At 43.0% G+C, this 70,981-nt stretch overlaps 1 protein-coding gene and 2 long non-coding RNA genes across 5 annotated transcripts; 2 read left to right on the top strand and 1 right to left on the bottom strand.

Annotated features, from left to right (window-relative positions):
* Positions 1-30,367: 30,367 nt before the first annotated feature.
* Positions 30,368-35,941, bottom strand: LOC106022448. 2 transcript variants are annotated; one of them, XR_002386107.2, is made up of 3 exons: positions 35,763-35,941; positions 34,539-34,625; positions 30,368-32,082 (listed from the first exon to the last, which is right to left on the bottom strand). It is a non-coding gene; the product is annotated as an uncharacterized LOC106022448 (long non-coding RNA). The 2 variants fall into 2 exon arrangements; XR_001197425.3 differs by lacking the exon at positions 35,763-35,941 and adding an exon at positions 35,216-35,704.
* Positions 35,942-36,075: 134 nt separating this feature from the next.
* Positions 36,076-44,728, top strand: Fzd4 (frizzled class receptor 4). 2 transcript variants are annotated; one of them, XM_005085368.4, is made up of 2 exons: positions 36,076-36,660; positions 38,672-44,728. In XM_005085368.4, the coding sequence occupies exons 1-2, from the start codon at positions 36,382-36,384 to the stop codon at positions 39,998-40,000; spliced, it is 1,608 nt and encodes a 535-aa protein (XP_005085425.1). In that variant the 5' UTR covers positions 36,076-36,381; the 3' UTR covers positions 40,001-44,728. The 2 variants fall into 2 exon arrangements, with proteins under 2 accessions (XP_005085425.1, XP_040584745.1); XM_040728811.1 differs by lacking the exon at positions 36,076-36,660 and adding an exon at positions 36,700-38,025.
* Positions 44,729-49,128: 4,400 nt separating this feature from the next.
* Positions 49,129-66,969, top strand: LOC121135345. Its single transcript, XR_005872488.1, has 3 exons — positions 49,129-49,217; positions 64,633-65,024; positions 66,625-66,969. It is a non-coding gene; the product is annotated as an uncharacterized LOC121135345 (long non-coding RNA).
* Positions 66,970-70,981: the final 4,012 nt, after the last annotated feature.

Genomic DNA, 70,981 nt, shown 5'->3' with positions numbered 1-70,981 from the left:
CTAGCCACACATATAAACTTGTAATCTCAGAGTTCTGGAGATGCAGAGAAGACAGCTAGGACCCCAACCTAGCTTCAGATCCAATGAGACACCCACTGCCAAAGGCATGCAACAGAAAGCAATAAGGCAGGACACTCGATGTAGTATTCTGGCCTGTGAACATGCATTGACACATGCACCTGTACACCCATGTGCATATACCACACTGGTGCACTCGTCCACACAAAATCACTTTCTTCCTCACCTACTCTCATTAACATCTATTAACTTTAGGAATTCTCTTATTAGAACGTCTCAAACTTGCTGAGCGATGGTGGTGCACGCCTTCAATCCCAGCATTCGGGAGGCAGAGGCAGGCGAATCTCTGTGAGCTCAAGACCAGCCTGGTCTACAAGAGCTACTTCCAGGGCAGCCTCCAAAGCCACAGGAAAACCCTGACTCGAAAAACCAAGGCAAACAAACAAACAATAACAAAAGAATCTCAAACTTTTCCATTTTCTCCATCCTCACAAGCATAGTATTGATTTAGACATCAATGTGTTTTCCTCAAATATTGTAGCAGCGACCTTTACATCCATCATATCCTATTTTTTTAAATAAAATATAATCCTATCACTTACCTTGTAAAATCCTTGACAGATTCTATGCTTGAATCTAGACAGAAACAGAGTGAGGCTGCTAGAAAGGATCATGGGTAATTCACTTTAAAAAGTAGGCCAGGCATGACGGCACACACATGCAGTCCCAGCACTTGGAAGGCAGAAGCAGGAGGAATGCTGCATCTGTGAGGCCAGTCTGTTCTACATAGCTCTACATAGCTCTAGGCTAGTCACAGCTATAGGATAGGACCCTGTCTCAAAACTAACAAGTAGACCATGTTTTAGGTCATCTCTACAGCAACCCTGCACTTACTATATTCTGCTATGCTTTCTGAAGTGGAAAAGAAAACAGTGGAGTTTGAGCTAGTACACTGAGACTCATGCCAGCCTGTGACTGGCCCTAGAAATTGCATGGGGATACCATGCACCATGCACCATGCAGAATATCAGCTGAGAATTACTGACTCATGTCTCCACCATTTCCAGATTACACAGTCTTGTTGTGACCAGTGTCCAGGGATACTAGGGTGGTCTGAGTTATGATACATCCAAGGCAAATAGCACCAAACTGAAACTATGATGTTTATTTAATAGCTTTCACAAAAATGAAACTGTTAAACAAACTAGAATATTAACATTGTTATATTTTGAAGGCTGCCCTTGTTCCTTGTTATGAAAGTGGATAGGAATCCCACTTACAACATTGCTTTATGACACAGAAGAGCATGTTCTGTTACAGCACTTGGATGGTTTTGGTAATGGCCCTGAAATGAAAATTCCTTTTATCCACATCCATAAAAAAAGGGCAGTTTTGACTTTGGACCTGGAAATCTCTAGCAAGGAAAATTCACCCCTTGAAGCGATGCAAGAACGAGAACTGTTCATTTGCTTCTCAGACTGGTGTGCATACACATATGCATGTATGTGTGTATGAATGTACATATGCATTTACGTGTGTACGTGTTTCAACAGAACAATCTCTCTTGGTTTTTTTTTCTTCAATCCAGTTATAGTCAAATACTATCAGCTCAGGAACTTTCCTATCTTTAAGGTGATTTTTCTTGTCTGTTTTCAACCATTATTCATTGCTGCATGGGTTTCACTAGCACCCAGGTGGCTTATTTCACAGAGTTTTGATATGTACTAAACCCAGGCTAGCCTTGAAGAGATTTCCAACTTCCTGAACTTACTATAGACTGGTAATGAAAACAGGAATGGGCAAAGTGACTTTTTAATTTAAATTAGAAACAAGCTTGCTTCACATGTCAATCCAAGCTCCCTCTCCTTACCTTCCTCCTCCACCACCCACCAACTCCCCCCAACTCTCCACCCCTTCCCCCCTCTGCTCCCCAGGGAGGATGAGGTCTTCCTTGGGGGATATTCAAAGTCTTTCATATCATCCCGGGCAAGGCTTAGGCCCTCCCCCATGTGTCCAGGCTGAGACAGCATCCCTTCATGTGGAATGGGCTCCCAAAGTCCATTTGTACGCCAAGGATAAATACTGATCTACTATCCAAGGCCCCATAGATTGCCAAGGCCTCCTCACTGATACCCAAGGTCAGGAGGTCTGGATCAGTCCCATGCTGGCCTCTCAGTCACCACTCTAGGATCCATGAGCTCCCCCATGTTCAGCTAAGCTGCCACCAGCCGAGTCTTGACTCCTTTGCTCATCACTCCTCCCTTTTTGCAACTGGGTTCCAGGAGTTCAGTTCAGTGTTTAGCTGTGGGTGTCAGCCTCTGCTTCCATCAGTCACTGGATGAAGGCTCTAGAATAGCATATACAGTAGTTATCAATTTCATTATCGGGGGAGGGTTATTTAAGGTAGCCTTGATGCCAGTTGGTGTCATCCTTGTAGATCTCTGAAAATCTTACTAGTGCCAGATCTCTCCTCAAACCTATAATGGCTCCCTCTATCAAAGTGACTTTTGAGTTGATTCTTGATGGGTATTTCCAGTCCTAGTGACTGACAAGTTGAAAAGCAAACAACTTACAAAATCACAAAATCATACTGTGTTGTGGGAACAATGAGAAATGTGGTATGCCTGTGCTGATGGATGGAGGGAGGGGAACACCATCCTGAGCAAATAGATCAGGGTTAGACTGTGGAAAGCCTCACATGTCATGGAAGTTAACAGGTATTTGATAGGCTAAGCAGTAAAACAAACACACAAACCAACAAATGAAAAACCATGAGTAGTAGCCCCCTAATATCTGCTCTAATACCAACCAAAATATAGCATTCCTTTATGTATGTATGTATGTATGTATGTATGTATGTATGTATGTATGTATTTATCCATGTAGTGGGCATTGTATGTGAACATGTTCATGCACAGAGAATGTTTCTTTCTTTTTTCTTTTTTTCTTTTTTTTTGTTTTTTTTTTTTTAGAGACAAGGTTTCTCTGTATTGTCTTGGAGGCTGTCCTGGAACTCACTCTATAGACCAGTCTAGCCTCGAACTCACAGAGATCTTCCTGCCTCTGCCTCCCGAGTGCTGGGATTAAAGGCATGGGCCACCAATGCCCGACACAGAGAAGGTTTCTGAGAGGAAGGAATGTGTGTGTTCTGTGGTAGGAGCAACCTCGCACAGAGCATGCACCTGGTGGGTGAGGATGTGCTACCATCACTGTGGAATAGCGGAGTAGAGTGATTATCAGGGGAGGGTATTTAAGGTAGCCTTGATGCCAGTTGGTGTCATCCTTGTAGATCCTTGTAGATGGATAGACTGACATGTAATGGTCATTCATAGCTTCAAATTTTCTCTAGTTACTAGTGGGCACTTCAGTAAATATATACAGACAAGATAGTTGTGATCTGAGGCTAAGTAAGTTACAGATTAGGGATGTGAGAATTAGCCTCATACTAATTTGATCTGAAGTTCATCCCCCACTTCTCAGAGACCATGTTTCCACTGCAGTAAACTAGCCACACTTCATTTCACCTGAATTCCACCTCTAGATTTGAGACTTGTCCCTATTCTGAAAGGATTTGTAATCCTTTTCAACTGACAATTCTCCTTAATTATAAAAACTCATATTAAAAACTGGCCAAAGTCCAAGAACACATTTTAACACAATCATTAGTAAATTAATGTTTTGTATAACAATCGCCCTTTCTGCTTTCCAGCTTTTGCTAAACACAAGGTCAATTATTACAGATATGCAGTAGTACTGTGGAAGTGTATTTGACATTTTTATTGGACGTGGTTCTATGTGGTTTTAGTCACTGTTATCTCTTTTTGTTTTTGCATGTGTATGTGTGGAGTATGTGTGTGAGATGTGTGCATGCATATGTGTTTTGGTACATACACGCCATGGCACTTGTGGAGGTTGGGTGCCAAACTCGGGTGTTGGCCCTTACTTCCTTGAGACAAAGAACCCATTTTATTGCATATTGCTGCACATTCCAGGCTAAGTGGCCTTTGAACTTCCAGGGATTCTGCTGTTGCTGACCCCACCTGCCATCTCACCAGGAGCACTGGCATTGTGACATGTGTTACTGTCCCTGTCTTTTATGTGGGTTCTGGAGATTCAAACTCAGAACCTTGTGCTTATATAGTAAGTGTTTGGCTCAATGAGTCATCTCCCCATTCCACTTTCTTAGCCATGTTTGGACCCACTTCCTTCCCTTTCTTCTCCAGACACTAAATATATTTGCTCATTGTTTGATATAAGTGAATCACACACCATGCTATTCTCTGCTGTTTGCTCTTCCTATTTAACGATACCATGACATGAACAAACTTCCAAGTCAATAAATCTAGATCTAATTCATTCAAGAGATTCCTGACAAGTATGATAACATCACTATTAAGTAAGGCTTTACTTATTGATGAACACTCAGCACATTCCTGCCCTTGCCAACAATGCTTCAATCAACATTCCTAAATGTAAAGTCCATGTCTGTAAGGTAAATCAAAGGTGAGTGTAGTTAATATCGGAATAGATTTGAAAGATGAATTTCCCTAGGAGATTATATTCCTTTATTAACACAAGCTTGTCAACTTATCTGGGGACATATTCTGGGAATCAATAACACAATTCATACAGCCACTTTAGAAATCAGTATGGAGATTCCTCAGGAAAACGGGAATAAGTCTACCACAAGATCCAGCAATTCCACTCTTAAGCATATACCCAAAAGATGTGCACTCATACAACAAGGACATCTGTTCAACTATGTTCATAGCAGCAATATTTGTAATAGCCAGAACTTGGAAGCAATCTACATGCCCCTCAACTGAAGAATGGATAGAGAAAATGTGATACATTTATGCAATGGAGTATTACTCAGCAGAAAAAAAATGGGATCTTGAAATTCACAGAAAAATAGATGGAACTAGAAGAAACCATCCAGTGAGGTAACCCAGTCACAAAAAGGACAAACATGCTGTGTACTCCCTCATATATGATTTTAGACATAAAGCAAAGGATTACCAGCCTACAATCCACACTACCAGAGAAGCTAGGAAACAAGGAGGACCATAAGAGAGACATACATGGTCCTCCAGAGGAGGGGAAAGGGACAAGGTCTCCTGAGCAGATTGGGAGCATGGGGGCAGGGGAGAGGGAGTTAGGAGAAAGAGAAAGGGAGAAGAGGAGGGGAGAGGAGGACATGAGGGAACAGGAAAGTTGAGTCAGGAGAGGAATAGAGGAGAGCAAGATAAGAGATATCATAATAGGGGGAACCATTATAGATTTAAAGAGAATTCTGGCACTAGGAAAATGTTCAGAGATCTACAAGAATGACATCAGCTAACAATCTATGCAATAGTAGAGAGGCTACCTTAAATGTCCTTCCCCAATAATGAGACTGATGACTACCATATATGTCATCCTTGAGCCTTCATCCAGTACCTGATGGAAGCAGAAGCAGACACCCACAGCTAAACACTGAACTGAACTCCATCCAGTTCAAAGAGACAGAACTGATGAGCAAAGGGGTCAAGACCAGGCTGGTGAAACCCACAAAAACAGCTGACCTAAACAAGGGGTAGCTCATGGACTCCCAGACTGACAGCTGGAAAACCAACATAGGACTGATCCAGACTCCCTGACCCTGGGTGTCAGTGAGAAGACCTCTCAATCTATGGGGCATACAAATGGACTTTGGGAGCCCATTCCACACAGAGAGATACTCTTTCAGCCTAGGCCCTGCTCCAAATGATATAACAGACTTTGAAGATCCCCCATGGAAGGCCTCACCCTCCCAGGGGAGCAGAAAGGGGATGGGATAGAGGGATAGTGGGGGGCAGGGAAAGAGGGGAGGGAGAGAGAACTGGGATTGACATGTAAAACAAGCTTATTTCTAATTTAAAAAAATAAGAAAAAAAACCATAATGCTTGAGTTCTCAAGCAAGAGTACCTGCTGTACATCCTAGCTCTTCTACTACAGCCTGTATAACCACACACTTGTTAAGTAACTGCACTTTATCCAAGTTCCACCTGGAAAACAATGGTTGTAAGGGTGCTAATGACAATACATGTAATGTGTGGCAATGCCTGGCACATCGTAACTACTCTGTAAGGCTCAGCTACAGTCACAGTTATGGATAGATAGATAGATGACATAGTCATACAATAAATCCTCTGTATTCTTCTAGTGTTAGTTTTGCACAAAGATATGGCAGAAGACCCTCCCCTACCCAGTTCACTTTGAAAGCCAACTCAGTGGTTAATAAAGGACAAATGATCAAAGATTGGCAGCTGTTCCCACAATGATACATCTTTCCTCAATGTGATTTGCATGTGTTTCCCTCTGACCATGACATTTTGCTTCTATGGGTGCAAAGGAAATGATCAGGCCTCCTAGATAGTGAACACTAGCTAGTACATGGTCATTTGGGTACAGAATTGCTGCCAAGTTTTCACAGTAATCACTAGGAAAACGTCTCATTTCTCAGTCCCTTTTTATTTGAGAGGATGGCAGTAGCTCTGTGTGAAAGGAATCAAGCTCCAAAGAAAAACCGGTTTTTTTTTTTACAAAGGATGAAAGTAAACATTACTTTTTATTGAGCCACTGATTCAAGAGTGAGGCACTCTGCATCTTCCCATCTGTTTTGTTGAAGCATGCAGCGAACATTCCAAGCACATATTTACACACAGCTCCAGTTTAATGTGGATCGAAACACACAGAGAGATCAAATATTTGAAACCTCTTCTATAGATTACTTTTCTGATTAAGAGACAGAAGTAGTGGTTAGCAAGCTTACAAACAGGAGGCTTTTCAAAAGTGAATTTTAGGAAACTTAGGATCAATCCACTCGCATTTGATTCAACAGAGCCCATCAGGCATTTACCAAGGATTGCTGCTTAGACACTGGTGAGAAGGAAGCTGTTGAACCAACGAGTATTATTGGGGTTACTTACAGAAACAAAAATAATTCAAAGACAGCTGTGTCTCCAAAAGCCCACCCAGCATGGGTGAGGAATTGCAAAACTGGAACCCTGGAGCTTTTCGTACAACTTGTGGGCAGCTCTATGGGTGTGAGAGTGTCTCTTTCAGGTAACTCAGTTGGTCTGAGCTGGTCTCTCTTCCAGGTAGTTCATCTGGTGTGAGACTCTTCTGGGAAGCTTGGCTAAAAGTATATCTAAGTAGTCATTATTGTTTTTATAAACTGGTGTGGAGGGGGTGTTTGGTGGTGGCAGTGCATCTGACCAGTTTCAGGGACTTCCTGAAGCTTCTGAGTTGTTTTCTCTCTAAGTTTCAATCAACCCATTTTGGAACCTCCTGAGTCTTAATGAGCTTCCCTACAGGAGGGAATGTTTAATCTCTGAGGAAATTGCTACACTGTTGAAGCAGAACTAGAAATATGACAGGATTAGGACACTGTAATCAACATTTCATTAGGAAAGAAAATATGCAGGCAGTGATATACCATGCATTAGGTCTCTGTTGGTATCTACTGAAACTTCATTTTACCTGGCTTACATGAGTAAAGTATTAACTCGTTGAATGAAAAGCATGGGCTGGTTCAAATACTATCATTGGGAATCTAAACCCCTCTGTCTGGGTCTGGTCTCCTAAGTGAAAGCTTCACTCCCACAGTCTGTGTGATGGGGAGGGAGATGGCTTACTAAAGTTCTAGTCTTTGTCCTCCCACATCCATTCATGTCTTGCAGAAAATTTGGCTTCTCTTCCATAATAGTATGATGTAATTTTCCTTTGCCTTTCTTGTATGTATCTCACGGTGGTTTGAATTTAATTGCAAACTGATTCCTAAAACTTATCACTGTGACTAGAGGGCTGTGGTTCTCCAGCTGGTCAAGACTGAGCAACAGAGATAAAATCAGATGATAAACTGGGGTTGAGAAAATGGGTAATAACTCAGAGAATGGAAAATGGACCCAAAGCACACAGCAACAAAACAAAAGATTATTAAATATCTGTGAAAGGGAAGAACTTAAGTTTAAAAATAATGGAAAAACAACACAATGTTATACAACTGAAATACTTGAAAAAATTGTGACCCAGACAAACCAAAAATCAAGTGCTAAACAACAAATTTGAACTTGCAAAATCAATAAAAGTGAGCAATCCACAAGAAAATATTAGAAATGGAAACATAGGAAAGGGGCATAAATAGATTAAGTCAAAAATAATTTTAATGAGAAAAATATTGGTCATTATTAACAATGAAAGCTAAATACATGTTGATCTTTTCTTAGTAAATAAGACAGCCATACAACACAGTGGCAAAGCCATATACAGGGTAAAAGCATAAAAGAGAAGAAATCTTCTGTCAAATTGTCTTGTAATAGTCACCATGTAGAATACAAATCATGTTATCACTGCAGGAAATTCAAGTTAAGGAAGTTAAGAAAAAGGCTTTCCAATCAGGACATTATAACAATACAAATGGAAACTATTGGAAACCAACAAAATTTCTACCATATCTAAATAAATAAAATAAGCTTCTCTGTAGATACACGATGAATCAGTCATTAAAATCACGTTTACTCCATGGTATAAAAATTTGAGGAACATTTTCATTTTATTTTTGTAGTTGAAAAACCTGAAAACCTATTTATATATATTTCAAAGTGTAGGTAATCTAAACTATTAAGTAATACAGCAAACTCTTCAAGAGACATATGTCGAGTGGACTAAATTCTTAAGAAACCCTTTCTTTCTACTTTTTATTCTTTGCCAAAAGCACTGACTATACAATAAGGGAAAACTGAACTCTGCTTCAAAACAAAAGAAAAAGAAGTTAATGGGTTGTGCTACACACATTAAACTGACAGATCCAAATGCCTCCCATCTCACACTGACACAGAGCATCTGACCTTTAGGAACAGTGTGTGTCTATCTCTTTGAAGCTCCAGCCCCAGAGATAAGCTTCCAGTTGACTTGTGAGTCTGAGGATTTGCTAACCATACCAGATAAGGAATTTTAAACACAGAAGGAAACTGCAGAGCCATTGGCTGGTCAGCATCAGGAGAGCCTCTCCTGTCTAGCTTTTGTTTCCTCTGGTCAGTGGCCCTGAAAGAAAGTCAGATTACACTGTAGCTTTTGCACTCCATCCAGGATGACAGACTCAGGCACTTAAGAGGAATGCCAGGCTGGAGAAGATAGAGGAAGAAAGGACACCCAGTGGTAAGTCCTGAAGATAAGATCTCCAAACACAGTCTCTCATTCTGCTTGCAGTTTCCGAGGCCCTAGGAGCAAATAAAACCTAGAAAGTGGTAGGGAGTCAAATGTGAGTTAGAAATCCCTTACCTGGCCTATTGGATGCTCTCAGGCGGGGGAGGGGGCCTCTGTGCTTTTTACACCCCTTATTCTTACATTTGCTAATTATTTATTGAGTACACAGGATAAGCACCAGGTGGCTCCCCACAGGTTTTGCTAGTAGACTCAAACAAGGGACAATAAGCTGACAATTAGGCCCAGCTCTCAGGACACAACTGGTATGATATCTGGGTCATTTTTAACCACCAAGGAAGGCTTTTTGGAGGAAGCCAGCTATAAAGCATAACTTTAGAAGTTATCCCAGTGATGAAGGGTGTTTTGGAAAAGGAGAAGCATCCCTTAGGCAGAGGAGTAGACTAAGACATGCATGAGAAGTGGAGAGCTTTTTAGGAAGCTTCTCAAGTATGGAATGGAAGACAGAAAGTGGACAAGTGGCATTTCCAGCTCTCCTCAGATAGACGTATGGAGGAAGGTGAAAGGAGGAAAGAAAGAAAGAAAGAAAGAAAGAAAGAAAGAAAGAAAGACAAGTTTTCTAAAGCCACATAATTTGTTTCCTTTTCCTTTTTTCCAAAATGCATATCTCCTAGCTCTCTGACCACCTGTGATGTCCTTTCAAGGTTGCAGACCAAACGAAGCCATGAAAGCAGGACAATGCTGTGATCTGCAACCTACAGAGATGCTGTGGCCAGCATACAAAATGATATAATCAGCCAGGCCATAGGCGGCTACACATCCATGTTACCTTCAAATTGCAACCACAATCATTTTCAGTTGCAAGGGACCAGTTAATGGGTGGTCAGATGCCATCTAGCTGTCATACATATGCACTGATGATTACACAGCCTTGTGTGGAAGACAGCAGCCAAATCTAAGTGATATGTATTTCCTTAATATGAGATAGTAATGGGGTGGGATATAACAATTTTATTGAGTCTTTACTGTGTGTTCAGGTGTTTGAGAAGTAAAAATGAGGGGGAAAATCCTAAAGTAGCAGCTCAGGTTAGCTATCTAGTACACACATGCATGGGAGAGAGAACAGAATGGGAAATGAATATTGACATACAGTTTAAAAGTAAATGGTCAATGGTTTTGTTTAGATAGACTGCCTTTATATCTTCTGTACAATTCACTTAATGGCTTAACTGAACTACAAGGCAGATCTTACAGCTCTTTTGCAAACAACAACAACAAAAATCCCCCAAACATGATACAGTCCAAAGAACATTGTTCAGCATTTCATCAAGCCATAACATACATGAGAACATGATACAATCCAAAGAACACTGTTTTATTTAGCTCCTCATCATAGTGATAGCATACATGAGATGGCAGCATAAGGGAGGAAAGCTAATTTTGGCTCATGATTTCAGAACGCTGTGCCATGGTTACTTGGTTCCATTGCTTCTGTACCCTGTGCATGGTGAAGCAGAACGCCAAGGATGGGAGAAGGAAGAGAATCAATGTGGGACCTCATGGTGGACAGGGGGCAGAGAAAGAGATGAGAATGATCATGGGCAACATATGTTCTTCAAAATGTGCCTCTAGTGACCTATTTCCTTCAACCAGTCCCCATGTCCTAATAGCCCGGTAAAAATGACTTCATCAATGATTAGTCCACTGTTGAGGTTAGCACCTCCATAATCCAATGTCAACAGTGCCACACCAAGCCTTCAGCACACAAGTCTTTTGTATCCAAACTGTAGCATGTGTGACATCAGACAGTACAGAGTTTGAGCTCAAGACTACACTTATTAAACTTAATGCTCTTCTGCTGTTTACTTAGCCTTTCCGAACAGAAGTAAAAGTCACTGCAAATGAATCGCCTGATAGTGGTCTTTTATTTTTTTTATCAGAATTTCTCAAAGTTTGGTTTGGAAGAGGAAAATGCCTACCCTAGATACTGGCTCATGAGTGGAATAATCAGGAGTTAGCAAATGTTTCAGTAAAAGGCCAGATTATACATACATTGAACTTTGAAGTTCAGTCTGTCACAATTCTGCCACCATAATGTGAAAAAAGCCATAAACAATGCGCAAGTGAATGGATGCCAGCTGCAAGAAGAATATATAAAAAACAGGCAGAGGTTCATTCAGATTTGACTGCTCTCTGTACACACCTAGTCTCTGGCGACCTTGGCAGCTCTAGCTCTCCCTTGTTTTCTTGGCAGGTAACCACTGGTACTTACATACACGTCTGATGAAGAGGTTTGGGGGAAAGTTTTGGTTTGCTAATGAAATAAAAACTAGTATGCTATCTTTTTCCGTCCTCTAAGAGATGTGTGAATCCAGGAGCTGATGCAGTCTCTCTCTATGATATTACACACAAAACAAAAAGACCAACGGAGGTGCCACCTGCCTGTAATCCCAGCATCTTGGCAGGTATAAACAGAAATATCCTAAATTGAGGCCACCCTGAACTACTACTTTGCTTAAATGTAGTGATACCCATAAAGTCTACTTCCTTTATATTTCCCTGAGAAGCCAAACAAATGTGAACAGCCTCTGTGGGCCTATTAAACTATACTTTTTACTCTCTATAGACAGGTTTTCTGCTTGTAAGCCAGATCTATTACCAAGAAATTAAAATATGTCACTAGATACTGTGAATGTTAATATACACAGCACAGAAAAAAATGGTCAGTGATTGCTGGTTTTCTCTCCATTGCATTTCAAAGAAAATCGATGTCATTCTCTTTGTGACCACCATGAATATTTTGCATAATCCCCTTTTATGAATGTGTCCCCTCATGTGAATTATTTTTCAGGATCATCTCTAGCTTCAATCTCATTTTACATTTCAGACGAGGAAATGGAAGCACTATAAAGAACATCTCATTTAGCAGGAGCCTAATTACAAAAGGCCGTCATATGACTGCCAAGCACACTGGACCTGCACTCTCCTTGGTAACTATGAATCAAAGTCTCCCTCTGCTGACCCAGCCTGCATTGCATACCAAGAGCGAGCTCTCATCCGGGCCAGCTTCAGATGTGAAGACAGGAAGTGAGTAGGATGCCCTGTGCAACGTCTGTCTCATAGGAGACTCTCAGTATATAGTCCATGCCTTTCTTCTTCTCTCTCCACATTGTACTCTCAGTCTGGGAATGTTACAGTATCAGAGTAAATATGTAAGGGAGCCCCATGAAGAAGAAGAAGACTTTAGCATGAAAATAGAAGAGAAATTAGAGAACGGTTAGTTCAAAGATTGGGAACAACATGGAACAAGATGTTTTTTAGAAATACCCAGAGTTTTGGAGAAACATATATCTAGTCCAAATCTCCCTCTCTCTCATTCTCTCTCTCTCTCTCTCTCTCTCTCTCTCTCTCTCTCTCTCTCTCTCTCTCTCTCTCTCTCTCTCTCTCTCTCTCCTCTCCCTCCCTCCGTCTCTCTCTCTCCTCCCTCCCTCCGTCTCTCTGTCTCTCTTCTCCCTCCCCTCTTCCTCTCCTTCCTCTCTCCCTCTATCCATGCTCCTCCCTCCCTCTTCCACCTTCCCTCCATTTCTGGGAAAGTAAAAGTTCATTCACACAAAGTCCAGAAATAATCTCATATGTCACAGCGAGCACAGTGTGAGGGTAAAGAAGGATCAGAAGCTCCTCGTTTGCCCAGGTACGCACAGAGACAGGGGGTGTCTAATAAGCATTTGTGGAAGCATGAGTCACTACTGGGATAGATGAACGGCCCCTTGGAAACAGTAACAGATAGCAAGAACAATGAGCAGCAGTGAGTGAGCTGGCTCTCTCTTGCCTTGACCTAACTCTGAGAATTTTCAAATTCTCTTGTAGCTACTCATAACTTATGATCCAAATGCATCCAGATAGTCTATTAAAGAAATATCCTTAGATATGTTTCCATAAAGCCTACTTATATAATCAGGCAATGGTCCAGGTGAAGCCCTTGGGTCAGTTGGCTTATCCTTGTCTGGACTGTATTCACATCTGAGCAGCGTAGCATCACTTTGCTACCAGCTTGGTGGTAGAAAGAGGTTAATCAGATTAGCAAATCCTGATTCTCGGGCAGGAGCCTCTAAGCCTGTTGCATCCACTCAACCTCACTCAGAACTTCTTACAGTGACATGTGTAGATACCTTTTCAGTTGGTACATGGGAGCCCTAACTGTGGCCCAGAATCCTACCTACCTGTTCCCTAAGAAGCAGCATAAAGAAGCAGGGTCAGAGGTGATGCTGGAGGGCAGCAGTAGGGTAGGGGGTGCCTCCTCACTGCAGTCAGAACGAGGATTCATTTCAATTTGACAAGCTTTACAACCTTGGTTGGGATTACTATACTGTCAAGCATTCTGACCTACCAAAAGTCTACCACTGTAGTAACTAAAGAGTTTGAACTACAAACCCAGCACTGGGGAAGCAGAGACACACAGATATTCAGGGTTGGCAGAGGAGCTCTAGGCTAATGAGAGACTCAAATAAAAGCAAAGTTGAAGGCTCGGAGGAACAACATCCAAGGATGACCTCTGACTTCTACCACATGCACACAGTATGTGCCTGCGGGCACACATATACATGGACACACATACAAAGATACACACACCTGAACTTAAAGATGGTTACCCTCCTCATGTAGTGAACTATCTCTGTGGGAGCACTCATCTACAAAGTCTGTCATTTGTTTCTTATTGATTCATGTGTACAGATTTTATCTCTAAAAGTCTAGATATAGATCTTTTTATGGTAGGAGATTTTTAGAGACCTCACAGAACTGGGTATTTATGTATACAAAATATACAGGATTAGCTTAATTTTCAAGGGGGTACATTTATTAATCTATTATAAAATAAGAATGAATTTAAACAGTTTGAGTTAAGCTATCTACAGAAAAAAATAACTGTATTTGGTCTGTCTGGGAAATGTTTATTTAAATGCAGCTAATGTTTGAACTCATTCTTCCTCTAGGGAGAATATTTTCCCTACACTGAGGCCTGTACAATATGAACTTCTGTCACAGGCACAAGCTGTAGAAAAATAGCATAACATGCATCAGTTTATAGTTCTTTTTCTGACATGAAATGTTTATTGTACACAAGTATCAGAGGCTGGCCTGCACCTTTGTGCTCAGACATAGTGAAACAAAATGCACAGGAGTATAAGGATATAGATGAGACTAGATTATTATGAGGAGTGGGGAGAGGAATAGGAGGTTAGTCTAGACTTGCCTTAATAACAGTCTCTATACAACGAAATGTGGTAATTCGACACTAGTTGATTGAGTGGTATAATCCCCTTTTTTGCACTAGTAAATAGTCCCAAATTGCTATTTATATGAATTATGCTACAAGAAATGTGTAATTGTATTACAGAGATTGCTTAAACAAAGGGGATAGAATTTTAACAGTGCCCTTAAAAATGGTATTTTCCCCTTTAAATCAAGGTTCTAAAAGTCTCCAAGAACCTTTTAAAGACAGATTTATTTGCTTGTTGTATAAATAAGATGTACTCACTATAGAAATAAAAAGAAGGAACTTAAAATTATCCATAAGCCCCAAATCCAGAGACTCAATGCAACAATTCTGAGTGAGTTGCACCCAGTTTTGTTCTCTCTCCTCCCAATCCCTCAAAAACATCTCTATCTTAAGGCCTATAGTTGACAGGATGGACAAACATTTCTCAGACCCCCTGGGTCTATTTCATTGTCACTCTCTTTCATTGTACACTATTGATGTCTCCATTTTAATGTAGATGATGAACTTGTAGCATTAAAAAGTGTTTTCCAGACTGAAGTTATATACAACTTGATTATTCTAGTGTAATTATTTTCATATCACCCATCATATTTGTTTTCTACTTCACAGAAAATACATTGCAATTTGACTTGCAATGTCTCCAGAGAGACTCTTGTGCTTGCAGTTCTTGATAAGTGGATCTTACATCCTCACCAGCAAAATTACTTAAGATGCTATTAGAAATTCAAATTCTTGGGCTCCTACTGGATCAGAAATAAAAGATTAGAGTAGCTGTGTGTGTGCACACATGTGTGTATGTGCACGTGTGCATGTGTGTCTCTGTGTATGTGTGTGCATGTGTGCCTCTATGTATGTGTGTGCCTCTGTATGTGTGCATGTGTGCCTCTGTATGTGTGCATGTGTGCCTCTGTATGTGTGCATGTGTGTCTCTGTGTATGAGACTGTTTGCATGCACGTGTGTGTGTGTGTGTGTGTATGTTTAAAAACTTATATACTCCCAGGAAATTATAATGTACACTAAGATTTGTCCTAAAGGATTGACAATCTGTGAATCATCTTTAGGGGAAAAGTTTGCAAATTTGCCTTTTTGATAAACCTCTACTCTCTGTACGTTTACAGACACAAATTTCTGTTCCCTCTCTTTGCTCAGGAGTAAACTACAGATGTAGTAGCCTTCCAAGATAAGGATTAAGTAGGAGAATTAGTAAGAGTGTTCTGTAAACTACTAAGTGGTAAAGTCGTATACAGACATTAGTCATTGTTATGGTGACCCTGAGTTTAGGATGGAAGATTTATATTATCAAGCCCTGGGGAAAGCCAAGTGGAATGTGAACACAGATGGTTCTTAAGTTTCACATATTTAACTTTTACACAACCCAATGTTCACACATTATACATGCCACCCTAAATGCCTTTCCCACACCAAATCTGGAATTCCATACACTTGCAGCTTAATGAGCAATTTGAGGCATCCTGTGGCTGCACCGCCAGCCAGCCACAGCTTGGCTCCAGCAAGGTCACTTCTTTTCCTGTCTAAAGTCCCCGTGTGTTTTATTGCATCTTACCACTATTGTTTGCAAAGCAAACAAGAGGAGAAAACTGTCTTTAGTCATCTTTAGCTCCTATTAGGTTTCTTTGGCAGTCTTGGGTTGTGTTGTGATTGGTCCTATTTTTGTTTTATGAGTGCGATGGCCTTATGTACCTCCTCGTTCACAAATCAGTATTTTTTCAGGATCTTCTCTGTTTCCTCTGCTCAGTCTGTTCTTTCTCCTTCTCACTCTTATGTCTGGTGAATCTAGCTGTCTGTTTTATAAGCTTAGGTATCCGGCATGGACTCCTTCTGTAGCTGTCCAGACTTGCTTTTCCCTAAAGGTTTCTGCCTAAAAGAAAGAGTGGCTGTGGTGTGCACATAAGTGCATGGGGTACTTTACCAAGGGAGGCACAGGACAACAGGCAACTGGAGTTGCCTTGCCCTTCCTCCTTCCTCTTCCCTCACTGACGAATAAGGATGGTTTACTTTGGTATGGTAGGGATTCTTTGTTCTAAACAGAGATTCACACACATGGAGAACTATTCTGCTGTGGTTTCAACCCACAGCCTGGAGTTGCTGTTGCTGCTAGCTACTGGGTCATAATGGTGATGAGGCTAGGCACAAAGATTGGTGGCTTTGCTGTTCTAGAACGTTGGAGATGTATAGTCAAATTGTATGGTTCAGGTTCCCCCTTTGCCCTGTACTTGTATTCTCAGGACTTGTACATGTGTTTACACAGCATCTAGGTCAGCTGAACTCACAATAGAGCTTCACGTTTGCCAAAAATATGCAGAAGTTAAGGTAAGAAATTACTACAGATAAATGATTTTAGTGTGTGGGGGTATGTGGAGGGCAGTTGTGCATGTATGCACACATGCAAACACACAGATAACTAGCCTGTGCGAGAACATGCAGAAGCAAGATGGCTTCAAGGAGCTACACTGCTGTTCTCTTCTTTCAAAATTGTATCTTCTCAGACAGGGTTTCTCACTGAACCCAGAGCTTGCCATTTTAGCTATACTAGTTGCCCAGCATATATTCATACCTATACCCTTCACACACCAAACCCCTACCCTTCCCTAACTCTGGGTTGCAGACATGTGTGACTGAGCCAGATTTTTAAGTGGGTGCTGGGAATTCAAATTCAGGGCCATGTATTTGCACAGCCCACACTTTATTCACCAAGCCATCTCCACGGACCCTAACTTGAGTGGTCATTGATGCTTTTACATTCTAAATAATCAAATATAGCACTTTGGTTTCTATTTATATTTAGAATGTGTACTAGGGAGTTTACAATTTGTTTAGTTCTTTGGGAATAAAATTCCACATGTAATAAATAGGTAAGGTTATTGTTTCATTTTTTATATATTATACTTTTCATATAAATTTTCAGGAACTCATTAAACACAAAAATAGAACTGCCTCCAAAAAGATATAATGAGTAGAAAAGTATTAAGAGGGAACACTTATACCCTCAGGCTAGAAAAACAAATATCTGGGTATTTTATTAGCTTTCTAGCAACCTTATATCAATTTTGTTACCCTACCATAGTATTTACTGATGAACACCCCAGTGTAGCTAGTTTTCTCCCCGCAGTGACCAACATTGAGAGATGCTTCTGCATTCTGCCTATGATTGCTTGAATTTCCGGTTCTCTGTCCTGTAATTTGTTCACTGTGGGCTCCTGCCCACAGTTTTGGTACAATCTCCTGCGGTAGACTGGTAGAGCGACACCACCCTAACTTTGAGGCTTCTGGCAGAACATCATTCTGGTGAAGCTATGGTTGCTCCAGAGTTAACTGCCGAGGAATTCTAGTCAAGTCTTGTTTTGCCTATGCATTCAATATGGTTATAAAGCACCCATTCCCTGTCTCTGCTGTATGAAACAATATTGACTTCCCTGGGTGTCAGGAAATATTAAGTCCAATAAAGTGCAGGCTCATTTTCATGGACTGGATTCACTTCTGTTTTGTTCTGCTATTCTCCAGAGGCAAAAGGAGGTATTCTGTCTGTAGTTAGTTTTTCAGATCATGTCAAGACATCAGTTTCAACAATCAGCAGCAGAGTTTACCCTAGCATACAGCAGGCTAAGTTCTAGACTAGTGCTTAACATGTATTTCTTACTTAATAAGAGTCATAGTCTCAGTCTCAGCACTCAGAATCTCAGTACTCAGTAGACAGGAGGCTGAGGCATGAGGATAGCATAGGTACCCTGAGATATACAGTAAGTCCAGGCCAGTGTGAGATACAGAGAGAAATGTCTCAAAAATAATAACCTGGATAGTCTACAAAATTATGAATCAGTTAAATGTTTGAGATGCACCACTCAATTTCAGACACTCTTTTGAGAGCAGAAAAATGAGGCATTGACAAGAAACATGTCTCAGAACACCCAGGTGACTAATGATAGAATTAGGGTTTAAATAAGTTCCTCAAGCCCATTTCATTTAACAAAAATAAATCTATTTTCTATTCTTTTTCATGGCCTCTTTCACTCCAAATACTTAACATTTATCCATGTTTGTCTGTTTTTCATTTTATTTTTATTTATGTGCATGTGTCTGTGTATATATGTCAGGTGTATGCAGGTGTCTGAGGAGGCCAAATAGGGTATTGGATCCTTTGAAGCTGGAATTTCAGGAAAATGTGAGCTGGCCAACATGGTGCTAGGAACTCAACTTAGGACCTCTGTCACTGTAGCAAGTGCTTTTAATGGCTGAATCATTTCTCCAGGCCTGGTTTCAACCCTGTTGCACACATCCACAGTTCATTTCTTTTTATCATGGAACAGTATGCCATAACTGACCATAGTTTTTCCATCCACCTGACATCTGAGTTCTTTCTATTTTATTGCTGTTATCCATTTGAGGCAAGACCTTGTTATGCATGTCAGGCGACCCTCAAGCTGTGTAGTTCAGTATGGTCTCAAACTCTCAATCTTCCTTCTTCGGTCTCTTGCCTACTGAAAGAGTATATTACAATGCCTGGCTTCACATTTTCCACTGAAGCATAACAGCTATAGGAAGGTTCCATTTCCCAGCATGTGTAACTCACTATATATGTCCTTACAAACCTCTGGCTCAAGAACACCCCAGGAAGACATCACGTGTTCCCTTCCTCTCATTCTCTCCACCCCTGTTTCCCAATACCACTAAGATTTTAACAATTCAAATGTGTCGTGTCTACTTTCTAACTCTGAACAATCAAACTGTATGTGCATGCTTCATACGTGCAGTGTCTGGTAAATTGCACATTATTCATGATTATGTATCCATCTTATCGTTGAAGGTTCTTTGGATGTTTGCAGCTGGACTCCAATTTGAAGTGCTGCTAGAAACATTCTAGGAACAAAACTCAGATCCTTTGGAAGTAACATATGCTCTCAAGCACTAGTCACCTGGGCAGCTCCCTAAGAACATTTGGGAAGGATTCCTTCAGTGAAAATATGTGCCTGCCCCTCTGATGCATGGAGTCGAGTACCAGTGCCTGCTACAGGAGGGACACATGTGTCCAATTTAAATGCTGCCAGCTCTCCTATGGTGGGTGGGCTTCACACTGCCTTCCGCAACCGCACAGGAGAGTCACAGCTGCTCTGCTTGCTTTCCGACTTTAGAACTTCACTCATTCAGGCGCAGATGCAGTGGCGTCACATTATACTTCAATTGCACAGAGGTTTCCGCATGCGGTTATACATTTACAGCTCACCATGTCTTCCCTATTTCTTTAAGGCCAAGTGTTCACCCACTGCAGTGACAGGAAGAACCACTCCCCAGTGCTAATCACTACATACCTGCTGATGCACGAGAAGATAACTACCAAGTCTGTCCTGAACACTGTGAGGTAAACAGTGAGGCAGACCCCAACACGGTTCCCTAGTCCAACTCTGCCAGCTCAATGACCAGCCAATGAAACACTGGGGCACCCCACAACTCTTCTCTAGAGGTCTTCCAGGGAAGCCCTGACTGAATGTGTCCCCTCAGTCACCATGCTTAGAAAACACTACCTTGCCCCAAGGTCACAGGAAACATGCCCACGTCTGTCTCAGCACTGACCTTAGAAAACAATTAAGTCATTTTAAAATTTCACTTGGTTAAGAATTTCCTGTGAGAAATCTATAGAAGATAATATTTTCTCCATTTCAAAGGTAAGAAAAATGCAATTAATGGAAGTTTTGACCTGCCCCCCCTGCCCGCACCCATAGGGAGCATTAATGATATATACATGCATGGGCTCTATTACCCATGTACTCTATGTGTTGGTGAAGCTAAGAAAGCAATTTTGTGGGTTTTTTAAATTACTACCGTTTTATGTGTATGGGTGAGTGCCTACATATGTGTATAGGTACCACATACATCCCTGGTGCCCCTGTGGAGGCCAGAAGAGGACACTGGTTACCCTGGAACTCAAGTTACAGTTAAGCTGTCTTTTGGATTCTGAGAACCAAACCCAGGACTTCTAAGAGTAGCAAGTGCTCTGAACTTTGAGCCATCTCCTCAGCTCCCTAGATAGCATCATTTTAAAATCTTTCCACTCAAAGCAAACCTCAGGAGGGTCTTTGTCCTTAAATTCTTCTTCCCTTTATAAATAAGTCTCTGCTTATACTTAGCCAAATTATGAGGAAGAAAAGAGGTCATTCTGTTAACTTTCCAAGAACCCACAGACCTTCTGGGGGATCCAGCAAGCATTCAGCTAGCACACATCTTCTAAACAGTCTTCAACAGTTTTCCTTTCTAAATCTCATTTCCTGATGGAAAATGATCCTTCACTGTGAGTTCCAAAGTAGTCACCACAGGTCTGAAGACAAGACATCACCCACAATACCCAGGACATAAGTCCAATTGCTTACACTCCCTGTCTCTACCCACTTGTCTTTGATGGCAAATCCAGATGGGGTTCTCTGGATACTTGACAGTCTGATCATCTTTATAGGACCCTCTGCTACTTTTAACCTTCCCGTAGTTTAATTCCCTAAACAAATGATTCTCTGAGCCAGAAGAACAGGTTGTCTCAAATGATCCGATAAATATACTAATAACTTTTCTTGACAAATCAATCCCGTGTCACCTCAGGTCTTGACAGACTTATTTCCAGTTACTTGACAGCCCCTATCACTTACAAGCAGTTCTTAAAATCCAGATGCAGGCTGAGCCTAGATTCTAATTTCGAATCTCTGCTGGCTCACACTTGGGAGCTGTTCTGTCTTCCATCTCCAGCTGGCCCACTATCATGCCCTTTCCTCTGGAATAAAGACTTCCTCACATTCATCTCCACATTCCTCATACTTATACTGGTGGAATTTATAGCTTGCTAATGCAGCCTTGCCCCACAGAGCAAGCAAAAGGGAACTGGGCTGGGGTTCTGCCTGTGGAGCAAGGGCTAGGCAAAGTTCCAGCTCTACCCCACCCCCACCCACAATTTCCCCTTTTGCCTTCTACCCCCCCTTTTTCAAAGGCCTGCATTCTAGGGGTCTTTGTCTAAATTTCTCAGTAGACAAAACTTGGTAACTGTCAAGTGAAGGTTCATTACAAAAAAAAATCCTACAGGAAATCCATGGAGCCACACTATTTCTCTGTTTTCAGCGGTTTTCTAGCAGCCGAGGCCTGACATGGTGAGCCATGCATATACCCTCAGCTTCTTGGGATGCTAAGGCAGGAAAAACAATCAGGGATTGGGTCTAACCTGAGCAACACAGGCAACCTATTGAGACCTTGCCTAAAAACAAACAAACAATCTAAATTTAAAATTTTTTAATTTAGTGTGATAGCTGAGTCAGTAAAAAGCTTGTCATGCAAGCACGAGGGCCCGAGTTCAGTCCTTAGCATCCATGTAAAAAGGCAGGGCATGGTAGCACATACTTGGAATTCATTGCTGAGAAGGAAGATAAGCAGAACCCTGAGCCTTGCTGGAAGATAAGCAGAACCCTGAGCCTCGAGGGCTAGCCAGCCCAGCCTATGTGACTTAGTTCCAAGCTGAGTGAGAGACTTTGTCTCAAAAGTCCAAGTAGAAGGCTCCTGAGAAAAAGTACTGCAGGTTGATCTCTGGTCCCTACATTTATGAGCACAAACATGCACCTGTTCTCTCTCACACATACAGAAGTTGAGTGCAAGAGGAACTTCTGGAGGACATTAACTTTTGCAGACACTAGTGTTGCATTAAATCAGCACCCTCCTAGTACCCTGTAAATTGGGCAAACTTCTACTGCTTACAGTAAAAAGTAGTTTGGAACTAAAGAAATGGCTCAGTGGTTAAGTCATGCACTGCTCTTGGAACATTGGGTTCCCGGAAGCAACTTAGGGTGACTCACAACTACTAGTAACACCATCTCCAGGAGAGCCAACGCCCTCTTCTGGCCTCTTCTGGTGACTGCTTCACTCAAGTGACATCATCACACATAGACACACACACACACACACACACACACACACACACACACACACCATATAGATAAAAATTAACCCTAAAAATAGTGAGAACTACAGAAAGAGCTTAACTAAGAACTTAACCTCATCATGTCAGCGATGCAGTCTTATTGAAAGCAGACGTGTGGACTCAGTAATTCATAACATTCAACACAAATTTGTTGATCCCTGCTTTGGGCCAGGTATTAGTGAAGTGCTGATGGCACCTCAAGCAAACACAAAGTAATGGAATTCTCTCCCTTCAAAAAGTCTGAGAACATAAGAAGAGGTGAATCCTTAATTTCCAGTTCTATTTCTGGTGTCTTGGCCTGCTCTGAGCAACTGAAAGCTATGAAAGCCTCCTGCACTGTGGTATAAACAGGCAGATTTCCTTCCCAGTCTTCATTGGTTTTTAACCTCTGTTCATCTCTTTCATTAGTGGCATTTTATATCTACTCAGAAGAGCTGCTGAGATAATTAAAAATAATGTAGGTTAAGTGCCTAACATAAACTATGACAGCTACTTTAGTAAGAAATGGAACAAAACACAGAAGTTGTCCAATACGAAGTATTAATTTGACAGCTCTTTGACTGCTATCCAAAACTCAAAGAACTGATGTTCAAGATGAGGACTGCTAATGGACACAGGGATTAATTATTTCCCCCGACTTCTTTCCCATCCTCTGTCACAAAAGCCCTGTATATGCAAGTCTTTCTGCTCTATTTTCAGAGTTCAAGATGTGTCTACTCAGGCTAGCCACATTCTACCTGCTGAAGTATCCTGTATATCCAGGACTCAGGTAGTTGGTAAACACAAGCCAGCCAGCTGCTGTGAGTCGATACTGCTGAAGGAAAATCCTTGATAGGTCTTGCAAGAGAACTGCAAGCTGCAGCCTGGATTAACTAGGGATACTTGATGGCCTCAGCTGCTCATCTACTCTCTTCTGGGCAGCTGGGCAAAAACTCCAAGACTGCCACTCCCCACTGCCCAAAGGGCCAAAGGGAACAGTGAGATTCCTGATCAGGACATGCCCTTTTTCCCAGAAGAGGGATTAAGTGTGCCTTGACTAAGTTTGCTCTTCTAGCATTCTTCCTTAGAGACTGAGGTAGACATGAAATAGGACCTGAAAAGCCCATTCTACATCCTTAAAAAGGTAAACATGGTATCTAAGAAAGACATCAGCTAGCATCAAATATGTTTGTGTTTCTGGTCAAATTATGACAATAATGCCAACTTGAGGTTACCATATATAGCGACAGATCACATAGGAAAGCACGTACTAAATTGCCTGGCACATGATAAGTACCAAGTACATGCCAGCCTTCAATTTTCTTAATAATTGTGGACAAGTTATATCAAGGTACCAGAGTTGAGTCATAGATACTAAAAACCTAACCTAGCCAGCAGTGGGTGAAGGAGGGGCACCAGCACATGGAAATAACAGACAGAGCTAATCTAGAGGCAAAGTCTGCAGAACCAGGTTCCCCTTGCTCAATCATCTTCTATTAGATGATTCTTCTTACTACTGTTGGTCTCATTGTCTCCTGCCACAGAGTAGATACCTCCATCTGTCTACAAAGATAACTGCAACAATCATAGCTGGAAAGGAAGAGACACAAACTCTCTCCCAACAGGACTTTGCCGTTTGTGGGTCACATGAACATCCCCCAGACCAGGCATCAGAAAACACTGACTCATAGTTCCAGTACAGCCTGGTTCCTGTTTTTCAATAGCAGATGAACTTATGTTTGGTTATTTGTAAATGACTGCAAAAAAAAAAGCCTCAAGATGGGTAATGTTTAATAACATCTGAAAATCAAATGAAATTTAAATTTCAGGGTTTGAGTTTCACCTCTGTTAGAATACAATATACCCATTTCTTGATGGGCTGCCTGTGGCTGATCCTCTACCAGAACAGCAGTGTTGAGTAGCGCCCCAAGAGATAATATAGCCGCAAAGCCTAAAATACTAGCATCTGCTCTTTATAAGAAAAATTTGATGACCTGGCCTTAAGCTACACATAGTGAACAAGAATTGAGGACACTCCCAACTGGACAAATCAGAGCTATCCCCCCAGACCTGTAGCTAGGTAATGGGTAGAGCAAGAATATTTGTCACATATTGAACATTTATATTCTATCAGTCCATTCTGTAAGAATTTTATTTGTTAATCTTTTTTCAGAATCCAAGTTCATACATTTTTATCAATCATTCAATAGATGAAGAAACTAAGGCACAAAATGAAATAATTTTTAAAAAAAACAGCTAGCAAGTAGCATAGAGAGATTTGGGCCAGATCATCTGACTCCAGAGTTCTCCTTTGACCTTTATATGATGTGTTCCAGAAAAAAACGGGCTAAAGGGTGAGGGGAAAAAGAATACTTTCTCAGGATAAAAATGAGTTCTTGGGAAAAAGAAATAACAGGTACCCATAACATTACATCAGTACCAGCTTGAATCTAACTTTGCCTAACCTTGAATTTTTCAAGTAGTGTAAAGTAGATAATATCTGCTGTTTGGAGTGATTACAGTGATGTTGGTTAACCTTCACTGAGCATTTATTCTAGGGTAATACTGAAAACATTACACATGCCGTTTTGGTGAGGAAACAAAGCTTAGGAAGGTCACATAGATTTGTCCAGAGTCACACATGAGGCATTACTAAGGCTTTGGTGAGAAGCCAGGTCTGTCTGGCTCATCATATAACTGTTATGCAGCATCGTTCCCATCTCAGACATGAAGGGAAATATATCTAGCTGAGCGCCTTTCACATTCTAAGGACTCAGCTGAAATTATTGTTCTTTTTCTTTCCTGACTTTTCTTGTTCATGTTATGAGGTCTCACACACACACACACACACACACACACACACACACACACACGTCTTTGAACACTTTTACTTTTACTGCCTTTGTCTTTTGGTACTAGGGATGGAACCAGGGCCTCATGCATGCTATACTCTACCGTGTTAAGTTGCTGAGGGAGGCCTCAAACTCACTATGTAATCCAGGAAGCACTTGAATTCAGTATCCTCCAGCTTTAGCAGGCTTGGCTCCTAGCTTCTAAGCAAAAAATAAAACAAACTCCCTTCAATCAGCTCTGTGGCAAAGGGGCAAAGCAAGTATATTACTGAAACAACAGCACTCAGGAAAAAGAGGCAAGAGAACTTTGTGCAGGATGCTAACCTAGGCTACAAAACAAGACTCCACTTTAATAATAGCAATAATAGTAATAGTAGTAGTGATGGTAAATACAGCAGAGCAGAACTAGCAGAGTCTCAGAAGAAGAGAGTGAGAAGAATTCTCAGCATGCATGGAAGGGATTATGCCATGTAGAGACATTCCAAAGCTTGGAATCATTTCATTTGGAATGGAAAGCTCCCAGAGGCACAATGTTCACAGTGTAATAAGCTGGTGATAGGTATAGGAAAGGCTAATCAGGTCTTGGTATTTGCTTTTCCCTCCAAACACAAGAACCAGACTGTTTAACACATTGTATAATAGCCGTGTCACCTTCCACCTTGGACTGCTATCAAAGTGAGATTTACCCTCCCTTCCTATTGCCTGTGGTGCCAAGCCACACCTCTATTCCCAATCAGTACACAAGACACCACACTCCACACGTACTGTTCAGAATCTGCAAATTTCTAGCAGGAAGGTGCCTGGAAGCTATGGATAAAACTGAAGCCTGGTGAGGTGAAAAGTTCGGTCCACACTTGTAGAACAAGCCAATTGTACATCTAGATTGAGACTTGGCCTTGTAGTCAGAGAAACTAGATTGAGTTCCGGGCCAGATTAATGACTTTTATGGGACTCAATATCCCAACATTTAATATGGTTGGAAGGTCAAATAATAAATCCAGAGATGTTAGTAAATGCATCCTAGTTCAGTCTAGCATTTTCCCCACTAACTCATCCTGCTCCTTGGAATAGTCTGCTCTCAGAAAAGAGCTAGAAGCTGGATTTCTGAAAAAAGAAAGAGTAAGCTTTAAGAGGTAGTGCCCTTCTGCTTTACTTCCCTTCATCAACAATCAAGTACAGCCTTCACAAGAAACAAATCCGAAAACAAGGGACACCAGACTCGAAGACCTTTCCCAGAGTGAAACTCTGTGGTCAGATATTGGCGAGGGCGATCCTTGGATGATTTGGTCGCCATCCAAGTCTGTTTTTAGTGGAGTATAAAGTTCATGTTTTGGAAGCAGGATCCTTAACTTTTTTTTATCCTGTTATTCAAATATTTCCTAATAATCTTCAGCATTTACACACTCAAGAGACCTTGAAGGTAAAGGATGCAGATCACCAGTTGTTTTTCCTTCCTGCTACTAATGAATACATGTTTTCTTTCTGAATTCACTGGCTCTATAATTATTTTTTTCCCACTCAAAGTACCCTATGAAATCAACTCAATTAGCAAAATAGTTGAACTGTAAGTTACCAAGCCTGGGATTGGAGTCAATGTTATGAATGCATTTTCAATATGGCAGACCTATGTAGAAAGAGATTGAAGTTTTTATCACATAAATACGTAGAGAATAAATTAGCTACAGTCAGTATGGTGTTTCTGGTGCCACCTATTGGTCAGTCTATAAGACCAAACTATATGGTAGTACCATTGGTCATTAAAATGAATGTAAATGTGACTTAAGGCATAACATTGAAGGTTATGTATTTCACCAAGCTGGTGGGATACAGAAATCGAGTGCTGTGTTTGGACATCATCTTTAGTCCTAGCCACTTTAAACCACAAGACTGTTTTGTTATGCAGTTTTTGCCTTTGCGTACTTACTAATTATGTCTGTCGAAAGGAATATATAGTGAGGCATAATCTCTGGGAACTCTAAGATTGGCGAATCAATACTCATACTTAAATGATTTTATGTCTTGTATCAGAATTGCTGTTGATACCTTGTTCAGATCATTCTACCAACCAGTTACCCTCAGATGCTGGGGAAATTTATAATAGGCAGGTATCCTTTTCTTTGGAGAATTGTCCTTGGCCAAGAAGAAGAGACTTTGAGTAGATGGGAGTCACTTTGACCAGGGGGCTTTATACACCACCACCAGCACCACCAGTACCACCAGCACCACCTAATCTCTATAGCTAGGAGCCAATGACTGAATGTTAAGGATGAAAAAGACCAGTTCACCTCATCCTAGGCTGGGAGTCACTCTGTAGTGTAATTTGTCCTTAACATACTCCATGTCTGAAGTGAGACATCAGCTGAGGCCACATTTTTGTTTAGTCCCTCTCTCTCTCTCTCTCTCTCTCTCTCTCTCTCTCTCTCTCTCTCTCTCTCTCTCTCTCTCTGTCTCTCTCGTTTCTCCTTAACAACATTCAAGGAATCCCTTGAACATAAATCCCCATCTCAGGTCTTCACATATAGCAGAAGTATCCTATGGAAAAGGTATTTCTGCACTGATGAAAGCCATGGCAGACAAGTAACTTTTGGGATTTTGTAGATACATTTTTCCCAACATGTTTGGGAGGCAAATGCTGAACAAAGCAATTCTTCTTCATATGCAGCAAAGCCTAGACTTAAGGACAGCAGTGGTGATCCCCTACCGTGGGACAATGCTGTGAAACTGTTCCTTGAAATGGCACTCTGCCTAAGTTTCTGAGAAATGTGTTTAGTATCAAAATAGTATATCCGTGCTGGCATTAGATCTAGTGCTCCCATGGGTAATGAAAAATAACCTGGAATTGGAGAACTTAAGGCTTTCACATTTCTGCATCTGTTGTAGAAGCTGGGCCTTTCGATTTGTGCCAAAGGAGAACTTTAGGAGAAAAAAAATTTAAAAAAATAATAGGTTAAATAGAAATAGAACTTCATGAAAACACAATCAATTTTTTCAAAAGTCAAAGATGAACAATTCTAAGTTACAAATCTCATCAATAAATTAGACTGGGAAAAACATACATATAGTAGCAGTGAAATAGGATCCTTAGTTCACACCACATTTTATAAAAACTAAATAAAAATTTGAATGTGTGAACTGGAACTATTAAATACAAGGGGAATATTTTGACACTGGTCTGGATATTTGGATATGATCCTTATAACACAGCCAATAACAATGCTCTTGTTTGCCCACCAGGGAATCCTGATGATACCATATACATGTGCTGCAAGATATTGAGAAATTAAATCAAGCTGGATCTGAGGTGAAAGCTTTCTCCCTACAGTCTAGCATTCATGGTGCTGAAAGAAGCTATGTAGACTTCTGGAAAGGAAAAATCATTAATACTTTTATCCAGCTATTTACCATGCTAACCACACTAGTGACTTTCTGGCAAGATATGCCCAGCAATACAATAGTGGCATGGCTACTATAGGAGTAATCAACTACCCTCTGATTTGATGCCCACTCTATGGGAGGGAGTTCATTCCTGTTACTCTATATCACCACTATCTCCAAAAGTTCAGGGAACATCATGCAAGAGGGAATAAAAAAAACATTAAGAGTCGGAGGTTATGGATGTCTTAATTAGCTTCATTTTGATTATCATTTCACAACATATATCATTTCATAAATCAAAAGATTGTGTTGTACGCCATAAATGTATACAGTTTCACTTGTCACATGAAGTGGGACAGGAAGAGCTAACAGCATTTTCTAAACCCAATGTCAAAAATTCATATTTTTATCTCTTAGCTATCACAAAATTATTAGAAAAATAAAGACATTTTATATTTGATTTTGTTATTGTTGGAGAAAGGAACTATGTAGGGCTTTGATTCTAAAGAGGAAGTAGAATTTCTTCATTTCCATGGTGGAAGATGCTGTGCCTGGGTCAGCATTATGGTACCACTGTGTTCTAAGTGCTAAGGTTTCAGCATAACGAAGCCCTGAACTGTGAATCAGATGCCCTGGGCTCTGGCCTTACCCTGTGTGCAGTTAGCAGTACCAGTGTGGACAGTTAACTGATACTCCCCTTTCTCTTCCAACCGTCTATCTGCAAAACTGGGTGATAAGAGAGTCTGTGGTAACTACAAGTCGAAAATCCTCTGAGCCCCCAACTTCTCTAACTCTGATGTGGTACGGAAGCTGTAATTCATTAGCCTGTCCCAACATGACACCTTCAATAGAGTCAAGAAGCAAGAAATTCAACATGGCACTTTTAAGAAAAACAATCTTTGATAAGGAGGAGAGCTGATGGCAGACAGAGTGATTAGCCACTGCAGGCAGGCAGGTGGGGCACTGGTTCTTAGTGAGTGAATGAAAAATAATGTGTAGCAGTATTAGTATACAAGGAAGGGCAATCTATGAACTAGCTCCCTGTTGTACTGTCTGCAGCCTCAAGTCAGCCTGCTGGGTCTTTGCTGCTTCTACAGAAGAAAGGAGGCAAAGGAAAGACAGACTGATGTGCCACATGAACCACAGACATGGTTCTAATGCTGTTCTTCCGTGAGTCATTTCTACATGATCTTGGCTTCTTTATCTGCTAATCTGGGCTCTGCAGCAGCAGATCTGGAAATGTCCTTGCAGGTCTCTGGCTATCAGATGCTATCAGCGCCTGTCTTTTCTTGACATCTGCCTGAAAAACATTTTCTTAAAAGGCATTCCTTCCCCCCTGCTTTTAGAATGTAAAGAATTGAAATCAGGAATTTTGATTCTCAAAATCAATTAGATAAACAGAAAAATCCTGGCAGGGCATTTATAATTCAGACATTATTTTGAAACACATTTTTATATATATTAAAATTAGAAACAAGCTTGCTTCCCATGTCAGTCCCAATTCCCTCTCCCTCCCCTCCCCTTCGCTCCCCCCAGCCCCCCACCCAATCACCACTCCATTCCCCAGGGAGGGTGAGGCACTCCATGGGGGGATCTCTAGAGTCTGTCATTTCGTTGTGGGGAGGGCCTAGGCTGACCTCTCAGCCATCAGTCTGGGGTCCAAGATCTCCCCCTTGTTCAGGTCAGCTGTTTCTCTGGGTTTCACCAACCCAGTCTTGACCCCTTTGCTCATCACTCCTCCCTCTCTGTCGCTGGGTTCCAGGTGTTCCATGTTTAGCTGTGGGTGTAATTCAGACTTTTTGTTGTTGTTCTGAAGCAGGATCTCCCCTAGTCCAGCTCTTCCTACCTCAGCCCCCTCAGTACTACAATTAGAGGCATGTACCACTGGAACCAACTTCATTCAAATTCTTGAAACTGAAAACCTAAGAGCTACTGAAGCAAAACCAGGTTTAAAAAAAAGGTATCTGGAAATCCCTAGGATGTTATAAGTGAGTGATCTTTAATTACCTTAACAATATACACTATGAAGCCTCAATAAGCAGTTGTTAAGTATTTACTTTTACTGTAATGACTTTATAAGGAAATAGCCAATCATTAAAAGTTCCATTCAGTTCTAGTATCCTATGATATATTCACTGAGTTCAGAGATGACCTGTAGGAGAAAACAAAGCAAAGACAGGCATGATAGGCATAATGGATAAAGTAATGCCAGTAGAGACAAATGGACCCAAGTAAGAATACTGTTCCTGCCATTTACTGTGGGACCTCAGGCAAGTTTCTTGAGAAGGAGGGGAGGAACAATTTTGAAGGAAGTAAAACAACAGTGCTAAGGAGTCAATAGACAAAGGGAAGGGTGAGACATGAGTGTTCAGGAAGATCTCTCAGAGGCAAAGACATCTGTTATGAGAAGGACTACAAGGAACTTTCTAGGCAGAGAAGATAGCCAGGAGCTAGCTTAGAATGTTTTGGGAGGAGAGAAAAGGACACAGCAGTTTAACGTGGTAAGAAAGCCGAATGTGGCTGAATAGGTAGCCTTCTTCCTGGTCTTCCTGGCCTGATAAATTTCACTCCAGTTGTAATAAGAAAAACCTGATAACTTTTGAGTCAAAAAGGAACACAGCCTGTGGAGTCTGTTGTAAAAGCTCCCTCTTGTATAGAGAAATTGGATTGCTGCTCAGTGATAAAAAGAGAGAGCTGGAGAAGGAACCTGGACAGCTCAGAGTGGTGGAGTTGGAGAGAAGTAAGTCAGATTTAATATCTACTCTGGGGGTAGTGTGGATTAGACAAGACAACCTATGAAAAACACTAACCAAGTGCCTGGATCAATGAAATGCTTGCTAAAGATAACAGGATCTGCTCTAACAGGCTGATTTCAGGCCTATACACACATCAAAGAAGAATGTGACACATACTTAGGTCAAAGATCATAGTTAGCAAACTGGTCCAATAGCTCATTTGTCATGCCACATGGACAAGTCATATTTGCTTACTGTAGCTTCCCTGAAAGTTGAGGAACAGTTTCCAAGTACTAACATTCAATGAATCTTTTTTTGTGGGGGGGATATACCAGTCAGGGGCAGTATGAGTAAGAATAAAGAGTTTATCATAAATATTCCGTGTGAGGTGTTGCCTCTATGCCTGGTGTTGTTTCTGAAGTCATCTAAGACCAGCTAGGGACTCAATCAGGAAGAAAGGCTGGAAGCTGGGTGTGATGTCTAAAATCCAGGGCAAAATGGAACTCACAGTGATACACAGTTTTACCACCTCCAACCCTGGTCAAGTAAGTGACTAGAAGTCATTTATCACCAGCCGAAGGGTCCTGCTGTTCTTCCATAATAACAGGTGAGACACAGTGTGTGTGTTAACAGTGTCCTGCATGCTTCTTCTTTACCTCCAATCATACTGAATCCTCTTGTGATCACCATTAATCTGGAATGGCATAGGGAAAGAAATTTTCAGAATGATAGTGTTGCGGGATGCTATTTTAAGATGTACTTATGCTATGGAACATTTTTTTAATGATGCAAAGATGGGTTGTATTCTTTTATGTTTCAATCTGTTTAACTCTGTGACCCTATGTTTCTTTGCCTGTCTAAAACACCTGACTTTGACTCTGCCATTTAATAGCTGTTACTTAGTCTCTTAGGACTTCCAATTGCTCAGCTCAGAGTGAGATTAGTGTTCTCATCTACCTGGCCCAGCAGACATGCTTTTGTTTGATAACTAGTTTGAGTGTAGATGTAGTGCTCAAGATACTTGCAAGTTGATAGGATATGGCTTGGTGTCTCGATGTGGTACTGAGCCTCAAATAGGTATGGGTATTAATCCCAGTGAATTTCCCCTCCCAAACCAATCCAAGTAATAATGAATCACTCCCTTGAATTTTCTATCAAGACAGCTCTTTGTGATTTCTAAATGTTCTGTCTAGATTCAAAGAAGCTAGTTTCTTCATGAGTGGTTGGAATAAGACTTTTCTTAGAAGCTACTGAATATGGATTAGTTTGGATTGTTTCTCAGGAAATAAAAAGCAGGCTCTGGGGTGACCACTTCAACATTTAATTGGGTTAGCAAAGAACTACAAATAAGAGGTTTTCCTTAGGAGGGAGAGCATGTTGACTGAACCCAACCCCTTAGGTGGTAGATTTTAACCTAATTACTGGCCTTCAAATGCAGCCTTTAACTCAGGCACCATTACATGAATATGGCAGAAATGTCACATTGAAAACTTAACACATCACAGCAGTTCACTGGATCCCAGCTTCTTGTTACATATGAATGCACAGCTCTCCAACTGCCCAGCCACCTGCAGAAGTCATATTTGCAGCAGTTCCAAAGGGCTTGCATCCTAAAAACTAGAAGCTGAACCAAGGAAACTGCCCAGCACTTGGGACAAAGTCACTAGTGACCTGTACTTTAGGGTAACCAAAGGTTCTTTCATGTGTCTCTGTCTTTTCCTCTGAGACACATTGTGCCTGTCACTGAGTGATATCCCTCTGACTGGATCCTTCAGAGAAGTAGTTTCTGTAACAAAGATAAGCACGCTGTATTTGGTACCAGGGGCAGTTATGGACCGTGTGAACATCTCAACAAGAGGGAGGCCAAGGGGCCATTCAGACTTAGCTTGAAATCCTGGCCTTTGTTTTCTCTCCACATTCAGACTGAAACATGATTCCCCTGGCTTTCTTTTTTTGGAAAATACCTGTGATGAGTTCCCTGGCTGGAAAGAAAAGCTGTTGACAGGAAAGGTTTCTGATGGGAAAGGCGCTTCTTCATGTGTTCTAGAGGGAGACAAGTTGCTTCAAACATGCTTTAGGAGAGATCCCAGGCCTAGGAGAAGACACCAGGATCCATCCTGGAAAGGGTCATTTTGAATGGTAGATGAGGCTGAGAATTAAACCGTTGCCTCTTTGAGAGTAGGAACACGGGCATAGAGTTTAGACTACAGCAGATGGGCATCTGAGTGGTCGTTCTCTACTACATAGTGAGGCACCTTGGGCAGATTGTTTGAACTCTCTAAACATGCTTTCGGGGGGGGGGTGTGTTATGAGCACTAAATACAATCGTGGCTACAAGTAATGAACACGGTGTAGAACAAGGTTTCGTGTGAAATCTGTCCCTGATTTGATAATAGTACACCCTCAGCCAACACAAATGATGTCCCGTCTATGTGCCAGGTGCTGAGGGAGTAACAGATCCATCTTCCTCCTGGACTTCAGGAAGTTTACTGTTTCATAAACCCCGCACACACCCTGCTCTAGGAGAAGCGCCAGCTGCACACCAAGGCCACTGTGTTAAGTAGCTCAGTCTTGCAGGTCATCTCTTGAGTAGCTCTCCAAACTCAGCTGCCTCTACCTCCAGTTTGCTCACAATTCTCAGTGTGCTTACCATACTGAGTGTGGGTTTTTTTTTTTTGTCTCCAATATGATCCTAGAGGATGGGGGATCATGTGTTCATTTACTCTACCCATCTGATTTGTTCCCCTCAAACTGCTCTATTCGTCTGATCATTTATGCACCTTGGTATAGCTAGTGGCCTTTGACACCAGTATACAAAGGACTCAACCCTGTCCTGAACTCCTGGGAAGTAATCTTGCCCTCCATCTTTAAAATGCTGGGCCTGATTTGATTGGCTCTATCATTTCTAACTATTGCTTTGGTTCCAGCCTCAGTTTCCCAGTCTGCTTAAGGGGGCAATAAATCTCCTTTACCAGGAAATCATGACAGTGATTTGAGACGCTACAGCTTCTAGGTGCCCAACAGTACCAGGCACAGAGTCAAATGCCAAAACCAGCTGATTCCATTCTTACTCTCAACCGGGTCCAGCCAACATAAGAAACCTAAAAATATAAAGCAGGAGTGCACATATCCTTCCAATTTATACCTTACCTCAGCTGTGTTCCAGAGGATCCGCTGAACTGGGAAGATACAACAGCTCCAGGAAAAAAACGCTGGCAAGTGCTTAGGCAAACAGTTCTGAAGAAGAGGGTAGGAATCCCTTTACTCATTACCCATATCCTCAAACCTGGGCTGCCAGAGGTGTATTTAAAACGAGAGTGGCAAGCAGGGAGGAGTCTTATAACCTGATTTTCACCATCTGTCCCAGATAACAACCACAAAAAATGCTATCTGAGTTATTCAGTATCATTCACCGGTCATTCATCGTGCTAGATGATTAACACCGCAGGCATTGCCTCATGTACTGAGAACCACATCACTAGAAGTTGGGCTGCCAAATAGGAGTTTGGGTCTCCTATTAGTTTGACCAATCAAGGATAAGTTAGTGATTTAGGAAATCACCTGCTGAGCATTCCCCTGGCCGAAGGGAAGAGGCTGAGGATGATCCAACACAAAAGCCCCTTTTGGGTGAAAAGCTGGATTGGAACCCAAGTGGAAAGATTTGCCCATCCCCAAAGCCCCATGCAATACAAGGGGACGAAAGGAGTGCAGGATGCGGGGGAGGGGTGTCCCAGGTCTGGAAAGGGGCGTCCCTGTGGCTTGTGCGCCTTCCTCGACTGGGGTGCACAGGTCAAACCTCTTCCCTCCCGCGCTCTCACCCTCCCAACCTTATTTAGAAACCGTGTCCCCGAGACAGGAAGGGCGGCGGGCCGAGAAGCACGGAGCGTCCCGGCCTCATTTCCTTTCGAATCCCCCTGTGGAATTTCATTTCGTACGGTGAGGAAATCGGAGCGCGAGCCCGTCCGCTGCTCTGCTGCTCCGGGGCGCCTCCCCCACCGGGGCTGGAGACGGGTTGCTCTCGGGTGCTGGTCGCGCCGAGCGCGGGGCGGGGCCGGGGGGCCGGGCGCCAGCCCCACTGGCTGGGGGTGAAAATTGCTGCGAACTCGCGCTGTACCAGGCACCAACTCTAAGCAATTCAGGCTTTATCGCTAATCCTCCCAAGTCACTTTACGGATGAGGAACCTGACGCCGAGAGGTTGGGCAATTTGCTCAAGGTCACACAGCGAGGATTTAAAGCCACAATCTGTGTAAATCCTAAATACCGAGTCCTTTGTGTTCATTAGTTTGCTTGATACAGAGGTGGCCGCCGGGTTGGAGTTGACAGCTGGAATGGGAAGAGCATGAAAGGGGCACAGATGTGTGAACACTTCTCACCTGAAAGAGGAGGGCAGGTTGGGGCTGGGCAGGAGCCACGGGGCTCCTAACGACGCCTGGCCCGCAGTGTGCAATGGATCCGGGTGGGAGGACGCCGAGCGCCTGGAAGCCAAGCGGGGCGGGGCGGCTCTGGAGTGAGCGAGGGAGGGAGGATCAGGCTGCGGTCCCCGGCCTGACCCTTACAGCGGGAGAGAGGCCTCGCCCCTTCCCGCCCCCTCTGCCGAAGACGACTTCTCATTGGACAACCATGTTGTCCGTCACGCCCCGCCCCCGCCCAGCGAACCTCCAGCGCCGCGGAGCGCTGGGGCGGTGAGAGCAGCGCGGCGTAGAGTGCAGGCGGGCTTCGCTGAAAAGCCGGACTCGGCCGGCGCCGGGTTCTGGGATCGCCGCCTGCAGCCATGACCCTAGCAGTCCGTCCCTCTGCCCCGGCTCCGGGTGTCTGATATCCCTCACGGTCTTGTACAGCTGCTGGAGAGGCGGCCGCTGCCCGCTCGTCGCCCTTGGCGCCTTACCCGACTCCCTATCCGGAGCTGGGAGCAGCGCGGCCACCGGCGCCCCTGTGCAAACTGGGGGTGTCTGCTGGAGCAGCCCCCGCCGCTGCTGCCCGTGGCTCTTGGCCATGGCCTGGCGGGGCACAGGGCCGAGCGTCCCGGGGGCGCCTGGAGGCGTCAGGCTGGGGCTGCTGCTACAGTTGCTCCTGTTCTTGCGGCCGGCACTCGGCTTCGGGGACGAGGAGGAGAGGCGCTGCGACCCCATCCGCATCGCCATGTGCCAGAACCTCGGATACAACGTGACCAAGATGCCCAACCTGGTGGGACACGAGCTGCAGACGGACGCCGAGCTGCAGCTGACAACTTTCACGCCGCTCATCCAGTACGGCTGCTCCAGCCAGCTGCAGGTGGGCGCCCCTACCCCCACCCCTGGAGGTATACAGGGACTCCCGAACTCCTTCCTTGGACAGATTAAGCCCTCTGCTCCCCTCCTAACTTGAGGGTACAACTCCTGGCAAAGTGATTTCCACCCCGCACCCCACCCCCCACTTTTCTGTCCCTCTTGGAGACTGGAAGCCAAAACGTTGTGTAAGTCATCTGGCCCGCGAAAGAACCCATTCTTACACCCCGCCCTTCCGTTTTTCTCCCCTGCCCTTGTCTGGCCAAGCCCCTAACCCCAGTGGAGCTGAGGGTTGTCTTGGCCAAGGATTCCGGCAGCCGCTGTTTGGTGGGCGAGTCCTGGCAGGGCAGCCAGTTGCACCTAAAACTGGGAAGGAGTGATAAGGATGCAGAACTTCGCCCTTCCAGGTCGCTCGTCGACCTCCTTTCTCCCTGTATTTTTCAGCGTAGGTTACCAAATAAAACATCGCTGCAGAATCGTTTCCTGCAGAATGCCCCCGACACAGTCACCCTGTACTCTTCAGAGGTCATACAGGAAAGCGTTGGCCTCAGTTCTTTCTTGTCCTTAGGGTTTGAGGCAGGTTTAATATTTGGAGGGACTGAAAAAGCTCCAGGAAGGTAGTTTGCATATCTGAAGACCTTCTCCCCTCTCCTTTGGGGACGGTCATTAAAATGTCAAAACTTACATATGTTGCGATGATACAGAAATTCTTCCTATAATACGTGAAAGGTAATTTGCATATACAAATGTAGTTATGATTTCGCATATCCAGTCCACTCAATCAGGAGGTGGATTGGAAGGGAGTTTTAAAAACTTAACACTGGTCATGTTTTGGTTGGTGAGGCTGAGTGACTTTAATAAAGCTAGAAAAGAGGGCAGTTGGTGAAAAATAGAAGTTAGAGTTGTCCAGACAGAAACCTCAAGGAATCTTTAGTTCTGCCTGCAGAGAGATAAGAAACAGTTTACTTACCAGCTCGTGTTTCTACATAGGTCATTTTAAAAGCGGGATTGTGGTCTGGGGAAGATGGTGGGGTTAGACCGGTGAAATATCCCTGTGGAGGTTTCAGGACTTCAAAACTAGGTTATAAAAGCTTAGGGAATGATCCTCTCCCTCTCAGTTTGGAAATAGCACATAGCTGACATCAGTGGCAATTTTGTTGGAGAAACAGCTTTTGCGGGGATATATATTTTTAATTACATGTATCCTGGGGAAGCAGCCAAGCTGTTTTGAAAGACAAGACTGGATCCCTTTACATGCTGGAAAATAGTTACTTGTAACTCTAGACTCCATAGACAACATCTGTAAGGAGCCAAGGAGACTGTTTATCAATGCTGGAGGAATTGAGGACAGCAACTGGACTCCCGCCTGCTGGTATTGCAATTGCAGGGGCTTAACGTTTACATCTTCCTATTGTGCCTCGTTATTATTCATTGACGAAATGCTAGCCAAACAACTCCCTGGAGACCAGACCCCTTAACCCATATCTCCTCCTCGAGTCTGACAGTCTCAACTTAGTAAATTTTCTGTCATAAATATGGGATTGCCTTTTGAAAATTGAAACGGAAATTAGGAAAAACAGAATGGTAACAGAATTTATATTCTCTTACACTTATTTTTAAGGTGACAGAGAAGTGAGGACAAAAGTCAAATACCCATCACCTAAGTGACCACGTCACTTTATTAGACTCTTTAGATCTTTCAGATGGTAGCTAGAAGGAGAGAGATATTGGAGTTAGTTTTTAAAAGTTTATTTTCCTAAGGTTTATGTGGGAAAGATATGGAAGCTCCATACATTTATTTATCCATTTATCTTCCTCTGAAAAGGGTTACTAGAGCCCAACTAAGGAAACTGTAAAAGTGATGGATAATAGGCACCAGTATCTCAGGCAGGCTAAACAGACATATTCCCAGCAGGCTGGCTTAGGAGTAGATATTGCCTGGAAGTGTTCACTCTGCTTTGTGCATTTTCTCAAAACCCCCCTCATTGTTTTCTTTGTTCGTGTCACTCCTTTTCCAGTTCTTCCTGTGTTCAGTTTATGTGCCAATGTGCACAGAGAAGATTAACATCCCCATTGGCCCGTGCGGTGGCATGTGTCTTTCAGTCAAGAGACGATGTGAACCAGTCCTGAAAGAGTTTGGTTTTGCCTGGCCGGATAGCCTGAACTGCAGCAAGTTCCCACCCCAGAATGACCACAACCACATGTGCATGGAAGGACCAGGCGATGAAGAGGTGCCCTTGCCTCACAAAACCCCCATCCAGCCAGGAGAAGAGTGCCACTCTGTGGGAACCAACTCTGATCAGTACATCTGGGTAAAAAGGAGCCTGAACTGTGTTCTCAAGTGTGGCTACGACGCTGGCTTGTACAGCCGCTCAGCTAAGGAGTTCACGGATATTTGGATGGCGGTGTGGGCCAGCCTGTGTTTCATCTCTACCACCTTCACTGTGTTGACCTTCCTGATCGATTCATCCAGGTTTTCTTACCCTGAGCGCCCCATCATATTTCTCAGTATGTGCTATAATATTTATAGCATTGCTTATATTGTTCGGCTGACTGTAGGCCGGGAAAGGATATCCTGTGATTTTGAAGAGGCGGCAGAACCCGTTCTCATCCAAGAAGGACTTAAGAACACAGGATGTGCAATAATTTTCTTGCTGATGTACTTTTTTGGAATGGCCAGCTCCATTTGGTGGGTTATTCTGACACTCACTTGGTTTTTGGCAGCAGGACTCAAGTGGGGTCATGAAGCCATTGAGATGCACAGCTCTTATTTCCACATTGCAGCCTGGGCTATCCCTGCAGTGAAAACCATTGTCATCTTGATTATGAGACTAGTGGATGCCGATGAACTGACGGGCCTGTGCTATGTTGGGAACCAGAACCTAGATGCCCTCACTGGCTTTGTGGTGGCTCCTCTCTTTACATATTTGGTGATCGGAACTCTGTTCATTGCCGCGGGTTTGGTGGCCTTATTCAAAATTCGGTCAAATCTTCAAAAAGATGGGACAAAGACAGACAAGTTGGAACGGTTAATGGTCAAGATCGGGGTTTTCTCAGTACTGTACACGGTTCCTGCAACCTGTGTGATTGCCTGTTACTTCTATGAAATCTCGAACTGGGCACTCTTTCGGTATTCTGCAGATGACTCTAATATGGCAGTGGAAATGTTGAAAATTTTTATGTCTTTGCTCGTGGGCATCACTTCAGGCATGTGGATTTGGTCTGCCAAAACTCTTCACACCTGGCAAAAATGTTCAAACCGATTGGTGAATTCTGGGAAGGTAAAGAGAGAGAAGAGGGGGAATGGTTGGGTGAAGCCAGGAAAAGGCAATGAAACTGTGGTGTGAGACTAGCCAGCTTCTACACTGTCCTCATTTTGAAGGAAGTTACGCAGTGGCTCTCAGTTTGAACAAACTAGAAACACTTTCGCACCCCGCTGTCAGCCCGCCACCCCTCACCCCACCCAGCATCATAAAAGCGACTTTGGAATGATCCAAAATGGAAAAGCCAGTTAGAGGCTTTCAAAGCTGTGAAAAATCAAGATGTTGATCACTTTAGCAGGTCTCAGCTTCGAGAGTAAAGGTCCTGCTTAGATTCCTGAAGTTCAGGGTGATGCTGTTTGCCCCTACTGGGTGGGATTTCAGCTGTGAGTTGATTACTTGCAGGGAAAAAGATTAATTTTTTAAAACTCTTTTAAATTTTAAATAGTAACTAGGTCTTTCAGATAGCAAAGTGATCTGTAAACACTGGAAACACTGGGGTGGGAGACGTGTTGCAGAGTTTGATAGTTTGGCTGGTCTAACATAAACATCTTCTGGCCTACACTGTCTGCTGTTTGGAACTCTGGAGCGCACTCCCAAGAGGTGGTGTCAAAATCCTTCCGTGCCTTTGTCGTAAAACAGAATTGTTTGAACAAACAAAAGTACTGTACTAACACACGTAAGGTATCCAATCTCTCTCTCTCTCTCTCTCTCTCTCTCTCTCTCTCTCTCTCTCTCTCTCTATCTCTCTATCTCTCTCTCTCTGTAATTTCAACATCCATATTCTAGGCAACCCCTGTTTTCCTCACTTTTCACTAATGACTGAAGGAAAATTATTTTTATAGGACTTTTTTGCACTGCAGCATGCCTAATGAGGGGGGAAGGAAAGGTGATTCACTTTCTGACACTTAATTCAGAGGAAAACGAGATTTACTAAGTTGACTTCCCTTACCGACCCCAGAGACCTATTGCATTAAGTAATGTTAAGCAATTGGGACTTAAAATATTTTAGTTTGTGTGATTGCATCTAGGCAGACGCCAGTCTGGAAGAACTGAAATGTTAAATTTCTTGGCAACTTTGCATTCGCACAGATTAACTGTGTAATTTGTGTGTGTGTCAATTACAATTAAAAGCAAATTCTTGGACCATGACATAGTATACTCAATTGACTTTAAAACTGTGGTCAGCTTGCATTTGTAGTGATAGTGCCTCTCGCCACCCCCCCCCCCCAGCATAAGAATGTTATCAGAGTTTGGTCTACTTACCACAATGGAGACTTATTCAACTTTGCAAAGGCAACTAAGGACAGCAGACCCGAATTCTTGGTGCATAATTGTTCCTTAGTAATTGGCAAAGGCTCCTTATAAGACTTCATTAGAGGCAGTGTGGCCTGGAGTATTTATATGGTGCCTAATGAATCTCTAGAATGCCAGCCAGAAGCTGGATTGGTTAGCAGGGGATATGGTATAGACTGTATGAAATGAGCTGCAAGGTCTAACAGCACGGGTCTTAATTGCCTTTGCTGGGGTATCCAAAGCTCTTAAAATTTATGCTTTAAGTCCCTCACGAGGGGGTACCCGCTAGCAACCTATCAAAAGTTGCAGTTCATTTAAAATTGTAACTGGCCTTTCTCTTAACCTGCCTTAGGCCTTTTAATCACCAGATCTCTGGGACAAACTGTTGTACATGTCACAGGTTGCTCTCCTCGTATTTCATACCTGTCTGCTTCAGCAACTGTAGTTATTTATTTATTGATTCATGCTTTGTCCTTTTAGTAAGCAAGATCTTTGTGTTTTGCCAATCATACTTCACGGAGAAACATTTCACAGACTAAATCCCAAAAAAGTGATCAAATTCTGGGAAATACACATTTTTTAAAATTGGGTGGGTTTTTTTTTTTGAGCTTTGTCTGTGACTTGACATTTTCTCCCTACACCCTTTGTTTTTGCAAGTTATGTAACTATCTGAGGTCAAGACGCATATATGTGTGTTCAGAAAGGAGTCCTAGGGCTTGTGGGATAGAGGCCTCCATGCACCTGGGTGGCCCCTGATGATTTACGCAGTCTAGGTACCTAGGCTGGACTAGGGCATAAGGCTCTAGGAGCATGAGAACTGATCCCTGGCAGGGCCACTTTGACTCCTGAATGAGCTGCCTATGAAATGTGAAGTGGACACGCCCTGTGCTGCTCACAGACAGTTCCCATAGCTGTCTAGGGCCCTGGGGTATGCACCCAAGGGCAGATTCTGCCCTTACTCACGCTCTGCTCTGGTGTCTTGGGAGTTGTGCAGTGACTCTGGCCCAGGGATAGGATGGAGGACCAGGCTGTAGCTGACTGCTTTGGCTGTATAGGCTTTGTAATGCAATTCTCTTTGTAATGCTTCAGTGACTTTGGGACCAAGACAGCACCCTCCAAAGGGCTGGGCCACAAGTAGGTGCTGGACATGTGTCAACAATAACCGTGACAACAGCAAGCCCTTGGGTGAACCTGACCACCTGCATTCTAAATTCTGGAGCTCGCGTACTGACAATCTTTCTGTCCCATCAGTCACTTGCTTTTTCGGGGGAAGTTATGTTTGAGTAAAGGGGGCTGTCAGTTCAGACTGGTTTTAGTAGTCTTAGCAATGTCATGGAGTTGTTGGGCCTTCCCTTTCGTATTCCAGAAGATGGAGAATGTTTCCAGTTTCCGGGAAATGAACCTGGAGACTGAGGAGTCCCTTACCAACACCCTTCAAGCAACCTAATTACTTCTTCATGCCTTTTCCACTAGCTCCTTCTCACACATCTCTTCCTGGGTTTCTCTACCTTTCCATGATTAATTAGTGACAGAAAGCAACAGCCTTGCCTCGTGACAATCTCCATACAAACTCCCTAGGACAATCAGAGTAGGTCAAGGACTGTGAGTTCCAGCATCTACTGTGGCCTTGGGCACAGGATGGTCAGGGCTTGGAATGTTCCGTGGGACTTCTGCAGGTATGTTTGAGGACAGCAGCATGCTGAGTGGAAAGCTGGGTTTGTTTCCTTTCTCTGATATCTGGAATGAGTAAGTGTGAGTGTAATTTTTCAAGAAAAAGTCCTCAAGCTTCCAAATGTTCTCTTAAGCACAGCCGAGGACTCCCCTGCCCCAACCTCTTTTTTGATAAATCCCTTTGTCTTGCTTCATAACAGCCAAACCTTAGGGCAGAGGAACGCTGTGTATGGGACAAGTGGCCAGAAGCACCTGGTGGAACTGCTGGGCTGATCTTATCTTTCTTCCTTTATGGCGACCCATTTCCTGGTTGCTGAGATGGCTTCTGAGCTGGCACAGCGCCCAGAGGCCTGAAGCCAGAGAAAGGTGATACTATTTCCTGAGACGTTCCCTTACTCTCTTCTTTCCATCACTCCCTCGCTTGTGCTCCCTAAACCCAGAACCAGAGACGTACCCTCATCAGGTTCCGAACTGTCTGGCCACATCTGACATCTCCATCCCTCTGCTCACAGAATGAAGTGTCTTTGGTATTGAGTGCCTAGTTGGGTCATAGGACACTAAGAAGGTCTTGGCATCCTCTGCCCTGGAAGAGCAGGCACAATCGAAAGAGGTTTCACCAGTGTGACATGTCTGTTTAGGTGTCCATAGCATCAGTTAGGGAGGGAAAGCACGAGGGCACAGGCTTTGGCAGGAGCTGCTTCATGTGTAAATTCCATCCTGTGACAGAGGGCAAGGGAGAGAGGTGCTGTTCCTGCCAGTCCCCAGACTTGGACAATGCTCTTTGTTCTCTTATAGTTTTTGACTTCAGTGTCCCTGTCTGAGTTTGCAGTATGTCTGGCAAAGGACCTGGTTATCATTTTCCCTCCATGCCTAGGTCAAAGATCTTGAAACTCCCGAGAGAGCATTTTGCTCCTACGAAGGATCGAATACTGAAGCCCCAAGTAATAGATTTTGTTCCGCTGGCACCCGTTATTTTATTTGTCCTGCCTCCCACCCTCACCCCAGCATACCTCTTCGCCTGATAAGCACATTTGCCCTGGTGGTAACTTCTTTTTGTTTTTCATTTGCTTTATTTTCCCTCTTTGCTGAGCCAATTCTTAGTATTCACCCAGGCAGTAGGGAGAGAGTCTTTTTGGAATCCCATATGAGCTGCGTCCTCAGAGCCTTTGTGCCTTCCTGATCTCCCACAACGTTCAGTTAATGAAAACTGCCGTCCCATTAGTCTTCCAAAAGGGGTTAAGCTTAGCTCTGTGCCACAAAAAAAAAAAAAAAGTATGTGTCCTCCCTCCCGAACTGCACACGTTTCAAAATCCTGGAAGTTTAACAGGCTGAGGCCCTGATTTGACTATGGGCATAGGGGGAACTAAGTTGCTTTCTAGAAATTTGCTAGTGGGCATCTGGGTAGTTCTGAGTTTATTGTACCTCACAAAGATGGTGTGAGGCCTTAGAAGGCCCAAGGCTGAAGGCCCCTTGTGCTCTTCATAAGAAAGATCAACTAAGTAATAGTCCCAGTCTGCAGAAAGATAGAATACACTTAGAGCTGTTCTATGGAGCAGTCTGGCTAGTTGCTCTCTGGCATTGTCTTGGATTGTCATGCCTCTCAACAGCTCTAGAAACCTGGAGGTAACCTGGGGCCATTCAAACGCTTGATATAGAGGTACCAGGCAAACCCTGCTATACATACCCTGAATAAATTGCTAATTTTCAAAGGAAATAGGCCCTCCTTTTAAGGATGTACAAAAGTGTGTCTGCATTGATGTCTGTACTGTAAATTTCTAATTTATCACTGTATTAAAAAAACTTGCTATTTAATTTTGTATTAAAGGAAAATAAAGTTTTGTTTATTAACTGGTGTGTGGTTTGGTGTGTTTTTTGAAGGTGTATGATAGTCCCCAGCCATGAGAAAGGGATGGATTAGTTTGTCTGGTAGATTGAGAAATTGCTTGTGCTATCTTTTGTCCTGTGGGATTTCTCCTGGGTTGTCAACCCCCCACAATCCAAGGACAATGCAAGCAAGTGGATCACATGATGCTTGGGATGTAGCGAAAGTTGCCAACCCAATGATGCGATCCCTCTCTTGGTATGCCCAAGAGGGGCCATCTTTCCCTTTGAAGTTCAGGCTAGTGGCCTGAAAACAGATTTCTTCTTGCTGCTGAGCTCCAAACCTCTTACACAATGGTTCTGGTTTGTGTGTATCTTATCCTTCTGGGAAAAGAAATCGTCTTGGGCTAATTTTCTAAGTTGGGTGGTCTCTGTCCCTATATCCAGAGAAGTCACTGGACAAAGCAACTATGTTAACATGTTAGCATTGGAGGTAGTTTAGTGGTGGAGTACTTGCCCAGCATGTGTGAGGCTCTGGTCTTGATACCCAGCACTTCAAAATAAAACAAGAACCATCAGGACATTATCGTCATATCCAGTAATACGGACCACACAGAGAACAGCGAGCTACTGCCAACGCTGATATCTGCTGATGTCATGGTTGAGAATGTCCCTCTTGACTTGCTTTAAATGTTTGCCACCTTTTAACTAGGCTTGAATACCACCCTGCTTGGGGGTGAATAAAAAGCTCTGTACAAGGATTTGCAATACTACTCTCCTTATCTGCAGATTTCCATTATAATTTTATCTTAAACCCAAATGAAGGGAGGCATGTAATTTAAATTCTCTTCCTTGTAAGTCAGACTGTGATTCTCATCCCATTACCTACTCATTAAGTAGTTATGAAGTTAAGGGAAAGTCAACACAATCTGGAATGAATTCATAATAATCCCTTGCACTTGTAGAAACACTTTCCAATAGAAAATATCATATGTAATTTTGTTTCATTCTCAGGGTGTTTCTGAAGTAGGGCAAGCATTGCCTGCAGAGAGAAGCCCAGACTTTCAGAGGGTGAGAGTAACACAGTAAGACAGATGGAAAGAGAGATAGTATCAACCTTGGGATTTTGTTTTTCTTCTACATAGGATTTTGCTCTTATCATGCCTGTGGGTTGTATTGCATCCTCTCGAAAAAAAATGTTGAAGACCTAATCCTGGATATCTGTGATTGTCACCTTATTTGGTAAGGGAGGCTTGGTAGATGTAATTAAATGAAAATGAATTCATATTACATTGGGGTCTCCCTTAACCCTAAAGCTATTATCCATCAAGTACTGGTACACATAGACACAGACACAAAGGGAAGTGTTACATGTTTAGGAGTTTGAAGTTCTGTAGTTATAGGCCAAGAAAGAACTATTAAAGTTTGCAAGAAGCCTCCTGAACAAGAAAATCATGAAGGATTCCTCTAGGAGCTTCCAGAAGGAACCACTGATTTCAAGTTTCTAGTTTCCATGGCTTTAGGAGAATGAACCTGTCTTTTAGGGCTTATAAAGCATAATCACTACTGTAAATAATTTTATCCATAAACTGGCCACCTCTAGAGTAAACTCCATGATCCCTGACACTCAGCCGGTTTGAAAGGAACTTGGCTGATCTCCCACCCACCTACCCCCAGTGGGAGATCTGTGTGCAGGGGCCAAGACCCTAACTGGAATGCAGGCTAAGGACTTTCGGCATTTCTGTGCTGAGAACTGAGTTTTCCCTTTCCCATTTTAGCCTTCACAGGCGATCATAATTTTAAAGTTGAGCTGACTCTTGACCAAAGAGGTCAGCCTTGGCCTCCTGTTTTGGAGGTTCTGGGCCCAGAAATAAACTGTACTGGGAGAAGGGCTCAGTCTTCTGAGTTTTCCTTCTCTGAGCAGCTGAGCTGGTAGGATTTGTAGAATCTACCTTATGTTCAGCAAAAGTGTTGGCCTTACAGAGCTTCAGCCCAAATTGCTATCACCTGAGGGTCCTAGAAAGCTCCACCCTCCTCCCTCAGACTCTCTTGTCCTAAGGTTATGACATCCATGGCTCCTTTGATCAGCAGCCCTTCATGGCAAAGGCACCCGACTTAAAGTCCCACGATGAGAAAAGATAAAATGGAATGAATTGCTTGATTTCATTGGCCTCCCACCAGGATTTCTGTCACCACTGAGAGGGAAGTTTTAAATTCTTCCTTTTAGGATTATTAGTTTGGGCTGGGGGGAAGAGAAGACAAGACAATAAAATGGGGAAAGATCATAGATTCTTCCATAGTGCCTAAAGATGACATCTACATACAAATTGAACATGAGACTCAAAAGAGGGCAAAACTGTTGAACCTTACATAGATAATACAAAGAGACAGGGGCCGGGGAGGGAAGGAGGTGGCTTGGGCCATGAGAGACAAAGGGAGAGGGACTGGAGAAGAGCCTTGGGGAGGAGGGTGTGCACTCCTGGAAGTCATCACTGCTGGCAACTGGCAGTCTCTCTGAGCCAGGTGTCACACCCAAGTCTCTTCTTCCCATAGGGGTTTCTGCTAGATGGAGGGGCGGGGGAGGGACAGCAGAAAAGGCCGTGTTTTCCTCTGGTGATTACTAACACTGACAGATTAAGTTTCTTTTTCCAAAGGTTAGCTTTCTGGAGCTGTTTCTGTTTCTGCCTCTACAGAGGCCGCAGTTTCTCCAAACAACCAGCTTGAGGCAAGTCCAAGAACAGTTGGGTACTGTGTGAGATTTTGACTCCCTCACATCCAATCCCCTTTTCACCCAAGAATGTGCTTAATCTTGTGGCTAGGCTGCCTCTCTAATGAGAGATTAAATGATTGGGTAGCCAGATTTCCTGAAAGGCCCTGAGGGTTGCATCGTCCCATTTGCTGTGAGATAAGTGGCCGGAGTGTAAACCACGTGGTGGAGTGTTAAGCCATAGAGACACACCAGACGTGGCTTTGCCATTTCCCTCTCGCCTCCTCGCCTACGCATTCGTAGCTGCATGCGTGTGTGCGTGTGTATGGGGATGGGTGTGTTTTCCCCTTGCCTGGAGTGCCCATTCCATCTTTTTCAATGAGCTTATGTGTTTCCTGTCCTGGTGATTGAATTCTTGTTTTACCTCTCCTGGGAAGGTGCCCTTGGTCTTCAGACTGGCCACTTCCTATTCTCTTTTTCTTCTCACTATGGTGAGCCTTAGTCTTTGTTTTCAAGTCTGGGAGCCTCCCCGCACCATCTGAAGTGGTGTGCACAGGCATCCATCTGCCTGCTAGATTGAGTTCCCCACAGACTCTGAGCACATGGTTTCTCTACATGCTTCTGCATCCTTGTGTTGCAGCTGGCGTAGAGCACAGGTTCCGAGTATACAGGGAGGAAGGGGGGGGGGAGAGAATAAGGAAAGGGGAAAGGAGCAGGTGGGAAAGGCAGGGGCTTGACCTGAGCCTAGCAGAAGGAAACCAAAGGTAACAAAAGCCATCGCATGGCAGGATTTCTGGAAAAAATGTTAGGACACCAGCCTCAAAATGGGGTACAGCGTACCCCATTTCGCTAGCCTCAAAAATGGGGTACAGAGTAAAGACCTACCAGACAGTGTTACTTATTCTTGGTTTCTCTTCCTTGCCATGTCTTCTTTGCCCTAGCAAATATTTGTAGAGTGTTTGCTTCATATTCAACACTGGAGTAGGCCAGGAAAAGAGAGAGGAGATGATCGAAAACAAAACAGCAAACACGGGAGACAAAGTCCAGCTTTGACTCCCCACATGCAGGTCAAAGAACAGAAAGGGAACTTAGGTCGTATGAACAAGGTTTAAACCTGGAGAAAAACACTGCCTTGTAAATACTGGTTTTACAGCAGAATGAGGGTGCACTGTGCGCCAGCCACTGTCCTGCAAAGATGCTGTGACGAGCCTGTGTCTCCCTCCACCCCTCCCTCAAATTGGGGCAACTAGTTGGTCATATCTTTGATATCATTTCTTCCTGACCCAAGCAAGCTTCGAGGCTTTGTTGGATTTAGCTTGGGTAGAGCGGCTTCCAAATACCCAGCACAATTTAACCCCCTCTCTCAGCCACTCTCTCAGTCAAGTTTCTCCTCACACAAATTTGAAGGGAGAAGGGAAAGGAAGGAAGGGGAGCAACAGAGACGGTGGCTCTAGAAGCCTGGCTCTGTTCCTGTGACCGTCTATATTCAATATGTGAAGGGTGAAATCTAAAAGCCACCCCCACATGACATCAGAGACATTTAATCATTAGACCGAGCTGGCCGCCTCCATAGGACATCTTTTCTGAATCCGTGTGGATTTGTAACATTTGTATGCAGCAGGACGTTTCTATAGGAGTCTGCTTTGTGTCCTTGGAAGCTGCTTCTGTCAACACGGCCATGTCATAATTCTAGAACCCCCAGATAGATTGTTCTGTACATGTTGAAGGAAGTACATGTCCATCTGCCCTCCTTTAATGCGAGTGAAAAGGATGAATGCGGGAATCAACTTGACCCAGTGCTGCCTGGAGGTAGGCGCGGGGCACCGTTTCAGCGTGGTTGGAGCCTGAGATTCTCAGACTGGGAGGGAACGGGAGCCGAAGCCAAGTTGTGAAAGGCCTTGGAGGTCGTATTCTCTCCTGGGTTGGAACAGGGGAGTCAGCTGGAAAGCAAGAAAGGCTCCTGGCTCCGTTGGTGGCCTTCTGGGCTTTGCTCTCCCCGCTGGCTGTGTGGAGTGTGGGCTGGAGAACGGGGGAGAGTGGATGAGAAACTGGGAAGACAGAAGGGAAGGTGTTGAGGGGCCCAAGAGATCCGGGCCAACAATTTTCACACAAAACACAATCGTGTCCTTGCAACCATGTTCAGTGAACTGGAACTTTATTTCTAAAGTGTCCTCCTGTGTCTCTGGGAGTTGTGATCTCTGTTCATCTGATATAGTGCACTGGAAATGAACAGCTACAGATGAATAGCAGACACCGTCACGGGGTCACAGCGCTGACTGGGAGGTACTGGGGCGTGGGTTTGTCTGCACTGTAAGGCACTCCTATGCAGCTGAGGGTCTGTGGCACAACGTGTGCCCGGAGAAGACACAGGCTCCTTATGGTAGAGACTAATGTTTAGTGTTTATGGCGTGCTCTGGGACCCACCAGCAACTCAGGACTCGGGAGTTTCCTGTCAAACTTACTTCCTGGAATAGTTGACACAATTTCCTATTAGAGCCTTAATTTAATAGAGCCTTAATCCCAGTCATCTCCTATCTGGATTTCCCTGCTTAACAGTTTCCTTGCCAGCAAAAGCTGAGGTGTCTGACAGTTCCTCTGAAAAAGATAGCATGGGCACACACCTTTTTCCTGGTCCTCTTCCATTTCAATGGGAAATTGTGGATAACATTTTCCACAAATGAACGAGAAACCCACTTCCCAGTTATCTTTGTTTTTGTAAAACCCCCTGCCCCCCCAATAGCAGATCTTCCTTTTGGATTTACATCAGTGTTTAGCTAACTTCCTGAACATTTCACTCATTTCCTGACCCTATTCCAAGGAAGGGAAAACATCCTCCTTCAGAAATAAATGCAAATAATCACAGAGATTATTTCTATTAAATAAATAGTGTAAATGCAATGGAATTTCCTGTAAGAGGTAAATTTACCACGGATAATTCAACAAAATCTATTTTGCCATGGTGTAGTAGGTCCCATTATATCTGTGGGTAATCTGAGGAATTATAACCATTTTGTCAGTTAAGTATGTTTTGGAGAGGTAGGTTACACACAATTGCAGTATTTCCTCTTGCTGATTTTTTTTTTCCTCTGAGAAATCTGAACACTAGGAAAATCGTTATCTTTAGATCAGTAATTTTGAAGTGCTTGTTTTTTTAAATAGTAGTCTTCTGCCACCTACTGGTCAAGAGCAGTAGAACAACTTCAGGACAGAATAGGGATTAAAACCCAGTCTCCCAGAAATAAGAAATTTAGTTTGCTTGTTTATGCCTTTTTTTTTTAAATAAACACAATCCTTGAAAGCACTTCTAAGTACCCCTAAAACCCAAGAATGCTGAAGCGAGGTGACAACAAACCTTTCCCCTATGCATTTCCTGTCATTCTCTACCCTCTTGATTGATGCTTCCTCCTCAGAGTCAGTTTGCCTTGTAAGCATTATCTGAGTGCATTTTAAGAGTGGATGAAAAATGTCAAGCTCTTAGAAGGAGATGCAGTGAGAGAGCAGTTTGAGAAGGCCTCTTCCTGTTCAGCTGTCTATTAGTAGAGAGGAGGGATCATTTTCTGCTGAAGCCATCTCGTGGATATCTTCAGGATGAAGTTTAGGTCTGCACGGCGGCAGCTGCCATTTTGAACTGCCTTGCCTGGTAAGTGTCAGAATTTTTTGAGGGAAAGGTGATAGGGATCTCAAAGATGATGTCCTTCACTTACCTCCAGCCTGTCCCAGTCCTGATAGAACGCTGTCTAGGACAAGTGGATGTCTGACCTCCTTGTTCCTTGCCCACAAAAGTATCTATTAGTGTATCACAAGAGGTAACATTCTCCCTAAAGTCCAGCCCCTTGGTGTGATGTCCAAAGTCTGAAGTCTGTCTGTTCTTCTATCTGTCCACTTTTCCATTCCCGTGACCTCTTGTGATCCAACCAGCTCCAACTGCTTCCAGTTCTGCACCACCCAGTAACACACACACACACACACACACACACACACACACACACACACACACGCACACGCACACGCACACACACACACACACACACACACACACGCACACGCACACTTTGACTCTGCTCACACTGATTTCCCGTCACCTCTATTCAACTCATCCTTCAAATTTCTGTGTTCTGTCCTAGGAAACTTTCCATGGTCTGACCCAGAATTGCGGATGACACCCTCCTCGGCATCCGCTTGTGTCATATTACTTTATACTGTTTCTGTGTGTTTGCCTCCCTACGCATCTGTGTGTCTCGTGGACAGGAGCCACTCATCAGCCGACACACTGGCTTGTCTAAAAGCTCCACAGACGCTCACTGATGTTCAAGTAGCTTGTGTTTGTGCAGTAGATTGTTCCACTTGTCCATAGCGTTTCAAGGGGAGAAAATTACTGTGGAACAAATGCTTCAGTGATGGACCTGGGAGTTAGATGTCCACATCTCCCAAAACGTTTATCCCAAATGACCTCAGCCTTTACCCACTGAGGACTAAACTCTAAGTTTCTAACTAGTTTTAATATGGCCACATCCCATAGTTAGGGAACCCACCATCTAACCCAGGCTTTATTAAGATCTGGAGACATTTAAAGAATTCTCTAATTATTTACAAAACTGCTTCCCATGCACACTTGCCTTTGTTTCTAGTAAGATGTCTGTATCTTTCATAGACAAGGCTGTGATGTTGGAAGACTAAACACCAATGATCAGCAATCCAAACTAGGGGCCAGGGAGATGGCTCAGTGGTTAAGAACACTAGCTACTCTTCCAGGGGACCCGAGTTCAATTCCTAGCACCTACATGGCAGCTCAAAAACTGTCTGTAACTCTAATTCCACGGAATCTGACATCCTCCCACAGACATAAATTCAGGCAACACCAGTGCACATACCATAAAAGGAAAATTAAAAGAATCAATCTGAAATAAACATCTGTGTTGGGGAAGTCTTATGTCAATAAAGCACTGTTGAGCCAATAGGAATCTGGATAGGTGGGACAAGGAGTCCAGGAGGACTCTGGGAAGGAGAAACACAGGAGAGTCAACATGTAACCGCCATGGGGTAGGAAGCCCGGAACTATTCTCTGATAAGAGAAATACTTAGATTAACAATTATGGGGTAATTACTTAATTCAGAGCTAGCCAGTAAGAAACAAGCAAAGGCCAACAGCTTCATAATTAATATAGCCTCCTGTGTGTTTATTTGGGACTGATGCGGATCTAGAACCAGGAGTGTGGGAAGGCTTCTCAAAGGAAAAAGCTTCTCTTTACACATCTGCATTTGATCTTTTCTGAGTCTATGGATGCTACTCTCCTCTTTCATGCTTCAGTAGAGAGGTTTAGAGTCTAAAGAATTCCTTTCATTGCCCTTTGTTGGGGTATTCCTTCAGGTCCTAGTCTGTTGTTTTAAAAGATTTTGATTTTGGCCATGAACTGTATTACTCATCAGGAGGTTCTCAAAGTAAAGATAATAGCATGGTTTGGATTTGTTTTTTTAACCTTGATTTTTATTTTGTTTGTATGGCTGTTTTGCCTGTAGTATGTATGTGTACCAGGTGCATGTAGTGCCCCCATAGACCAGAAGAGGGTGCCACATTTCCTGGAACTGCAGTTAAGGATAGTTGTGAGCCACTGTGTTGGTAATGAGAATCCAACCTGGGTCCTATGGAAGTACAACCAGGACTTTTAACCATCTGTCTAGCCCCACGATGTGAACTCTTACCAGCTCAAGATTTTGCAGAATGTCCCTTTGCTGGAAATATTACTGTTCCTTAATTAAACAAATGGGAGCATGCTGGAAAAGTCTCGTACAGAGCCGGTAAGTCCCACTCAGGCAATACACACATCAGAAACACTCATGTGAAACTGATGACTGAAAAATCCTGCCACTGTCATCTAGGACTACACTGCTCTGATGCTTCTCCTATCTGGCAGTAGGCACTGTTTATAAAGTCACGGTGGGTGGCTGGCGGATCTGGCTTCATGGGTGAATGACCCAGACAGTCATTCAGGACTTCACTTTCTTGGCCATCTTGTCAGCCCGCAGTCTAATATTTTTATTTTATACCTGGTCTTGCAAATTATGTTGCTGACCCTTAGTGGTTGCATATACCTGACGCAGCCACATGTAGTAGAATAAGCATGGGCTTAGACATTAAAAATTGGGGGTTCGAATACTGGTTCTACAACTTCATAGCTGTGTGAACTTGGATAGGTTTAACTCTCTAAGCCTTACTGTTCCTATATCGGGTATAGTTATTTGGTTATTATATTATCTGACTTGTATAGTTGCCATGGCAATCAAACAGTATTTGATACAGGAACTGCTAGTGACTGAGAATGACAAAAGTGCTTTGAAAACACGTAAGTAATCAACAGAATACATTAGGACAAAAAGCAAATCAAACGAAAACAAACACACTAAAAAGTCAGATATGTCAGTTTTTAGGGCTGTTAAGATCCCTAAAAATAAGATGCTAGCCAGAGTGATTTATGTTTTAGGGAGTGTCTTCATTCTTGTTTGCTAACAACTGGGACAATCTGAGTTTGATCCCTGGGACCCACCTGGTAGAAGGAGAAAACTGACTCCCCCAAAGTTGTCCTCTGACCTCCAAGTGTGCTCTTTGGCATGTAGTACACACATGTGCATCCATACCTACCCACATACTGTCTCTGTCTCTCTCTTTCACTCTCTCTCAAACACACACAATAAATAAATGAAATAAAATTTTCAGATAAGTATTTTCCCTTGTGATATATCCTTTCTTCTGTTTCACTTTGGAAGCCTCTGAGGTAAGACACTGTATCTATTATAAGATCTGTCACAAAGTAGTTGGACAGTTTTTGTTTGTTTGCTTGTTTTTGATGGGGTCTCATGATATAGCCCAGGCTAGCTTGAATAAACTGAGACCAGGGAGATAGCTTGATTGGTAAAGTGCTTACTATATAGAATCACTAGGGTTTGTGTTCAGACCCCTAGCACCCATGCAAAAGCTCCACCCCCACCCCCACCCCGGCCACCCATCCCCCAACCTCCCATTCCCCCAACCCCCCTCCCTGAGCAGGGGCAGAAATGGTGAACTACAGGTTCATGGGGAGACCTGGTATCAAGTAAGTTGGAAGAAGACAGCTAGGTTGAGCTCCGACTTCTAGGCACACGTGTGTGGCTGCACTCATCACTAGAACCATTCCGTGGAAGAAATTACCCAATTGATTTCTTCATGCTTAAGGAAGCAGGAGCCTAGAGAACTGACATGACTTGAGTGAGTTTACAGAGCATGTTTGTCCTCAGCAAAGGCAGCACAGAGTGCCTCCTGGGGATCTGTTTGTTGTATTTTGAAGGGATTAATCATTGCTGAGGGCTCCATGTGGACCCATCCCTTGGAGCTATTAAGCATGTCCGTATTGCTTTCAGAATTGCAATGATGAGATTATCTGGGAAACGTTCAAGTCTTTTCTATTCGTGCATATGTATCGGTTTGAGTATAGAACCAGAAAGAAGGAAGGACTACTGTGCTGGAATCTGTTTGCGACTCTCAGAGAACTCCTGGACACAAGCAGTCCATCGATGACCTTTGCTGAACACACAGTCCCAGGACACTTTGGGCTGTTGCTCTTCCTTGCTCCAGTCCTGGGATTATCTGCAGTGCGGCTGGGCTGGCTTCTGTGCTGGATGTGATTGATTACCCAATACTATCTCTGGGACCTGGGAGTGACCTTCGGCATGCATTTGTAAGGAACCAGCTTGGAAAGAAAAACAAAAACTGCCAAGCGCCCTCTAGCCTGCCTGAGATAAGGGGCCTCGGGGTCCTTTTCCATTACCCTGACAAAACAATCCAAACAATAAAAAATCCATAAGAAAATACTCTGCCTCCAAGACCTTAAAAGAGAGTTCTCATTTCGGGCCACTCAGTCACTTGATATCATCCCTGTGTGAGACAGACACATGTTTTTGTGAGTGAAGGGAAAAGTGAGGGAAGAAGAGAAGGAAAGAGGGGAGAAGTGAAGGATGAAGAGGAAGGCAGAAGAAAAATAATTACGGGTAAAAAAAAAAGAATCCCAAGACACACAGAGAAAGACTGTGAGAATGAAATGTTGGACTAGTATTTATTTACCTGAATAGTCCCAGGAACTAAATTAAATCATCAGAATGAACAACCAAGACCGCCACATTTCACTGGCACGAGCTTGTCCTCTGAACACGCAGAAAGGAACAGTGTGGGCTCTGATGACAATTTGCCATGGGAACACGTGCGTGTTTTTTTAAGTCTCGGGACTCAGTTTTCCCATCCAGAAGTAGGGAAAAATGAGTGAAACAGGGCATGTGAAAGTAATTTGAAAAATAGAGTGTGACATAAGCAAACAGTCCCGAATTTACACTCAAGCTGATCTATTCCACTTAAATCAAAACAGGCTTCGACGCTCCTCCAGCTCTCCATTTCATGAGCTTCGGGATTTTTTTTAAACCTTGTGTTTTAAAAATAAATAAAAAACATTTGTAATCCAGTGATCTGGTTACATCATTAGGTTCAGGTGGATTCATTCCAAATCAAGGATGCAATGCTGACATCCAAATCTAAAAGGCAGAAATGGCACATGGTTTACTCTTCATTGCCTAGCTAATTTATTGGAGTGGAAAGGGGCAACCCTGGCCACGAATGAGACCTGGCTCCAATTCCAGTTCCTAGATCACAGAGTTCTGTGCCATGTGACCCAAGGCGATTCCTCTACAAGTTTTGCCATTTTCTTTTCTTTCTTTCTTTTCCTTCTCCTCTCCACCTTTAGACGTTCCTCCCTCCTGGTGTGGTGCTGTTATTACAAAGCAGTTGGGTATTGTCTGAGAGCCTCTACCTCCATGGAGCAACCACATAAACAATACAGCAGTTGTAAAATGTGCAGGCTAATTTAGCATCTCCCTTTCTCTCACCTTAAGCACACACCACGGTTCCTCAGTCAGATGTCTTGCCATTGTCGCCTAAGTCTTGTCTTGGATCTGAGTGTCTGAGACACTGTTTGAAGGCAGTACATTTAAGGCCCAGGATGGGAAAGGAACTGTCTGATGATTGTATACCATCTTGAGTTGCAGCAGTGGAAACAGACTCTAGATAGCTTAAGTAGAAGGGAAAAAATTTGTCCAATAGGGGCATTCAGCTTAGAAATGAATAGAAATTAGAAATGACTAGAAAGTCCAGGGCCCCGTTAAATGAACCACAGCAATAATGACATGACAGGAGCAGTTTTGTCAACATGCTGCTTTGGAAACGGTGGCTGGTTGAGAGCCGCTTCCATCTTTCGCTGCTCCTCTAAGAGTCACAGGTCTTGTTTACTTTTGTTATCCTACCTTATATTGGGAGATGCCATATTGGAAACCAACCCATAGGAAATAAGACTTCAGGTGGCGGACATCAGAGAATAAACAGAATAATACGTAGAATGCTCAACTATGGAAGCTGACAAAGGATCTTCAAGGATTGTGAGTCTAAGACCCTGCCCCGTGAAAGGATGTCTTCCATTCATGGGTTAAAAGTCTAAGTATACAGCCAGGCTATTTAGTATCTATTCATAGGAATGAGGAGGCTCTAGCTCTGACTGCTCATTTAAAGTTGTTTAGAGGGAAATAATAAATAATGAAATTAAAACAAATATAAAATTATTAACTTTGGGGGGAAATGCATTGAAACATGTTGAACTCAGCGACACGGTTGGTGAGTTCAGGTAGCTTCTGAATGATTTCCACTTGGTCTTTCTCGGAGCCTGTCTCACTGAAGCACATGCTTGCAAGCAGCCCACATGGATTTTCTATCTACTCTCAGCTCCCAGCAAACTCCCTGAACCCTGGGTGGCCTGTGTCACTAATCGTTATAGTCCCTGCCTTGGGAACTGACAGTCTGCTTCCTTTTTGCTGTACCCTTCAGGCTCTAATTATTCTAAATAAATAAATAAATAAACTCAAGACTGAAGCCCAACAATTGAATGCCTTTTGGTGGGGGGAGGTGTTTGGGAAAGTCCAATTTTCAGTAGAGAGCCCGCCTCCCCTCCCTAGCAAAAATAGCTCCTGCCCCACTCTCCTTTGCCCCAAGGTCAAGTGGTCTGATGCATCTCAGCAGTACATGCATCCATTTCCTGCCAAGCTGAGACAAATCAACAAGGAGATCATGACGAATCGCTCCAAGATTTCACAACAGACAAGCAGGACTGTTTCAGGGGAAATTTTGAAGATCAACATCACCACCAAAGTTTGAAACAGGTTACATTAAACCAAGTCCACGCTTTCTCAATTGGGCTTCACAGTTTACATAAAGTCCTGTGGCTTGTAGTCAGCTATTTACAGATTGCTAACTTACATACATTATTTTATGCCCATGATAGGCAGCTGGGCTGCCTTCACATTTCCCTGAATTATTGAAATCACTTCTTGCCTTCCTTAGTGTCTATTCTCTTTTTTTTTTAATTGACAGACAATAAAAGGTTCAAGCCTCATTTTTCACTTTGATGGTATTGACAATTGTACATTCTGTATAATTGCCAAATACAAGACACAAAACATTTCTATCACCCTAGAACATTCCTTAACTTCTCTTTCTAGCCAGTGTTCCCCTCTGACTTCTATGACTGTAGATTATTTTTTCCATACAGGGACTTCTTTCATATCAATGGAATTGTACTGAATGCAGAGACCTATGCCAGTTATTGGTGTAATTTTTTGGATTTAAGAACCATTTATTGTGCAGCTGAGTAGTGGGTATAGATGCACAACTATTTGCTTATCAATTGGTTTTTTGATAGAGAAATTTGCTGTTTTTTTTCACTATAGATCCTGCTTATATTGCCATTATAAAATCTTGTGCAAATATTTTTGTGAACATGTGTTTCCACTTAACTTGAATAAAAACCTAAGAATGAAATTGCTGGGTCATAGGGTAGATGTATGGTTAACTTTAAAAGAAACTGCCAAGCAGTTCTCCAAAGAGATTTGTCAGATATTTGAGTTGTCAACGTCCCTTCTTGCTTCCTCCAGTCTCGTCGTCTCATTGGCTGAAGACTAATTTAAACTGTAACCTTGATCCCATCACTTTCCAGCCTAAACCTCTTCAATGATTTTGCACAGTTCTTAGTATGAAGGCAGTCATATTAAAAGTAGGCTATGCATTTGTTTCTCACAGCCTTCGACTATGGCTTCCTTTCTCTGCCTGCCTGCATTTCAGTCAGCTGTATATCTTTTGGCTCTTTGAGTGGAAAGTTCTTTCAGGGCTGCGGGGGATGGTGGTGGATGTGTGTGTGTGTGTGTGTGTGTGTGTGTGTGTGTGTGTGTGTGTGTGTGTTTTCCCTCTTGGGAAGCTTTGCTTCACCTGTTTGCCCTTTATTATTTATTCTCTCCGTCCTAATTTTGAGGTTAATGTCTCAGGGACATTCCTCAGGCTCTACAGGGTGACTCATGTCCTCTGTTGTGGTCTTCTGGAGGGTCCTGGGGTTCTCTTTCCAAGTATGCATCAAATTTTTTCTTTCTTTTAAAGTTATACATATTTATTTGAAATTCTGAATAGCTATATATTCATGTGGTTCAGACTTACCAAAAGATATTCTTTCAAACATTTTATTTCCAAACTTCTCCCAATTATTTACTGGATTTCTCACCTTAGTATATTAAAAACAAAAAGGGGATCTGGAGAGATGGCTCAGCAACTACATTGTAATTCCAGCTTCAGAGGGATTCAGTGCCTCTGAGGGCACATACCTCCCCCCCCCACATATAGTTAAAAATTAAAAAAACAAAGATTAAACATTTTGATATTAGTTTTTCCCTCCTAGACATTTTATAATTTTTTTGGGTTTTTTTTTGAGACAGGGTTTCTCTGTGGCTTTGGAGGCTGTCCTGGAACTCCCTTGGTAGTCCAGGCTGGTCTCGAACTCACAGAGATCCGCCTGCCTCTGCCTCCCAAGTGCTGGGATTAAAGGCATGCGCCACCAACGCCCGGCAACATTTTATAATTTTTTTACAAAAATTTATACACATACATACATATAATGTGCACATGCATATACCATACTATTGAGAGTACAATTATCTATCACTTGGCTGTATTAGCACATGTAATAGAATAAGGAGGTTTGTGCTAATGCTATTACTATGTTCTTCTTAGTATTGATGAGCACCATTGCATGCAAATTTTGCATGCACGACATGTAGGGTAGTACTTTATTCTGTACTTGGCTTCTGCTTTGGATGTATTTTGGCAAATCCACATTCCGGAAAATAACCTTTGTCCTTGTGTTTTACTCTATGCCTAATCAAGACCTTGACTGATAGCAACTTAAGTTATCTTCCATTTTTACTATTATAAACAATGCTACAACAATAGCATATATACTATATAGATATACATGCATACATAATTTCTAATGAATGTGGATTCTAATTAATTAATGAATACTGTTTAAAAATCCTAACCAATAGGTAACAATCAAATTGCTGTTACAAAGGATATATGAGCACTGGGAAGCTTTCCTGCCAGACTTGTTCTCCTTACGTTTGCCTATAGCTTATCCTCTTGACTACCCCCATCTGTGCCTCAGAATGCTTAGACACTAGGCAGTCTGAGAACAGGAAAAGCACTATCTCCGTGTAGATAATATTTAACGAAGTTTCCATTCTTTATTTTGGTGTTGCTCATTTTCCCCCTCCTACCATTGTAGAGCAATGGGAACAGAAGAGGGACACCTGCTACCAATTCAAGGCTATCACTTATGCTTATAAAAAGGGCCTTGGTACTTTGGATGTTTTGTTTCTTTGTTTTTTCCCCCCATTATTTAGACTCAAGCAAAAAGTGTGAAGAAAGACTTAACTAAGATTTCTATATGTCCACTAAGTCACCACCAGGAAGGCCAGTAGGTGAGATGTCACAGTTGTAGGAGAGCCTGGTAAGGGTGGTGCAAAAAAAAAAAAAAAACCAATAACAACGACAACAAGAACCATTTAAATGTCATTTACTACTCTTGTCTGTTTCTGGGGAAGAGAGTTTTGCTTTTTAGCCTGCATGAGTCAGCAGTAGGCTCAAGTTATGTATGGATCCTTTTCATTATATTTACAAAAGAAGTCATTCCATTCCTGAAGTTTGTCATTATGTGAAAGGAGTAGACGAGGAGGTCCACAAGATCTGGATTTCCTTAGACTTATCACATATCCACAAGGAGTTCAGTCAACATGCTGTTAGTGTGGAAGCAAGCATGTCTGGCCAATCAGCAAATTCAATCAGTCCCTTGGGTACCACTCCTGGACCTTCAAGTAACAGCACTGAATGAAGGCCTCATTTGTAGAGTCATGGCTTAGGCTCTATCAACTGTGGTTAACCTCTTTAATCATCTTTACCAGCTGAACCAGCTCGGCTTCGCAAAGGTTTAATCTCTAACTGATCTCCAGCAACCCTACAACTTAATGTGCACCAGCCTCATCCAACCTCAAAATCACTGATGCTACAGATGCAGATGGCCCTTGAAGATACAAGGTGGTTGACTTCATGGCCTCATATCTACCAAGCTCTAGAATATCCATCAGTGCCTGCAATTTTCCTGTAAATCCCTTAGCTGATGGGACCTGTAGGAAATGTTTACACGGGAGAACTGATCGACCGGAAAACCCACGGAGAAACACTGGCAAAGTATCCAGGAAAAGTTACTAGTACTTTCTGGAGTAAGGAAGTATAAAGACATCAAAGATGAAGATGAGTTTCGGGACATCCTCTCTTTTCCTCTAAAATAAAATATAACAAATCCTTCACAAGAATCCTCACTATCTAACTATAGTCCCCACTTCCATGTCTCCTGAAATCTTTCAGCCCCAAGACAGTTAACATGTGTTAGTGTTCTTGTGAGTATTACACATACACATGTGTCTGTGCTGGTGTGGGAATGTGTGCATGCATGTGTGTGTACATGCTTGTGTGTATGTGTGTTTGTACATGCATATGGATGCCAGAACTACTTTGGATATGTTTAGCTTGTGTCCTAAGTTCATCCCTGCTATCAGTATTGCTGTTGAAATAGCTGAAGATGCTAGGGATGCTATTCAAGGCTGAACTCAGATGACCACCCCAGGGCCAGCTTATGAGGCCTCATAACTGTGAAAAGAACATGCCCATGAACCCAATTTGACCACGGTCAGAATTTCAGTTCTAATATGATCTGTGAGACTGTATTCTCCCTAAGGTGTAATTCTCTGCTTGTTGAAAAGGAGAGGAGCCTGGAGGTATGTGCTCAGCCCTAGACTGTTTTCCTCTGAAACCATTCCTTCCTGTTGACATCCATGTGACTCCTGACCTCTGACAAGACTGTCAGAACTGAGTACACCCATCCAAGTCAGGTCAGTCATCAACCCCAAAGCAATTCATTTATAGAAGTCAGGGACTCTGGTAAGTCTCTATCTCAGAAGTGGTTTGAGACCATGCTTGGACATGCTTGACTACTTACTGACGTTTTCGGGGAACTGATAAGGAGGGACCGCTCCTTTTCTTGTCCACTTCCAAACTGATGAAGGGATGGGAAGCACCAGGAGAAGAGCAGAACCCATCAGCGTTTCCTGCTTAAACATGCTCTAGTGCGGCAAGGCAGAACACATGATGAGACAGGCCTGGGGAGGACCCTGATGGAGAAGGGAGAGTGTTGGCTTCCTGAAGACTCTCCACGGAGGGAGGGGATAGAAATGGCTGATGCATGATGGATTGATCCTCTTCTCAAATCCTCAGTAAAAATCCAACATATAACCCTAACTGAGGTCCTTGTAGTTGAGAAACAAAAGGCTTGGCCTCATGTGGAGAGGCAGAGAAAACCTGGTTCAAGAACCAGTGCACTCTGGGAAGCAGTTCTTCTCATCTGGGTTCTGACCTCCCAGCTTTGCCCTCTTTCTTATGAAGCCCAAACACACTTCTTATCCTTGAAGTATGGCTTCTGACTTGGTGAAGTTTAAATAGAGCTTGCTTGTAGACAATGTGGAACAGTAGACTCAACCTTTGGCTCAGTTTTAGTTGTCCTGTTTAAAAGGAAGAGAGGAAGAGGCAAAGCTCCAAGCTTCAGTCACTCCAACAGAAAGTGATGAGTCAACATCTTAGTCATGCAAAGCCAAAGCAAACAGTACCAAGTAATAAGACTGAAGAAAGATTCATTACCTGCTGCAGGTAAGGGAGTGTAGTAATTATTTCCAAAGGAACACCCTCTACGAACAAAGGAAGCAGGGGGATTTTCTCTTGGGTGGTAGGGGGAACCTACCTATACTAATACGAGAAAGCTGTTTGAAGGTAGGAACATTCTGAAACATGTTCAAGATGTATGTGACAGGGCGTGGTCAGTTTAAAGTTAGTGTTCAAGAAAAAAAAAGGCGAACAAAACTATATTGGATATGTTTATCTTGTATCCTAAAGACAGTCCAGTCACAGGAATACTTTCTGACAGCTTGGCTTATTTTTCGTTAAAGGTTTTAGCTGCTGCTAAAGAAAAAATATTTTGACAGTGGACTAGAAGAGGAGTTTGCCCATAAAGATGCCCGTCTCATTTACCTGCTACTAGCCCAACTAATTACCAGACTGACACCAAGTGAACCCCAAAGTTTAAAAACAACAACAAAGCTCTCCTTGGAAGTGGAGTGACCATAGCATGTGGTGTACTTGCTATCAAAACCCTGAGGCTTGTCTCCCACAGGCTAGGACATGTAGGTTAGTAGCTGGAGGCAAACATACTTAGATGGTCATTTGGGCCTATCTCCTACTAGTAGGAATAGGAATGTCTTATAGGACTCTCTACCTTTAACTCCATTTTTCCCATCTAAAAAATAAAAAAAACCCTTAATTTGGGTAGCTATATTGTAAACATTAAACATCCTTTTGGTGCATAATAGGTCTTCAATAAAACGAGTAGCAGTTATTGTAATGCTCTCAGTCCTCCCAGCCCACACACTCAGAATGGTTAAGACTTTTTATGCTGATGAAAGCTGCATTTTCATTTGATTTGATTAATATTTCCCATCTGCTTCAACTGCCAGCGTCAACTTTAAAACCCAACCATGGAGCTATGTTACCATAAGTAAGGCCATCATATTTCTAAAACTGTCCCCATCTTGAGTTTCTACTCCTGGAGTTTGTCAACCAATGAGAAGCAGCTTCCCAGCCTGACCAGACCCAGGCACATGCACACACATCTTCACACAGGCAGTGTACATGCATATACCACGCTGGAACTCAGGCTAAATGGTTGTTTTTCAAGGCTGTTCTCACTTGGAGAATTCCCTGCCAAGAGAAAAATGTAAATCACTTCCCATTCCAGCGTGGAGGGGCCTTTGCAAACTACTCCAAGAGAAATTTAATCTGAGTCTATATAACAGAAACGAGGCAGGCAGCCAGCTAACTTTTTATTTTAAGAGAAATGCAACATGCTCCTTGTCAAGTTATATCTGTGGCTAGCAAGCTCAGTCCCACTGGGGCTAAATTCTAAGCCCAGAAAGGACCAAGGCAGCTTGGAGGATTGTACTGGGGGTGTGGGGGTGGGGTGGCCCTGTGAAGGGTAAGTCCTTTGGGTGACAGAGGGCCTTCAGAAAATGTTAAGGAATACAGCCTCACCATCCGGAATGTTGATTCTAGATGTGTCACAGGGCAGAAACTTCCAGGGAGAGGGGAATGGCGGTGGTGAGGAGGAGGCAGAGGGAAGGAGGGATGCTTTATAGGTGAACTGGAATCAGATCACAGAGGGATGGAGGTGCCCTCCCTAGGGCTGTGGGAGGCCATGGATGATTTCGAACAGCTAGATATTGCCTTTCATACCTTTCAACTCAACAATGATTGAAAGAGGAGTCAGGAGTTTCTCCTCATCAGTTAATCACTGTAGCAACACTTGGAGACAAGTTTTATCACTTTCCTTTTTCAGTTTTGTAAACTGAGATTCAGAGAGCAATTTAATTGCCTAAAAGTGCATGACAATGGGGAGCCAGGACTTGAACCCAGGTCCAATTCATTGCGTTCTCCGGTTCGGCTCAGAGGTTAGGGCAAGAAACTTACTAATTCATCTTGTTTTTCCTGTCCCTCACTCTGCGGTATCAGATATAAAATTTAGGAGGGCTTGGTGGGGTGGAAAGCCAAACATGACCTCACCACTATTTTTTTTTTAATCAGGTTCTGGAAATGGCTGTAGGAGTTAGTGAAATAAAGGAATTCTGAGGCCAGAGGCCCTTTCCTCCCTTCTGAGCACACTCCCTTTTCCTTTCACAGGAATGTCGCCCATGGGAGCTGTCTCAGGTGCCGATTGCTCCCATGACCGTCCTGGCCTCCCCACCACATTCCTGCATTTAAATGAGAGCTGGTCAATGTTTCACTCCTGCTGCCCTCCCAGGCACATCGTGCCCAGCTAGTGAACTATTAACCACCAGCAGCCGCTGCCTGGCCGCCTCTTCAACCCCTCTCCTTAGAAGCTTCCAACACTTTTCTACTGGATGTAATTGATCTACCAAACCTGACAAGTGCGGAGGAGGCTTCCTCTCCAGTTGACAAGGAGCCTCCTGAAAACATTTTTTGCAACTTTCCTAACAATATAAGATTCTGCTATACAAGTTTGGAATCACACCTTAGGCGTCCACAGTGACTCTTGAACTACTTTTGATATGGTAATTTTTCAAAGAGCCAGGGGGAGAAACGCAGATTCCAGTCTAGCTCTGTTTCTTCAGTGCCATGCCACTGTAGCCCGGTCCATGAATGTCTACAGGCATTCTCTTTCTCATTTGCAATGGGAATGCATTCCTCCCCCTAATATTTATTCTACATCTATTTATTCACTCTTCATTCAAAAGCAAACAAACCTATATTCTAACATTAACAAAATCCTAAGACACTGTAACTTATAAAGTGTCTTATAACCTTAGAAGTGGGGAGTGCAGAGCCAGAAGTCTAGGATATAGTCAATGATCCTTCACTCAGTTAGTGGTAGATAGTCTCCTTAAACCCGAACAAACAGAAACATAACCTATAAGCTGTGCACAGGATTTTAAAATTTACAGTAATCACATTAAACAAATGGAAGAGAATAGGTAAAAATCAAATTTTAGTTAGCTCACTCGTATGTAATATATTATTGTTTCATCATGTAATTAATATAAATATTTTACTTTTTGTGCCAAATGTTTAAAACCAGGTATGCATTTTATATCCATAAAATCCAAGCGAACTACCTTCCAAGGGTTCAATAGTCACCTCTGACTATGTAGTAGGTCAAATTTAATTCAAGCCAGCAAACTTTCTGTGCATCTGAAGAGATGCTATACATCTTAAGAGATGCAGGAATAGAAGGCAGACAAACACATAACATGAACAAGTGAAAAACACAGGAAACCATGGACCAGGGTGCAAAGCTAGGAGAGTTTCTCTTTATCCAAGTCACTGGATTATTTGTTTGTGTGTTTGGTTGAGCAAGTTGAGAAGAAAATTCTCTGGAACAAGTGTCTAGTCTTCAAAACCCTTGCTTCTGCTCAGGCATGCAGGGATACAAAACATTACTGATTCAGGTATGGTGCCTGTACTTTTATAAACTGGTTTAATATTCATGATCAGTAAGGACATTATTCTTAGTGACACAGGCTGTAATCCCAGCACTTGGGAGGTTAAGGCAGGAAGATGACAAGTTCAAGGCCAGCTTGAGCTCTATAGCAAGATTCTGTAAAAAAAAAATCAAGGAATAAACAACAACTAAAATGGAGGGAAGGTAGGAAGGAAGGAAAGAAGGAAGGATAGAAGAAAAATGGAGAAGGAATTAAGACTAAGAGAGTTTAAGTGATTTCCCAAGTGTCACACAGTTTAGCAGACCCAGAGCTAGAATCTGGAGTCAGAAACATTGTTTTATTTAGATTGGCCAATGTCACATGATAAAGGGGAAAAGAATATTCCAGCTATCATTGCTGTGTTTTGCCTATTTATAAAACATTTCTTAAACTTCTGATCGACATCTCTGATGGCTCATCCCAGAGGACCAGTGAAAGTTTCAGGACCCTTTCTGAAAGTTTTTCATGCAAAAGGAAGATGATCTATTTATTGGTTCCCCTTGGCTCTGAGAACTCCTCTGTTCCAGTGGGCTTAACCATGGAAGGGGTCTCAGCTTCAAGTTTGTGTCAAGAGAGTTTACCTGCATCTCTGAACTGAGTGTGCTCTACCCATGACTTCCTCTTCTGTAGGTGCTAACGGGCCAGGCTAAGATGTCTTTCTCCTTTTCCACAGTCTGGACTATTGTTTTCTGTCTGCTGTTCCTGGAACAGGGGATGGTGTGTGTTGGTAAAAGTATGAGACTGCGAATACACACTAGGGTGGAACATGAGCTGCTCCAGGGAGAGTATTTCCTGAAACAAACAGGTATGAGCGCCACAGATAAAGACTTTTGTGAACCCAGGATTATCAAGACTACCAATGAGACTTCATGGGGAAATTCCTCAGGAGGCAGCACAGATCATGGTGGGTGGGGAACCCCTTACAATAGAAGGGTGAAGTCTTTGAAACACAATCTGTAAGGCTTGTCTGGATGTACTTGAGCTGGATTGAGGGAAGAATTTAAAAAAGAAATGAAACCTATAGATGGGTTCTATGATTTTAATCTGCTTTTTATGTTTCATTCAGTTATCCAGTCAACAAATAATTTTGAGTAGGAACTGTGTGTGTGTGTGTGTGTGTGTGTGTGTGTGGACATGTGTGGTATATGTATGTGGTGTGCATAGGAGAGAGTCATGTGCACATACACTCTCAATCATATGGGTTCATGTGGAGGTCAGAGGTTGATGCTTTCCTCAATCAGTTCTCACAATGGTTTTTTGAGATACGATCTCTTCACTGAACCGGAACTCAGTGTTTTGGTTAGTCTTTTGGCAAACAAGTCCCAGGATTAACATAGTGTACAAGACTGTGCATAGCATCCATGTGTTTGCTAGGGATCTGAACTCAAGTCCTCATGCTTTCTTGGTAAGTCTCTTATCCATTGAGCTATCTTGTCAGCATACTAGCTACTGCTTTGGTCTGATTTCTGAAGAAAATCAGAATAGATTTTCCTGCAATAAGACCTTCCATCTAACCATCTAGCAGGTACCAATATAAGGAAGAAAAGTGCCAGGAAGGCCACCCAAACTTTGTCCAGCCCTGTGAAGCTGCATGTGCTCCAGGAGATGCACATACTGGCAGCACTGAGGGGGACCGAGTGGGTTGAAATAATGAAGTTAGGAAGGAAAAGTGGTTCTGTGGGGGGTAGGGGAGAAATTGGAGGGGAGATTAGGGTTAGATTTGATAAAAATGCATTATATACATGTATGAAATCCTCAACAAGAAAGACATTTAAAAAACCCAAATTAACAAAAGTTAATCTCTCGATGGTTAATATTTCCTGAAGTCAGGCTCAAATATATGGCTTTAGAATGGTGTGTTCAGCCATGGGGATGAATGAGCTTGCATGGTCTGTCCTGGGAAGTATTGAGGGCCCAGGACAGACCATGAAATGGTGACATTTCACACTGGATAAAGTGGAAGCTTCGGAGAAAAGAGGCCAAGAAGCAGGCAGTGACACGGGAGCATAAACCGGAGAGTAGATGTCATGGCAGTCAGAGAAAAGAAAGCATTGCAAAAAAAAAAAAAAAGGAATGGCGCCTCACTCTCGTGAAAGCCACTGAGAGGGACACTAAGCTCGTGGAATGGAAACAGCGGGGACAAGGGGCCCCTTGGGTGCAGCCTCAGGGTGCATTTAGTATTCTGTCCCTGTTAGTCATCCAGCTGTTGCAGCTAAAGCAGGGTGGATTTGGTTGAACTGGAAGTAAAAAGAGTGTAGACAGCACATGGGTTTTTTTTTTTTTGGTTTTGAGAAGCTTGTCTACAGTAGGAAGTACTGGAATGGAATAATACTGGAAGCCATGCAACTGGGCCAAGTGGGCACAGGGTTAGGGTGTTGAGACTGGGGGTGCAGATCATGTTGATTTGCCCATTTCCACTCTCGTGTTCTAGAAGATCCTCTTCTGGGAAACACCTAATCAGTGTCCCATCAGGCTTCCTTCTCAGGCCATGCAGCATGCTGTGTCCACACTGTGTGCCTTATTTGGTGTGTGTGTGTGTGTGTGTGTGTGTGAGTGCACACTCCCATGCATGCACACAGATGGAGGCTGAGGAGGATATTCAGTCTCCCATTCCATCACTTGTCACCTTATTCTGTGGAAGTGCTCTCTTACTGAACCTGGATCTGAAGGGGTTCCAGCGACCCTCTGGTTTCTAGTTCCCACCGTGCTGGGGCTTTAAGAGCATCAGCAGGCACTTCCCAGATTTTGATGTGAACACTGTGGATTTCAGCTCAGATCCTCATACCCGAGGAGCAAGCACTCTTGCCCAGGGAGCCATGTCTTCATCCCTCACACCATCTACCATAAGACATCTTTTTGCCTGGTATCGGGAGTTTTCTTGTCTTTTCCATTACGCAGAACAAGACTTGAAAACTATGTGTCTTCAAGTTTGCATTTCTGGCACAGATCAATGATCATTAAATGTTCAAAGAATGAATAAATAAAGTTTGAAGGCAGTGCTAATGGCAACTTTCCTTTCTTCTACACATGGGGTAACCAAGGCATGAAGCAATTTGGAGTCTGATCATTTTATAAGCTAGGGAGATCCCTGAGAAACAATCAAGTTTCTACTTCTACTACTTTAGCAGTGGTGGCCCATGTCTCCTCCAAAGCTGTCCCGCCAACTGGCATAGCACCAGAGACTGAAGCCCTCTCATTCACAAGTGTGTCTGAAGTTTTTACATTGATTTTAGTAGCATCTGCCAGATTGAGGCTGGAAGCAACTTGTGGAGGAAGATAGAAATGTTCTTCTGAGTCTGGTAGGAGACAAAGTAAGGGCAGTGATTGTTAGTATCCAGGCATCTGTACTGGCCTGTCATTGGGGTTCTGACAGGATATGCCCTCAGCTGCAGCCACTAAGAGCACCACCTGTGCACACTCACTAGATTCCATTTTAAAATGGCTCTGTCCACCTCTCTCTCTCTCTCTCTCTCTCTCTCTCTCTCTCTCTCTCTCTCTCTCTCTCTCTCTCTCTCTCTCTCTCTCTCTCTCTCTCCCTTTCCTTCTCTCCCTCTTCCCTTCGCTCTCTCTGCCTCTCTCTTCTCTCTGCAGTTCCTGTCCCCAGAGGCTGGTCTCCCCTCCCCTCTTTTCCCATTCACTTTTTCCCCAATAAAAAACCCCCTCCACCCAAGCTTTGTCACATGGTGTGTTTCCCTCGTGCAACACTTTTTAAAATTGCAACAGTGATGACTGTCATGGATGGGTCAGGGGCCACAAAGGAGTATAGGCCAAGGGTCAGTTGTTTCCCTTGAGCTGTCCAGTGAAGAAAGGCATGGCCTAAAATGAACCACCAGGTGTCACTGTTGGTCCTTAATTAACAAAGCTGGACTGTAGGGACTGTAGAATAAGGATAAAGACACTGGGGCATAATTCAGAAGATCTGATCAGGATCATGTAGCAATTTAGTGGCAGAGTAATGATAAGAATGCAAGTCCTCAAACTTTTGAGTCATGGCAGCCACCTTGCCTTGTTGCTCTCAAGACAGTCTGTACTTTAAGATGTAGATGAACTGTGTGTCTCTGCAGCCGCAGTCATTGGCTATAGACAATGGCCACAACCAACAACAGAACAGAAAGAAAATTAGAGAGAAAGGAACAGCAAAAGCTCTGAGATCATTTTCAAATGTGCGGTCTTCAAAGGACTGGGTGTAGATGCTGCTGTCCACAATGGGAGAGTGTGGCACACAGGGCCTCCATCTGGGGCATGGCTTCAACAGCTGAATAGAGAAGTATCAGGTGATGCATTTCATCCCTTTTATGGTTTAAAAAGAGTCCAGTTCCCAAGGAAAAATAAGAAGCCAGTGACCCAGCGAAGAATTGCCTGAAACCTAAGTAGAAACAAGATGCAAAAAAGAAATCATTTGTTGGGTGGAAAGATGAGGTGACTTTTTTTGGCTCCACTGTTTGAGGATGGGAAACTGTGGGACAGATGACCCTTCGTGAGTCAGTAACCTCTGACTTGGAATTTATCCCAGTGTCTAAAGCAACAAAAACAAAACAGGTGACAGAAGAGACTGTAGGAATTGAGGAGAACTTTGTCTTCAGCCCACTGGGTTTCTTGACACTCCTTGGCTTGACTCCATTGTGGTTTCTAGCAGAGTCCCTTTTATCAATAGTCAGGTAACAATATTACTGTTTTTAGTTAAAAGAGCTTCCTTAAATAATAACATTAATATATTCCTATTAAAATAAAAAAAAGCCCAGATACCATGTAGAAGGAAGGAGGGGGTGTATCTGTAATCTCTCCATTCAGAGATAATCACTATTGGCATTCTGCTCTACAGTCTTAGGACGTCAGTCTACAGAGCACCTGCATGGTATCCAAGGCAGCAGGGTCTGAAGTTATGAAATGAACACACAGCAATTTCAACTTATATAGACCCTATACTCTGGTTGGGGAAACTTATACTTTTGCTTTTAAGTAAAATAGATAAGATGCAAGATCTTAAAAAAAACTCACTTAAAATTTTATTTGAAAACTTCCATTACGTA

This window comes from Mesocricetus auratus, unplaced genomic scaffold (assembly GCF_017639785.1).
Source record: "Mesocricetus auratus isolate SY011 unplaced genomic scaffold, BCM_Maur_2.0 Super-Scaffold_4256, whole genome shotgun sequence".
NCBI classification, from domain to species: Eukaryota; Metazoa; Chordata; class Mammalia; order Rodentia; family Cricetidae; genus Mesocricetus; species Mesocricetus auratus.
Note: the sequence above shows the minus strand (reverse complement) of the source record. Positions and strands in the feature narration are given on the sequence as shown.

Excerpts from the sequence above, each read along its gene's own strand:
- Fzd4 (XM_005085368.4), top strand. The coding sequence starts at position 36,382 with ATGGCCTGGCGGGGCACAGGGCCGAGCGTCCCGGGGGCGCCTGGAGGC. Across the intron at positions 36,661-38,671 it reads GCTGCTCCAGCCAGCTGCAG|TTCTTCCTGTGTTCAGTTTA; the intron begins GTGGGCGCCCCT and ends CTCCTTTTCCAG.